Genomic DNA, 72,089 nt, shown 5'->3' with positions numbered 1-72,089 from the left:
ATCCAAGCGCCAGCAGAGGCTTTTTGGGAGCGAGGGCAAGGTTTTGAGGGAAAGAATGACAAAATCTGAACGGGAAATGAATGAGTCATGCTATTAAATTGGAAGACGATGCTCCTGAATAAAGATAAGAAAAAAGCCCCATAAAGATGCGTCCGTGCAAGTTTCAAATTAGGAGAAAATGTGCGAGTATCTCACTTCAAAAAGTCTCTTGAAGAACTTCCTCGTCCGAGAGTACTAACTCACCTGAAATGCTAATATGTTTTCACTCTCTCTCTCTTCCAATCCTTCTCCATCTACCATTGATCTACCGTAGATTACATTGCACACTTTGAACTAAAGCGTCCTCCAAATGTATAAACGTAAATGTTTTTTGATAAACACAGACTTCGAAAAAAGGTTTAAATGTCAAATTCATATGAATGACGCGAGGCTAAAAAAGATTAGCTTCACTTTTTGTTTGAGGAGTCAAAACTTCCTTATTATGATTCTTTCATGACACAGAATCACATTTGTTTTCTACTCGGCTCACATATGTAAAAGTGCTTAAAACTAAATTTGAGAAAAAGCTAAATACTATAGACAGTTTAGCAGCAGCACAGTACCAACTTCAGAAAATACAGTTGAGTTTGTAAATTCATTCATTCATTCAAATCTGTATTTAAGCCTCATTTGTAATGATACATAGAAATTAGAGTTAAACAAATCAAGAAAGCACAACTCTCAGTGAACACAGTCACACTGAGGTGAAGTATATCATCGTCAGCGGGAGGTGATCTGATACCTGCTCAGGAGTTTTTCATTGTTTTGTTTGGAGCATTCTTGGTTTTCATTGGCCGATGAGTGAGTGAAACTCTCCCCCTGCCCTCCAACCAGAGGTGTTTATGTCCGGGTGTTTTTTATTGATCGGGCAAACCGATGCCCCCGGAACCGGCCCACAGAGAGCTGTCGATAACGCCGGAGGAGGGGAGGGAGGGTGGGGGGGTTGAAAATGACATTGAGGAAAGGTCAGCAGGCAGCAGTGTCCCCGCTGCTCCGGCTCCTCCCACACAGGACAACATCGATTTTTATATCAGTGCTGACCTCCACCCGAACTGCTGGTGCCCGCTCACTTCAGCTGATATTTAACATGATTCAATGTTATCATTTATTTATCGCAGGCAAAAACATTGAGATTTTGTGCTATTTTGCTTCCATAACTTGTCTTCTTTAAGACTAGTGGAAAGAAAACATCCAAAATACACATTTAGCAGTTTACTTTACTACTTTGTCTTTTTGCGTCTGTAGATTTATCCTAAATTCATCAGTGGTTACCATTAGATAATGCTTCATTTGCATCTTAAAACATAACATTACAGAAAACTTGTAATACAAAAAAGAATTGTCTTAATGTCAGTAATCAACATGGGAAGTTTCATGGTGATATGTATTAGTAAAAAAATGTCCCCATTCACCTGTAGTGTCTTTAAAATGTATGTCATTTTACAAAACATATCTTTGAAGGCCGTTTTCTCTAAATTACTTTTTCTAGACTCTGATCCATAAAACCGCACTTCAGTAACACTTACATACATCAAACTTTACAGTTTCATTCCTATCTATATTCTGAAGGTTTTTACAGAGGGGTTTGTTCATATATCGTTCATAACCTGATTTATACAAGATTTTATCCCTAAAAACATGTTGAAAATTGATTTTTTTTTATGGCTGTTGACAGTGTTTTCTGATTTATGGAGTGATAGAAAAATTGATCCAAAAGTCCCTCTCTAAAAACGTTTGACTCTTGAAATGTATGCAAATAAGCACATATTTGATAAGAGAATGCTTCATTTGCATATTTAAACATATTTTTTCAGAAAAAATAGAATTGTCTATATGTAAGAAATCAACTGGAGAAGTTTCATGGTAATATCTATTTGTTTTATGGAAAACAGTTTATTGTTGCTTTAACACAAGTTTAATTATTTAGTGATATTTATTGACTTATATTATCCTACAATCCATTACAAATTGGGTTATGATTCCAACCTCAACCCTCCGCCATGATATCTAATGGGTTTATTTCTAATATGTGAATTATGTTGCGATAATTATCCATAAATTGATAAGTATGTCTTATCGTTGGTCAACATATAATCAAACATCTGCACGCTCACAGACCATGTCAAACGATAGAATTGATTGTTCTCAAAAGAACTTTAAAGTAAACACAGTTTATCAAAGAAAACAGACAAAATACAGGACTTGACCTTATATTACACATTAATAACAGCCGCATGCACACTCATCATATCATGGAGATAATGAGAAACTGTTGGTGAGTCACATCTGAAGTATCTGACTGATCATCGGACGCTCTTTGAATCTGCACTGTACCTTCTCGAGCTAACGTTAGCTTCACAAACTGAGCCACTGAACAGCCTTGAACTCCTGGAAGCAGGTATGAGATCGAGGCCCAGCACCTCAACTATGTGTTGAATCTGTCATGAGAGGAAAATACCCAGTTTGTCTCCAAAGACTTGAGTCTGCAGCTGCAGTAAAACAGTCCTGGTTCATAGTGCTTGTAAATATCAGGTCACGGCGTGATGCATTCAGGGTGTTTTCTGAGAAACCAGTTTGTGTTTACTAATCAAGCAGATACCAGAGCTCGTAAAAAATGCAGAGCGAAAGATCTAAAGACAGGAACGCGAAGGAACAGCAGATTGTTTATTATGTGTAATGGAAAGAAAAACAGGGCTGGATGTTTGAAACAGACACGAGTCACATAATCAAGATGTTTAATGAAATAACGGGACATTGACGTGTTGCTTTTAAATTCCAAATTCACCAAAATAAAAGTCACGGACGGTTTAATATGAGAAACATGATCATTAAATCATAATCAATAAACTGCCCTGTTGTTTAAGGGAGTTTTGTAACTTTCTCCCTGTAAGCTGTTGTTTATGAGACGTTAACATTCACAGAAATATACTTTACTAACTGTTCATCTTCTTATAAACATGCAGAGTAAATCATATGAAAAACAAATGTATCACATATTATTCCATTTAACAAGTAGAACCTATGGGTTAAAAAAAAACACTTAAAATGTTGGACACACTTGCAAATGATTAGGTAGTACTAAATGTAAACTATACTTTTGTGTTTAATTTCATTTCTCTTTACTTAAGAATTTAATTTAAACTTGTATTTCTTTCTCTTTACAAAATGTACCAAAACACTGGCAACGAGGAAGATCTTGGGCAGATAATAATGAGAATAAATATGAAACAAAATCTAAATTAAACCCAAGAAATGGAGTATTTCTATCCGTGTTAAAGGGTTAAAGGAGCATTGTATAGTAATTATTGGATATTGTATTGATTGTATTATGTCAAACTGGGCTAAATAAATATATTTATACCTCGGTTTCTTTTTACATAAAAACACAATTTAAATGACTATATTTCAATGTAAAGTTGTAATATAGCCATTGAAATTCTGTTTGAGTTTTTAACCAGATTTCAACTGTTTTTACCAACAGACCACCAAATCATAACTTCCTGGAGAACATTTTAGCATCCCAAACACTCTGATAAGTTAAGATAAGATAAGATAATTATTGTCATTGCATGTTAGACACAGGAAAATTGGGTTTAGCAGCGAACACATGCAATCATCATATAGCTGGCTGCTGAACTTCACCTGGAGCGACGGGTGTTGAAGCTCCGAGCTCTGTTTCGATGCAGCGTGACGCCGTTAATGGAAGATGGATTTCCTTTTCGGGTCGACTCGATTTGGGGTCGCACGGTTTTGACTTCACCGCCGCTTCACGTTTCACACATCCGGTGACGAAACAAAACAAAAAAAACCACAAACACAACCTCTAAAAGATGAACAACATCTCGCACACTTTCTGTGTTTCTGATGGGCGAGCGAGGAAGGGAAGTCATTGAGAAGTTTGTCAGAGAGCGAGTTGAACACCATCTGCTCCGAGAAACAAGGTTCATCCACGCTGATGATGATGAAGTCATGAGCTATGATCGAACCATGTGTGTGTGTGTGTGTGTGTGTGTGTGTGTGTGTGTATGTGTGTGTGTGATTGACAACACGTGTGTTCCTGTGGGAGCATTCTGTGTAGTTATGTACTATGTGTGTGTGTGTTTTTTTGTCTTTCATGATGAACAGACCACCAGAGGCTATTATCTGCATCTCTGGTCAGCTGTGTGTGTGTGTGTGTGTGTGTGTGTGTGTGTGTGTGTGTGTGTGTGTGTGTGTGTGTGTGTGTGTGTGTGTGTGTGTGTGTGTGTGTGTGTGTGTGTGTGTGTGTGTGTGTGTTACGCTGTTTGTTTAAGTGCATCCACACACTGTTGTCAAAGTGCTCTAAGCAGCCGTTTCATTAGCGTGTCCTCTGAGGACAGGGCTGTTTGAGGAGAAGGGATGTCCAACGGGCGGTCTGTGGGCCGCTCTGGGCCTCCGTAAATAACTACGTGGAGCCGGTTTCCACCACAGGAACCAAGGACATGGTTCTTTTTTTAGGAACTCAGGACTCACTTTGACTGGAGGAACCCAGAACGTCCCTGCTGTGGGAGGTAGAACGTTCTGGAGTCGTTCACTGACCAAACACAACTTCCTGCTGCAGCTTCTTTCACAAAGTCTGGTTTCCAACCACTATGACCAATATTAGATTCTACTGGTGTTGAATAATCTTCGAGTGTTCCCAGTTTAGTTCCTGGTTTATTTAAAAGAGGTGGAATCAGAGTTAGTTTCAGTTTTTTGCTTTGATAAAAAAATCAACTTGCACAGACTTGATTCTGCACTGAATAGTGTTTCTGTTGTCATAGCGATACGTGATCGGTTGAGTCGCCTTGTAGTGCAGATTTGAGCGGCTTTAACCTGCTGAATTCAGGTATTTTGTTGGAAATTGAACACAAAGAACAAAGGAAGCAAAAGTGTTCTTAAATTGATTGATATGAATTTGAATTTGCAGGTATCAGTGGGTCAACATGAGTGTGAGCAGGATGGGTGTTCCTGTTTTTTCTTTTCCTGTATGACTCAGTTGTGATTAAGGCGGTCTTATCGCTGCTTGTTTGAACCAGCACTGATCTCAGAGCTGTTTTTATCTAAATGATCCTGATTCGGTTCACCTCAGAAGAAACAAACACTCTGAATTGAAGGTGTGGGTGAATCTTTAGGTGTTTTGTGAGGGTTCTTTAACACTTTAACTTTGAGACTGTTTTCTTTCATTTTACAGACTTGGCAGCACATGTTACATCCATACCACCAATAATCTGCACGTACACATGTTCTTGGACAGTTTTAATTAAACAAAAATTTAAATTGACCCAATAACAAGCTTGTTAATGTTTACAATTCTTGGCTGATTCTCAGCATGAGAAGACGTACTGTGTTACTTTCTATTATGTCTTGTTCACACTTTGACCATAGATGTGCAGACCGCATTCACTGGACTTGATGTTGATGTTATTTTTGCATGCGATATCTTCTTTTCTATGTTTTATAAGCTGATTTATTGATGTTTATCAGCACCGTGGAGCATTAGTATACTGGTGTCACTGGAAAGAGTTGAACAGTTGTGCTAACTGATTCCAGGGAAATGTGTCACATGTGAGTTATCTTTGAGAAGATCAGGTTTAAAAGGTTAGATTTGACTCTCAATCAAAACAACATTCATGGCCAAATTCACAAAGAATGGATTGCTACTGCTGATAGCAACACGAAAAGGGTCAATTTTTCACCAAATATCTACATGTTACCTCATTTTAAATGTGCAAATAGCATTGGGGCACTGAGTGCTATTTGATTGGCAGCACAGTTAGGGGTGTATTTCACTTTTTGAGGGTGCTTTGGACGAATATATACGGTTTCCTTTTTGTCTCATTTTAGCCTCAAAAGCTTTGCAATTTTGTGAATTAGACCCTCACAGCTATTTAGTTTGGATGCCGGTCATGATCACCAACTGATGTTGACGTGAATTATATTAGTTGATGTTATCTAAACTCATAAAAACACAAACTTTGGTATCATATCCTGAGAAATGAACAGACAAACTTATTTTGATATATATATATTAGTGCATATAGATTCTGTTGGATCAGCCTCTACTTATTAGGACAAATACATTAGCTGCATCATAAAAAGTGTCTTGTAACTCCCAGTGCAGCTCTGTAGTGCATTTCTGATCTGAGACCGTTAGTCAGCTTCTCTCTCTGCTCTGACGGTCAGAGAGAGGAATCATCGGTGATGCAGCGCTGACGGAAAGACAAGCTTGTGTCTAACAGAGAGAAGAAGAGTTACTGTAAACCAGAATGACAGGAGGCCGACCGAACCATATCTGTGTCCTTAAGATCTCAACTTTAAAAAGAAGTGCTCCGATGTTCTTAGAGGACAGAAATGTCTGCATCAAAAACACAATAATACTAAATACTATTATCATTTTCAACTTTCACTGAGTTAATCTTTTAACCAACTTCAGTCCTGATCATAACTAACAAATATTCAATAATTTTCAGACTTATAAATGCCAATTTTGTTTTTACATAATGCCTGTTGCTTTTTATAGAATAAAAAATTTGAATGATATTCTATATTCTAAATGCTAGGAAGATTTTTTTCAAAGTCTGGGATATTTAAATGATTAACAAGAACCTTGACTTTGATGCATTTTTATTTATTTCTGCAGGAACAGCAGCATGTATTTGCCCCCAAATTTTGGAGGCTCTAGATCGAAAGCCTAATATGATAGAATGCATGACTTTATGCTGTCATGGCCTCGAGATCAAAACTGGGTTTTAATGGGTGTCAATGGGAAAATTTTTTATCCTTGAGGAGCTGATTCTGGCTACACAGTTTATAATAAACTTATTATAGGAGTTGAGGTGGATCTTCCAACTCACACCCTTGCCAAACTGTATTTCATTTGCAAAATAACAAAAAAAATGAAAAGCCAAAAATGTCCCCAGTGAGATTCAACGGTAAAATGATACATTTATGTCTGAATAATAAAGGAAAATGTGGCTTTTCTATTCATTTTGGAGCTGAAGTTTGCGTGCCTGATTTGTCCCACACTATCAGTACATATTTGACAAAAGCTCAAAAGAGCTGTGATTGTTTTGATGGTTTAACCTACATGCAGATATTTGCAGCTGTCATCCACAGCAAACCGTCTTCTAGAAGATTCTCACACGTAAACAAACACTGACGGTCGTTGGACTTTGAGTCTGAGTCAGATCTCCACCGTGTCGCAGAGACGGATGGATGACATCACCACACCTGTCAGGGTGGAGGTGGGCATTGTGCAGTATAAACCTAAGACCTTCTCTTTATGAGCCTGACAGCACTGAGACACCTGGAACGAATACACACACACACACACACACACACACACACACACACACACACACACACACACACACACACACACACACACACACACACACACACACACACACACACACACAGACACACATACACACACACGCACACACACCTCATAAGAGCAGTCCTCCCACTAACGTTCAACCTACATTTTTTGACCTGGAGAGACTTTCAGGGGGACGTGGTGTGTGTGTGTGTGTGTGTGTGTGTGTGTGTGTGTGTGTGTGTGTGTGTGTGTGTGTGTGTGTGTGTGTGTGTGTGTGTGTGTGTGTGTGTCTGTTATATAATAGCTTCATCACACTGGAGCCATTCAGACAAATGTACGGATGCTAACTAGCACACTGTATATCCCATGATGCACATATTACAGTCGGTTGTCTTGTGTGTCGTGCTGAAAGTAGTAGGTGGTGGTCACGAGGAAAACCGGGGTTAGAGCCGTAGAATGTATATAAGAAGTGGTCGTAGGCGTCGTGACGTCAATCTTTGGTTGCTGGACTGCAATTTTGAAGCCTTAAGTTCGGCATTTTGTTCGTGGCCATCTTGGATGTTGTCCGTCCTACTCTTGGCTATTTGCAACTAGTGAAAGAAAGTGACCATATTTGGAGTGATGAGCAGTGACGTATACGTCTCTGGTAGCATCGACCTGTCAATCACAGTAATCCTCGCCCTAAAGCATACTCTGCTTTATGGTCTGTTGGACTATAAATGGAGCATAATTCACTAAATGAACATCATGCTGTATTGAAGAAGACTTGAAACTAGAGATTGAGACCATAAACTCATGTTTACAATGTTTACTGAGGGAATAAATCAAGAGAGAAGTAGAGTCATTTTCTCATAGACTTCTATACAACCAGACTTCTTTTTACAACCCGAGGAGTCGCAGTTTTAAGGCACTTCAGCATTGGCTTCACTTTTCAGAACTGGAGGTTGATGCCTAGTTGGAGCAGAACGAAGTCAGATCCATTTAAAAGATTAGTATAACCATGACGGCACTAAATCGATCAGTCGTGCAAGACAATTTGTTTCTGACTCTTGTTCAGTCTAATAATTTTAAGGCTTTAAAATGGATAACATTGAGACATTCATGGGTATCCTCTGACCATTCCTTCAGGTTGAAACATCTCGACAACTATTGAATGTATGATCATGGAAAGCTGGTTCACATGTTAGCTAGCCTCGTGCCGTAGTGAAGATTATAGGACAGAAATAAAAGACAGAACTTCAAAAACGAAGACTCAAGTTGGTATAAACCTTAAATCATTTTATGGATAGTAGTTGCAGAGATGATTTCTTTCTGGTTAGATGTGTTGGAGGAACTAAACCACCAACTGACCAGCATCCAGAAAATAAACTGACTGACTGCAGCCTGAAAAAATACATTTTACATCATCAGTCATTTTGTAAGTGAAGGTGTCACTGTTTGCAAATGGAGGATCTCTCATTTTGGAACCAAACTCCAGTATATAGTCCCTCCTGTGTGTGTGTGTGTGTGTGTGTGTGTGTGTGTGTGTGTGTGTGTCACTGCACGCTGCCGGCAAATGCAGTGATGACTCATGCTACACACACACACACACACACACACACACACACACACACAAGCACCATCTGTTTGACAGGCAGGCTGAATCACACAGCGGAGGGAAGCAGTGTGTGTGTTAATGTGTGTGTGTGTGTGTGTGTGTGTGTGTGTGAGTGAGGCCCGTTAGGATGTGGCGTCGGCGGCGCTCAGCAGCACAGCTCGCCAGCCTGTCGTCAACGGAGACCGGCGTGACACTGTGACCGTGGAAACAGGATGTACGAGAGATGTCTGAGTATAAAAGGCAAGAAGGAGAGAGAGTGTGTTTTTATTTTTGTATCTTTACCTCGACGTCCATTTTTTTTAAAATTTTTTGGGTGTGTGAAGATTCAGTTTCTGCCGGCAGCTCAGACAAGGGTTTGTTTTGGTTTTCTGTGTGTGTGTGTGTGTGTGTGTGTGTGTGTGTGTGTGTGTGTGTGTGTGTGTGTGTGTGTGTGTGTGTGTGTGTGTGTGTGTGTGTGTGTGTGTGTTGGTGTGGATGTGATCACAGGTGAGTAATACCGTGTTCAGTAAAGAACATGAAGGACGGGGTGTCTTTATTAGTGCTGCACGTTCTGATTGGACATCACAGTTGACATGAACTCGCTCACCATTGGTCGGTCTGATCCCAGGTTTGTCAATCATTTTCTAATCGTTGATCAATCGGGATCAATAAATCTTGTCTTGTCATCGTCATGACAATGATCTGTTTAATGTTTTAAAAAGCGAGTCTCGTTTGCTGAATTCACAGTATTGTTGGTTCTTCCTTCTCCAGCGGTTTAGATTCTTCTTGTCTCTTACTGTTTGTCGTTAACATTTGTTTTATGGGATTGGAACTTTATGAGTCAGGATCAAAGTTCACTCTGTGAATTATTATTTTGCTATGTTGATGTTTCCAGCCTATTACTGATGGTGAAACCAAAAGGTGTGGCCCCTTTCCCACTTGACAAATAACCACTAACACCCACTCACATCTGGCTTTTGTCTTCAGTGGGAAAGTTTACAATCAGTATTACTTCTCATGACAAATGACTGCAGTAATTTACCGGATCCGGTGATGGAAACATGACACCCAAGAGGATGCGCAAATTTTCCCAGCGTGATGCTGATGACAACTATTATCATTTATTAACATAAAAAACATATAATTAATATGTAATACTGCAATCCACTAGACTCCAGCCAGAGAACAGAACAGTCATTTTACCTCGCTGATCATTGAAACACTGTGTTAGTCTTTCCACCGTTCAGAACAATCACTCTCTGGTTTGAAAACTTGAAAAACAGACTGAATAAGTAAAAAAAAAAGTAACCACAGCAACATTTTCATTGTTTTTCAACCCTTTATGCATCAACGTTGTCGAACATGACACACTGGGAAAAAAACCGAAAGGATTCCGCCCCCATTGTTTTTTTTGCATAATATGCAAATATGCATCAATTCTGGTGGGAAAAGGGAATTGGACTTGAGTCAGACTCGACTTCACTTGAACTTGAGCCTTTTGATTTGGAAATACTTGATACGTTCCCACCTAACCCCAGAGATTAAAAAGTGTTTCATTGAAAAAGTGTGCCACGGATCATTTCATTACCTGAATCAAATAACTTGTAAAGCTATTTATTCCCAGCGAGTTGAAACTTAATTCCACAAATCCACTTTGTTTGGACCGAAGCGACAGAATCCAATCAAATTGCGGGAGAGAACCATGAAGAACCAACTTTACATTACAGAGCACCAGTTGGAAAAAAAAGATAGCAAAGATACATTTGTTAGCATTAAAACAACAAAACAACACAGTGGTCAACAAAAAAACGTGCGAGTAGTATATTACAGACGGAGACGCAAATGGCGCTACATTTGGTGAAGAGCACATTATCACCTGTGAAGGACTCAAAACTAAAGTTTAGGACTTGGGACTTGACTACAAAGACTTAAGACTTACTTGTAACTTACAAAAAAGGATTTGGTCCCACATGTTTGGTATCCAAATTGTAAAAAGTGTTTTGTTCCCCATCCTTCCGCTTGCAGTCACCTTGCTATCTGGTGTAACTAACCTTGTGTCTCTCCGGTCCGTTGCAGTGACAGCTACATTGTGCGCGTCAAAGCGGTGGTGATGACCAGAGACGACTCGAGTGGCGGCTGGTTGGCTCAGGACGGCTGTCTGAGCAGAGTGGGCGTGTGCAGGCTGCTGCCGAACGAACTGCTGGGACGCAACAGCTTCCTCATCCACGGAGAGCGTCTCAAAGACAAGCAGGTCGGCGCAGCGGCTTCTCGTGGCAATAAAGAGATGGTTTTTTTTATTTAGACACGTCTTTTGCAGCCAAATGTTTCTGCAGAAATAACATGTCATACAGATTTATTTCATGTTTCTGTAAAAGGCTCCTTTCTTCTGTCTATTTCACCCCAAAATGTATACATATAAAGCAATACTTTGTCCTGTTATTGTGTTATTTTACAAAGGCTTACATGATGTTACTCGCTTGTTTTTAGTTTATTAAATACAGTACAGGATTATTACAATTTTCCTGAAACCAGTTATAGTATTTTGTATGACAGTTAAATATACCTTGCAGTTAATTATCACTACCTTCTATTATTCTGAATAACACATACAAACACCAAAAGTCTTTTAGCGACGTTATTTTAAAAAATTGGTTTTGTTTTATAGTTTATTAAGACATAACAGAGGCATCGTTCAAGTCTCAAGCTTTTTGGTTTTATTTAGAGCTTGTGAGATAAGAAGACATATCAAGACCAAATATACTTCAACACACAACATTCAAAGCTGTCAACATCAAACATTTAATATTTCGACATACAATACATTTATGGATTTACTGTTTTCTTGATGCAGCAAAAAAACTCAATTTCTACAGTATTGAACTATATGTTCATTATTCAGGTCGTCTCATCTTGTTTGTCTTTTGTGATTTTGTTTCCAGGTGATCCTGGAGTGTTTCTTAAAGAAGGATCTGGTCTACACGAAGGCCACGCCCACGTTCCACCACTGGAAGGTGGACAACAGGAAGTGTGGTCTGACCTTCCAGAGCCCGGCGGACGCCAGAGCCTTCGACCGCGGGGTGAGGAGGGCCCTGGAGGACCTGACGGAAGGTACGCACTGGACGCACATTTCACAGAAGAAGAAGAAGAAGAAGAAGAAGGTTTAAAAGAAACAACTCAGGAGTATTTAATACAGCAAAGTACTGGGATACCTTTAAGAGCAACTATGTTGTGTTAATTCAAAACACTATTGAAAACTAGAGAATAACTTAAAATGATCAGGATTTAGCCAATCGATTGTTTATGACATACAAATTCATAACATTTATGGGGAAGTTGCTGGCTTTGCACATTTTTATAAAAAAAAAAAATAACAAAAAAAACTGAGGTGACTTAAGGTGGATGTATTATCTTGTGTTAGCTCTTTAGCTTACAAGGTACAACATGTCAATAAAGTCGTTGGAAGGAGGATGGATTATTTTCCTTTAATAGAGCTCTGCTAAAAGTTCCCCCCTGCTTTTAGTTTTTGTGCTATGCTAAAATAAACTTGTGCTTTAGATTATATTGATACAATTATGGAAATAATTAAACAAGCTGTTTTCAATAACATCAAAACTACTTCATTAAGTTGAGGCAACAAAACTACTTTGTTAAGTTGAGACAACAAAACAACTTTGTTAAGTTTATGCAACATAAGTGCTTTGTTAAGTTTATGGAACAAAAATATTTTGTTAAGTTTAGGCAGCAAAACCACTTCGTCAAGGTGAGAAAAGAAAAACTACTTTGTTTGGTTTAGCAAAGAAAAGATCAGTATGAATTTAAAGAACTATGTTTGAAATGTAACTTCTTACGTAGCCTTTGTAATTCGAAAAAAAAAAAGCAAAATCTTACTTCCACGACGACAAAAGATCGTAATTGACTTTCCATTGGCATTGTTCCCATAAAAGCGGTACATACTCTTATCAGATAACGTGCCACCATCACGTAACGGGCTGTAAACAGGTGGTTTCTGTGAGATCAGGCTGATTAGAGATCAGCACAAACCTAAACTGAGATCAGAACCTGATCCACACCTGCAACTTTTAGGACGCCTGAACAGTGCTGGTACTGACGCAGCCCAAAAGCATATTTCTGTTTCATTTCATTCACTACTGACTGTTACACTGTATAGAGTACATCTGAAAAGGTTTGGTTCATGATACAAAAGACTGTTTTTGCAAATGAATTAAAAGAAGTTGTGTCCCGTGTGTCCTCCAGGCTCGACCACGTCCTCATCGACGCTGCAGAATGAGGCGGAGCTCGGCGACGACGACGTCTTCACGGTGAGAAACTCTTCAACCTCCAGCTGATAAAACACTGATGAACACTGAGGAAGACTTTAATAAACTGAGATCATTAGATGTTCAGGATCTTGTCATTTGAAAGATATCTTGAGTTGAGCGTGTAAATAAAAAGCAATGTTATTCCAACTTCATCTCCATCTTTTGTTCATATGATCCATTATTTCTTAATTTATTTAATGCTGTGCATCAGAATTCACATTCCTCGATAGAAACTGTGTCTCCTATATTCCATCAGGAGGATATTATAGGGAGGGGCTGTTTTTTGTTATTTTTGGTTGATATTTGGACAGGAGACGCTGCTTTTGTTTTGGAGGTGTCAGACAGGAAGCATGAAGGACGGGAGGGGTTTGGTATCCTGTGGTGTTTTTGACCAGACACACGTCGCCATCAGCCAGCGCACACACACACACACACACACATACATGCACACACACACACACACACACATACATGCACAGCACACACACACACACACACACACACACATCTTACTGTCTTTCTTGGAGGTTTTTTTTCCATAGAAATTCATTTTCCAAATTTCTTTTTCATGTTTGTAAAAGAAACCACATGAACGTCTCCCTGTGTATGTGTTTTAATGTGCAGAGATGAATGTCAAGTGGCATGATTTTGTTTTATGTAAAGGTTGAGCTTAGCTTAGCTTAGCATAGAGACTGGGAGCAGGGGTAAACAGCTAGCCTGTCTCTGGAAACATACCAACACAATACAGCTGTGGTCATCTTTGTCTGTTGTCATCTCATTTTGCTGCTCTTTATAACTTTTCTCTCTTTAAACAGCCCTAACACAAACATATATTGCATAATAGTACATTCTCCTCCAGATGAAGAGGAGGGGGCCGAGGACCTCCATCCCCCGACGTGGGACCAGGTCCTGCTTCCTTCTTCACTCCAGTTTTTCCATCTTCCTATTGGATTCAAAGAAAGAAAGGGCGTATGGTTTCCACAGGATGTCCAGCTATGGAGAGGAGACTCCGACCCGTCAGTAATCCGTCACTGAGCCGCCTGTTTACATAGCTGGCCTCGTTTAGAGGAGAGCCGGGCTGACGGAGGGGAACGTGGCCGAAACCCGCCCCGGCTGCAGATCATCCCCACCCGTCCTGTCTGCAAGTCTGAAGTCTGGCTCCCCTGAGGAGGAGGAGGAGGAGGAGGAGGAGGAGGAGGAGGAGGAGGAGGAGGAGGAGGAGGAGGAACGAGAAGAGTTTGACTCAGAGGCGCTGAAGAGGTTCAGAGGACAATGAGGACGTAGATCAAGCTCCATCAGGAGTAAATAAAAACCCTCTCCGTCATGAAGCAATGAATGGTGCTTCCTCTGGAGGCCCCTGAGTAACGGAGGAGATCCTGACAAACTGCTGGAATGTGTTCGTTGGAGAACATCAGGAGGATAAATGATTTATGAGGCTACGGAGGCTTTAAGCACTGAAGTACAGCTGTGTCACAAAATCTGAACACAATGAAAGTTTTAAAGAGTTCGACATCCTACAAAATAGTTCAAAAATTTGTTTCTGTACAATGCATTAGAGGCAAGAGCTCAGGTTTCTCGACTCTCAAGGGGTCGGAAATTTGGCGCCAAAACACTGAATTGGGACGAGTTACTTTTAACTCAGGACGACAGTGTTCGGGCGGTGTTTGTCGATCAGCTTGGTGCTTTGGTCGAAGCAAACTGCGTCCTTTAAACACAACGCCAATGTGTTGCCAAGAAATCTGGCCTTTATCTCAAAGACTGACCATGTCTATGAAATCTAACTGTGTGACATAGTTGGGGGCATTAACACACTAATTAAAGAGGAGAAGAAGAAAACCCCAGGCTGCTGTGAACAATGCAAGTTCTTCAAACATTTTTGTTGTTTTAATAAGGCAGGAAGATGTTTGTCAGAACTTAAAGAGGCTCAGGTTGCATTTCGGTGAGAAAGATTGAATGTAAACTAAACTTACACTGACCATGTAAAGCACAGATGCAGTTTTAAGAGGATCGGTTCACTGTAAAATAAAAGCAAAATGACAGTTTGTTCTTGTGTGTTCGCACACTTCAAAGCGAAAACTAACCCAGAAATGTGAGAAAGCGGTTTATTCACTTTGCTCTGAAGTTCAGCAGGTTCTTCAGTTCCTCAGTTTTTCTATAATTTAAAGCGAGTCTTCTTGTGTGATCTGAGCGAGCCACATGAAAGCTGCAGCTTGTGTCGGCCGTGAGGATGACGCAACCCAACACACGCCGCCGAGCGCCTCGGAGGGCCGCAGGCCGCGAAACAAGACGGGGCTGGAATTCATTTAACATGGGACCAATAAAAACACGAAGGCTTCAGAGTCCTTTCTGACACACCGCTCTGGAGGTCTTTTCTTTTTCCTCTTCGGTCTAATTGCACACAGAAGTCTGGTGGAGAGAAGCTCAGGTGGTTTCGGAGAAGAGCAGAGTTTTTTACATGTCACGTTGTTTTACATTAATAGGAAAAAATAAAATGTATTATATTTTTACAATTGCACACAGTGGGTTAACTTCTCAGTCATAAATCAAGATTAAACGGTCAGTGACTGTGTTTACATTCACAAAACGGGTTTTGCCCTTATTCCTGAAAAGACAATATACATACTTAGCTGTTGACAAGGCTAATGAGAATGAATACTTCATTAATATTCCCTTTTACATGCAGCCATGTATACAACAACATGAAGCGCCCCCATGACGTACGTCCTACAGCTATGTCCAATAAATAATATTAATATCCCTCCTTTTTCCAGCTGCAGTCTTGTTGCTCTTCAATGTTCTGCTGGTTTCGCAATTTTACCTTCAAGCTATTCTTTTTACATCTTTGCACAAGAACAGACTCGTTTGTGTTGAGTATGTGTAAACAGAAAAATATCATCAAGAAGTCCTTTAAGGAGATGTTTCGTGACTTTCAATCAGATCACATGATCTTCCTCAGGTGTTGGACTTTTCCCAGATGATGTGAAGTTGTACATGATCAACGTTTAAGCCCACGTCGCATTCTTTGCAACCTTCAAATCCATTGTTGTCAACGTTGAGACGAGGAAGGAGCGCTCAAAAGGAAAAAAATTGTTCAACTTGCGGAACGTTGCAGAGCATGTCAGGTGACGAGAATAAACCACAGCCGGCAGATACCTTTTCTTTCTATCGCAAATATCAGTCTACAATAAATACATGGATTACAAGTTAATCATTTTAGTGCAGAACTAGCTGGAGCTTCACCAATCTCTCCCACAAACTATTTGAATTGCTTCACCCTTTACCTAAAAAAACGATTTAAAAAAACGTCACAACGCCCAGTAAAATGTCAGCCAAACATACACGGAAATACCGAGCAGTAAAGCTACTTTGAGGGATTTACAGTGGTGGAAATCCGATAATCTTTGTTTTGACTTTGTGTAGTTTTCTCAGCGAGGATTACTACCTGTTTACTGTAACTTCATCATCATAATGATCGCAGCGCGCAGGTTGTGTTTGCTTAGCAGAGAGCAGAACAACCTCCCAAGCTCTTTGGGAAAAAAATAAAAGGATCGAAGCAGCACAGTTGGTGTTTTTTATGCATTTTGAGACGTGAACAGACCTGTGAAGTGCTCAAAACAAAGGGTTTTAACATCTACCACTACTTCCCTACTACTACTGCGGTAACATCACTGATTGGGGGTGTGGCCAGAGGTTCAGTCTTCTAATCACCACAGAACGACCCTTTAAACCTTCCTGTAGCTTGTGTTCACTCCGTCTCCTCTCTGTCCTCCAGACGGCCACCGACAGCTCGTCCAACTCGTCCCAGAAGAGAGAGCCGACGATGCACACGCTGGCACCGCACAGCTTCTGTGAGGCCCGCCGGCACCATTGCATCCTGGGACATTTTTACGAGCACCACCGGCCCTCTGATCACTACTTCCTGGACCAGGTGAGTAGAGAGTCCGAGCTCAGTGACCCACGGTTTGTGAACAGCTACATTGTAGATAAGAGAAGACTGATAGAAATGCAGACATCACGTATATAAGAAAGGAGGAAATCAGCACTAAAATGTCCTCACAAAAAAGATTATTAGATGTTGCATATCTGCAAAGCTACATCTGGTTTGTTGATATTTATTCGTAAAGCACATTTGACTCAACTAACCATAAAGAGTTCATGACCCACAATGCCTTGCAAGAAGAACTGCTGTTAGCAACTGTGTTCCCGCTGACCTCACGTCCCCCTGGAGGTCAAAGTCTTTCAACAGTTTCATCTCCTCTGTGTCTCTGCAGGCGGTGCACATGTTCCCTCGTCACGTCAGCTTCCAGGTGGAGGACGAAGAGATCGTGCGCATCAACCCCCGCGAGCGGACCTGGCTAACGGGCTACGAGGACTACCGGCACGCCAACTCCACGCGGGACAAACTGGCCCAGCCGGACAACCTCGACGCCTACGTACACTTCGCCAAGAGCGAGCCGCCCAAACACGACTACGCCTACCCGTACCCGCTGAGCTGCGACGTTCAGCGGGGCTGCAACGGCAAACCAGGCTGCCTGGAGCTGGGCGGAGGCCACAGAGCCGTGGTGACGGTGCAGCCGCGGGCCGTGCAGCCTAAAGGAAAGCGACGGAAGGAGGACGGCGAGCGCTCGCGCTGCGTTTACTGCCAGGACATGTTTAACCACGAGGACAACGGGCGGGGCCGCTGCCAGGAGGCCCCTGACCCCATTCAGACCTGCATCAGGCGGGTCAGCTTCATGTGGTGCGCCGACAGCCTGCTGTACCACTGCATGTCGGACCCGGAGGGGGACTACTCGGACCCGTGCTCCTGCGACACCAGCGACGAGCGCTTCTGCCTGCGCTGGTCGGCGCTGGTGGGCCTGTCGCTGCTGGCGCCGTGCATGTGCTGCTACGCCCCCCTCAGGGCGTGCTACCGCTGCGGCGTGGCCTGTCGCTGCTGTGGCGGGAAACACAAAGCGGTGGGCTGAGGCTCCACAGGCCCCGCCCCCAAAAACCCCCGCCACAGAGACAGCAAGGACTCCTGGGAAACGAAGGTGGCTGTGATTTTGCTGTTGTCATTTGTCTCCGATTACCAGAAGGAGGAGAAGAAGAACTTTGTCTCAATAGATGGAAAAAATGTTTGTTTCTATATTTTGTGACATTGGACACCAAACGGCTTCCAATTCTCACGAAGACTGAACAAAGAATTTTAATTTCAATATAAAACTCTATAAATATATATCTATATATATATCTATATATATATATATAGATAGGTATATAGGTACTTTATATTTTTACACTCATTTGGCTTGAATATGTCATTTCTTCAGCGTTGTATGAGGTCAGTATGAATGTTGTTTTGTTTGTTGAGGGAACTGCAGCTCTTTGACCTTAAAGGTCCAGTGTGTAGGATTTAGGGGGGGTAATAACTATGTTTTCATTAGTGTGTGATCACCTGAAACTAAGAATTGTTGAATTTTCGATAGCTTAGACTGAACCCTTCATATCTACATAGGGAGCGGGTTCTCTTCAGTCCGCCATGTTTCTACAGTAGCCCAGAACGGACAAACAGAACACTGGCTCAAAAGGGAGCCTTTTACGCTACCTGTAAAGGGGGGGGAGCAGGTTTGGGTATTTTGTTGGTTGCAATCTTCAACTTTAAAGGCTTCATGCCACTAAATACATCACACTGCTCCTTCAGAACATTTTGGACGCACACAATCATTTCTGAAAATAAAATGTGGTGAAATAATTTCACCTTAAAGGGTTAGCTCGACAATTTAAAAGACAGTTTAGTTAGTTATGAAGAAGGATATCTGTCAGTGAGTTATGTCACAGCCCGGCTATTAGACTGGACAAACAACAGGAGACACATATATATACAAATATTTATTAATCAAAAAAGAATCAAAACAAGGTCAACAAATAGAAGAGAGGGATCTGTGTTAGCAGTGTAGGGAATGGATAAGTGTAAATGTGCTACATTGGTGAGAAAATACAAGAGAAAAGACCCAAAAGAGCGGCTGCTGCACTGCTTATATACCTGGTCCAGGTGTGTCTCATGGCACTGACTACTCTCCAATCAAGGTCTGCACACCTGGAGAGAGAAAGCACAGCAACAGCAAGCAGAGAGGCCGTCACGATTCAGGACATTGTTAGCCTAGCTTAGCATAAAGACTGGAACCACGCGGGAAACAGCTAACCTGGCGAATGCATCTACCATCGCTGTAAAGCTAAAAGTTCAAATGTTTCACCTAGTTTAATCTGAACACAAACAGAAATACAAAAGCAACAATAGCCGGGCTAGCTGTTTCCCCTAGCGTCCAGTCTTTATGCTAAGCTAGGCTAACCAGTCATACAACAACATGAGCGTGGCATCAATCCTTTTCAGCAAATTCTCAGCAACAGATCAGCGTGTCTCTCTCTGATATTGTTTTAATTGTTTCAGTTATTGTAAGCTAACTTAAATTTCAGAAGGTGAATGTTTTGCGGCTCTGGTTCCCTGAAGTTCAGCAGAGGCACTTAACTGGTCTGAAAGCTGCTCTGATTACCTCCCAGCAAACAGAACAGATAAACCAGTTTGGCTTGACCAGTAAGATGGCGGCTCCCAGTCCTGAATAATCCAAGAAACACAATGATAATTTGCCAGAAGGTAACCGTTTGCAAAATTGTAGCTGTTGATGATAAGAAGAACAAATTACCCAGTGAGAACAAAGCTATGACAGAACACTGCTTGAGATACGGAAGCTTAATGTGTGTGTGTGTGTGTGTGTGTGTGTGTGTGTGTGTGTGTGTGTGTGTGTGTGTGTGTGTGTGTGTGTGTGTTTGACCCTTTTATTGATTTAAATATCGACACAAATGCCAGAAAAATCATCGAACATTTTCAGAATATTTGAGTCTCGCAGTTTAATTCAAAGAAGCAAATTTAAAACCTTTCAGAGAGAAAGGTAAAAGAAAACAGAACTTCCTGTCGATGCCGACTGAGCCTGAAGGGAACAAGTTGATCACAATATATTTACGAAATGAGCACAAAGTCTCAAAATGCAGATAAAGTCTGAAAAAGTAGTCTGTTTTTCAAAAAAAGAAAGGAAACATAAGAAATATGACAGCAAACAGGTTTTTGTCGTTCAAAAATCTTTGTAGAGAAACTATAATTTTCATGTAAACAACTGAGTGAAACAATGTGAATGTCTATTATCTCCATATTTTACAATCACTACTAGTTTCCGTCCAAATTTATGGCAAATTATAATTTAATTTTCGAGAAAATCAGCGAGAGAAAATACAAACTGGTATTAAGAGTTGGTTTCCGACATTTCCTCTTAATATTGAATTGATAATTTAATTTTCATGACCAAATTGAAAATCTGCATAAAAAAAGTGAATGAAACTCACCATATGGTATCATTTTCTATCAACAACTTGTCAGATCGGTCAGAATGAAGTCATCCATCAAAACTCCGCTTGTAACGACCTTGTTGGTGTTGCTACGGAAACAGCTTGGATCCAACTTGCTATTAGCTGTTTCGAAGCTTTATAACCACATTTATCTTAGTAATGACAGAATCTTTATATCATATTTACAAGTTTCGTATCTCGCAATTATTCGATAGTTTTCAGAATTGTGAATAAAACCAATTTTCTTTTCTTTTTTGGTGAATGCAAAGCTCTTCCAATGATCTTAACGGAACTGTTAGCTTATTTGCATTCACTTCCTTCTTACATGTTTGTTTGTTTACATAGATCACCATTAGCAACAATGGTGGCTTTCCTTCTTGCCCAAATAATGTTTTTACATTCAATAAATTTCAATCAATAGAGCAACAAACATCCTCTAATTCCAAATAAATCAATGGAAAGCTTGCCGTCTTTGGCTTCTCCATTTCTTGTGCGAATAAATAAAATCTTAACATTTTATTAAAGCTTGTTCTACAAGACCCCGTCACTCGATAACTTATTGAGTTTTTTTCATGGTAAAGAAATGGATTCAACCTCAAACCTCCGTTTTTAGACTTTGTGCTCGTTTCACAGAATCATGTGTGAGTGTTTATGAACAGTGTGAGCGAGAGGCCTGGACACTGAGACGAAGCTATAACAGGTGAATAAGCTGCAGCAGTTCTGTAAACAAAAACCTCCGTCTTCATCACAGAAGAGCAAACTTCCGGTCGTGTGATGCTAAACCATTTATCGTCGTTAAGAAGGTGCTTTACAGTTTTTCTTTGTTTCATTTTCTTGCGTGTGTCTTGACTTAAACATGGTTTCCTTAAATAACTTTTTGACAAATCCTGTGAATGTGGAGACCAAATGAACAAACAATCGGACCGTTTGCTGTGATCAAGCAGTTTGTCTCATGTAACTTCAGTTTATCTCTTAAAGCTGCTGAACATTTTCCAAACGACGCCGTCAGTTTTTGCTCGGATTTCCTTCCTCCGAGGCAGCAGCTGGTCTCAGGTCAGATTTAATGAAAATCAACAAGCAGAGACTTGAAACTTGCTTTGGATCAATTATCTTTATTTCAGATTTATTTATTGAATTTCAATTGTTTTTTTTGTTTTTTACCTTTTCTTCAATGATTCAATGATGAAGGAAAACATGACTGAGGGGGAATTCTGTGTTTTGTTATATATATAAAAAAAACTTTTTATCCAACTTGCAAACCTCATTTGTCAGAGTTTAAGCCGAGTTTAAGCTTTTTTTGGATGTATATATTTTTACTTTTCCACACTTGGTTTTCAATCATCTCCGTACAATATGAAAATAGATTGGAGAACTCTTGAGTTTAATAATCATTCACAGTGATCATAAAGTCTACGTTACTGTTTTTCAGCTCTACGTTATCCTGATCATAATGTTAAAGTTTAAGTGCAGATTGATCGGTAAATTCACGCTACAATATTTACTATTATATTGTTAACACCACTGTCAAAATAAACGTAGACTTGATGTTGACTTTGATGGATCACACAATTTAGCTGCATTTTAACTGTGAACTTTTAAGCAAAGTCTGCAACATTTGTGCTTTCTTTCCAAAATGTCACAACTTTTGAATGAATGAAACTTGCTCAACACATCCAACCGCCCTTCAGGATGGTTCTCTGACTTTTTATTTAGCCCCATCATCAGGTCAACATTTCAATGTGTCCAAAAGACAAAAAAACTGCAGAACTAGTGACATCATTAGCATCAACTGGACTTTGTATTTACTGCTAATTAGCACATGTTAGCATGTTAACATCAAGATGTTAGCAATGTCACTGTGAGCAACGTTTTCCCAAACTTTGGGATTAGGGAGAAAAATATTTGACAATTATATGACAATTATTTTTTTTAAACGCCTCCAACCCTGTATCCATTTTTCTTTATACGTAAATGCTCCATACAAACACCTCCTTTGTCTAGAAGTTGCAGATTGATTGATGGAAAATATTATTGGTTGAAACTGGTTTGTAGTAGCTTACGTAAGCATACGTCATATTTTGTTTTACAGGAGAAAATATGAATGGATTTTGATTTAAAAATACAAAGAAAACAGATTTTTTGTAAATTATTTTGCATATATTGTTGAATAGGTGCACAGTTTGAAAGGGGATGTGATCTAAAAGGGTTTAAAAGGCATTTGTGACAAGTGTTGACTGGGTTTATCTGTTTTTAGCAAGTTTCAAGTCTCTTAGAAATTTTGGCTTCTAACCAGTTGCTGCCTGAGTGGAACAAAATTAATTAAAATAACTAATGGTTGTGATTTGGCAGATGGTTGGCTGTGATGTGAAACAAAACATGCAGACAATTTATAATAAGCGTCTACAGCATACAAAAGCTAGTTAAATGCACCTTTAATTTAAAAAAGAGCAGCAATCAGGAGTGAAGGCCTCTGATATTAAGTCTGTCTGTCTGTCTGTCTGTCTGTCCGTCCGTCTTACCTCTCTCTGCTGTGTTTCCTGTCAATCAAGCTTCATGATACTGCTGCCATCCGTTGTAGAGAAGATTTCCCCACATTTACTTTTTCTATCTTTGGCGAGGAAAGTGAACCAAAAGCAGTCGGTGTGTGTCGGCGCATCGTCTCCGGCCGGCGCTCACTTCAGCTATTAAAAGGAAAGTGCCTGAAGCCTCCTCTTCATTTATCTCCTGATGTATATTTCAGAAAATAACAACTGTGTAAAAAAAACAAAAAACAAGAGCAAAGGTTGTATTCATTGGTTTGTCTTTTTTATATAATTCACATTTTTAACTATGTAAAAAACAGAATATATATATATATGTATATGTATCAAGTGTATGATGTACATTTTCAGTTCTATTTTTTTATTGTTTCTAATATGATGGATGTAAATCTCTTCTGAGAGAAAAAAAGGCAATGAGACGTGTATGAATACAAATACATCATCTGCAAACTAAAGAAGCAGCCTGGATAGTTAACACTGTGTATGTGTATATGTGTGTTTGCGTGTGTGTGTGTGTGTGTGTGTGTGTGTGTGTGTGTGTGTGTGTGTGTGTGTGTGTGTGTGTGTGTGTGTGTGTGTGTGTGTGTGTGTGTGTGTGTGTGTGTTTTCTGAGACAATCATACAATAATCTTTAACACAAAAGTCCTCAAACATGTTCTTTGTATTTATAAACTGGTTTTGACGAGTACTTTACCAAACTTTGGGATTAGACATTTTTTTTATGTTACTTCAGCTTCAATGACAAAAGTTAAAAACAAATTTGGGGGGGGGGGGGGGGGGGGTGCTATCACACGTTTAGTGATTTATAGGCAGTCATAAAAAATGATATATTTTGGGGCTGTTTTTGCCACATTTTAGGATATAGGGATACCATTGGGATTATAGAAAAATAAAACATTTACGTATATATCAAGTTTGGGGGCACTATAACACAGTTTTGTGGGCTGCACAAAAATGTGCAATTTTGGGGCAATTAAACTTTGTGTCAACAACACATTTGGAGATTGTTAAAGTTAAAAATGTTGAGTTTGTTCTAAAACACTTTTACACTTAAACAAACTTTTTAATTTATAACACCCCCCAAAAAGAGATGTACCAAAGGCTGTGATAAAGGCTTACTGTAACAAGCTTTTGGACTATAAAAAATGTGAAAAATTAAGGGAATGTTATGTCAAATTTTGGGATTTGGGTGCACTTTGATAAACAATGGGTTGTAGAAAAAAAATAAAAATTTGGGAATCTATAACGAACTTTGGGATTAAAAGAAAAAGAGAATGGCTTGATGATGATGATGACGATGATGATGATGGCGAAGGCTCTCTGGCTGCAGCCTGGATGCTGTGTGTACCGTTTACTGATGGTCGGGACACGAATCAGGATGTTATTGTGCTGTATAACAACAGAAAGAGACAGAGAGACGGCATCCTGTGACAGCCGCAGGGAGAGGCCGTTTCCCACAATGCCTGTGGACAAATGGAGCTCCTCTATGTTTGCGTGTTTGTGTAGGTGTGTGTGTGTGTGTGTGTGTGTGTGTGTGTGTGTGTGTGTGTGTGTGTGTGTGTGTCTTGGGTGGGGACAACAGCTCTGTTTGTGATCTAAATATCTGTTTACCACGAGTCACAAACACAGTGACCTGGCGCCGAAATAACAACCAGTTCTCTTTTCTAACTCGTCACATTCAGACGTTTAGTCAGGAAGCCCGACACGTCAAACTGTGTCGCCCCACTACTTAGGGTTAACGTTGTAAATTTGGAAAAAAAAACACTTGGTTAGGTTTAAGAAAAACATTGTGGTTTGGGCTGAAATAAGTGTGCTTGTTATGTAAGTCCTGGTTTCACACGGGACACGAACAGCGTTATCCTGGGTGAAAGTTATGTGTTTGTCCGACCCGTCCATCCACTCTTTATTCATGAGTCCAGGGAAATTAAGTAAACAAGTCGCAGTTTTTGCGGTGCCGCGTTTAGATGCGAGCTTTCCTTAGAAATGTAAAGTTTCTTCTTTTAAAGATTAGTTTATACTCGCCGTAGTGAAGGCGCGCGTGCCAGGAAATGACCTAATTCCGGTCGGCGCTTGGTCGTGCACCTTATGAATTCTTGTAACTATGTGATCAAGTGACTGTCACAATTAGTTCACTGATAAAAACACTATTTAAATGTCTGGGGATTATACAAAGAAGGCCAATTCTTTTTGAGATGCTTAAAAAAAAAAAAGGTGGTCTTAAAAATCTACATTTAAGTGAATATTTTGCAGCCAAATCAAATTGTTTACAGGGTATTGAACCTTTGTTTCATTATAATGCTTATAATATTTTTTGGTTTCTTTACAGGGCTTGAATATGAGTTATGAGTTTACAGATAATTTCAATCCCTTCTTGTTATTGTGGAGGTAAGTTTATGGCGTTTTGCCGGTTAAACCTACAGTCTATAGGCATATCTATTGGTTACGCTGGTATTTTTGATTCGTCATTGTTCATTTTGTTACAATGAGTACAAACGTCTTCGTTCGTGCTCGGAGCTCGCGGAGGCTTAAGCTACGTTGCCAAGCGCGAGTATTAACAAAGCTTCTCTTTACTTTCTATTTAAGGATACTTTTGACAACAATGTTCAGGAGTTTGGGAAGAATCTGTGCATTTCTCCGCCTAACGTTAGCCTAAAATGGCAGCTCAGTTTTTAACCACCAGGGGGATAAAAACCCCAAACAAACACCTGATTAATGATTAATTGATCAAGTTGCTATGACTTATTAACGGTCAGCTTACCAAATATGGTGCATCGCAAGAAGTTAAACTAACCAATATGATACATATGATAGTGCACTCTTAAAGGTGCTACTCTGCCTCTATGCGTACTTAGTAATTTTACATTTTTAAATGCAGAACTTTTACTTGTAACAGAGTATTTCTGCAGAGTTCTATTGCTAATATTACTTGAGTTAAAGATCTAATAACTTCTTCCACCGCTGCCGACTGAACTGTCAGCAGTCAAGTTGCATCGTGGGTAATGTGGGCGACAGGAAGAAGAATGCATGGATTACATTTTTTCATAGAAAAAGAGTCATAAAAGTGCAATGCGACTTTGGAAATAACAGTCGACAAAACAATTTCATCACTTATGTTTGCTGATGAAGATCTTGAAATGTGATTGAAAACTCCATAACAGCTACTGAATGGAATGAGATTAATATCAGCTTACTCATATCATTCTTGGAAAAAAAGACAAATTAAATTGTGTTGGATGATTTTATATTTGAGGTCAAACAAAAACTCTGTTGGTTATTTATTAGAAACAGCTTCAACCAGTTCTTGAATGAGCCAACGTGAGATTAGATCAAGTTTAAGTGACAATCTGTCCAGAAGATGTTGAGATATCTTAAAGTGTCAGAGAAGACGGACAGTCGGGTCCAATCAGATCAGATCGTGTTCATTCAAAGCTGCAGAAAACAACACACACACACACACACACACACACAGTGTTTGAGAGCAGGATGGTGGGGTGGGGGGTGTTCTGGCGGGGTTGGTGGTCCATCACAGTCACATTTGTTTCAGATTTCATCCGCGTAAACAAAGCGAGGCAGGCAGACTCACTGGGGCCTCAGTAAATCAGGCCCAGACGAGAGACCCGACCCGCTGGATTCCTCACACTCTGCTGGGGGGGGGGGGGCACACACACACAGAGAGAGAGAGAGAGAGAGAGAGAGAGAGAGAGAGAGAGAGAGAGAGACAGAGAGAGAGAGAGAGAGAGATTTTCCAGCCTTCTTTCCAGTGATTAGGTGTCTTTTTATCGTTTTTCCTTGAGTGCATCTTCAACTCTAACCCAACTTCTTTTTTCTTCCAGTGAGTTAAATCAGAAACATGTAGTGTAGTTTGGACACTGGATGTGTGTGTGTGTGTGTGTGTGTGTGTGTGTGTGTGTGTGTGTGTGTGTGTGTGTGTGTGTGTGTGTGTTTCTACAGTAGCCCAAAACGGACAAACCAAGAGAGAACCTTTCGCGTTTTTACATTACTTGAGGGCCACCGTAGTTCTCTGACACATTTGGAAATGGAGTGGTGAGCAGAGGGGCATTCAGTTGGTTGCAATCTGAAACCTCACCACTAGATGGCACTGAATCTTTCACACTGGGCATTATAGTAAAAGTAGCAATATTACTCTGCAAAAAAGTAAATAAGTAAGTCCTGCATTTAAATTTTGAGCTGGTCACTGTAGTTTTTAAATCAAACAAACAGGAGGAATTAAAGCATTTTTTGGGGACTATTTTCAGCGGCGTATTAATCCACATTCGGTGCTCAAGTGAGTATTTGTGTCAGCAGGATGGTGAATGTTTACCTTTCACAGACAACAACGGACAATGACGCAGCAAAAGAAGATTTCTATTGACAAAAGGTCAAATATAGAACATCATCAGGCCTCATCTTTTCAAAAGAATCAACTCAGACACTGAAGGCGTGTCCCTACTGAACACAGGGAGGAGATGCGATGGCACCCAGATGGAGCCGGAGTCACTCTGGTGCATGAATTCCCGTTACCGTGGAGACCACAGCGAGCGGGAATTCCTCAGCCAGCGCCCGGGAAACCGTCCCACATCAAAAAAACAGCCGGCGTCTGAAGTTCGGTTGTGCAACAGTGACGCTCTGAAGCAGCAGAGTCCATCCTCCAGCAGACATCCCATAATGAGACACGTACTCTGTCCGTCCTCCAGAGACCATTACGACCACATGAGAGAGAGAGATGAACGATGTCATCGCTATTAAAGACAACACACATGAAGACACAGGAACACCAGGCGTCTATAAATCATTTGCTTTATTTTTTAAATCAGCGGTTGGCAGTAATGCTTTTAACAAAACATAAAAAGGACGAGCGGAAAAAAAAAAAAAAAAAAAAAAAAAAAAGTAATTGTACTTGGCACTTGATGACCGTGTTCGTCAAAAGGAAAATTATACATTTATATTTATATATGTGAGTCAAGTGCCTCCGATATACACATAAGAACTGAGAGGGAAAACCACAAATACCAGCTTTTTTACGTGGATTTTCCGTTTCCTGACACCAGATTCTTATTAATATTACAAATAATATTTCAGTAACCCACACAAATCACCTTCTCCTGTAACCCCCAAAAAACCCACAAATTAATCTTCAGTACAGCCGAGAACAGAGAAGGAGAGGCAGGTGTGGTCATGAGGAATGAGAAGGAAAAAGAAAAATTCAAATGGAAAAGTCTTACGTTTTCTAAATGTCCTACCAGAGCGCAGATTAAATGTTTTACACAAACATCCCAGAATGATCTCATTGGCTGAACAGAGTAAGTGTTTATGGCTCAACTTCACACAATTGTGTCTAGATTGCAACTGACGCCGAGGCTCATGGGAACTGTAGTATTTACAGCCACTCAACATTCAAAAAGAGATGATTTTGAATATGCTAAAACCTTAAACAAATGGCCTTTTTTTAATCTCGTAAATTATTCATGTTTAGTAAAAATATATACTTTAAAAAGGACTTCATAATTATTATTTTATATCATTGTTGGGTATTTAATTTTAATATTATTCAAAATGTCTGGTTTCATTTGCCTCACTTGAAATGTTTTAATACTGGTTCAACCATGTAAAACACTTTGTAACTTTGTTCTGAAATGTGCTCTATAAATAATGATTATTTGTATTATTTATTATACTGATTTTGGGAAATACTGTGTGTTGGCTGATACAAAGTATAAAAGCACCATAATGAATTCAAACTTCTACCATATTTTTCTATAATATCAATATCGGTGAGACTGATATTTCTTTTCAACCAATGAGATTGTTCCAGAACTGTTTGACTCTGTTTCCACACCTCCTTTCCTCCTTCAACACCAACACATGGAACTATTTCCTATTGGACATTTCCTTCTTAAAAAAAAAAAAAAGAGGATATGTTTCTTTTTAGCCCCTCGACATCTGACCCAGGACCAGCCAGCCAAATTTGTTCACCACGCTTTTAAACTTGTAGTTTGATAGCAGTGACTGATTCCAGATGAGTTGTCGAGGTCACCACAGTGAGCGACGGGGAGTGATACAGGTCAACAAACAGCTGTACAATCAGATATATAACAGTCCGTCAGAGAAAAAAGAAACCCTGGTCTCCTGTGAAACGACAAGCACATCAATGATCAGGAACATAAAGACAAAACAAACACACCTTTAAAAAAAAAAAGAAAGAGAAAGAAGCTAGTGGAGCGTCGGTGGAATTTAAAGCATGGTGCATTATTGGCACGAGAGAAACGAGCCGGGATTCAGAACCGTCATATTCAACGTATCAGGGTTCTGAATCACCCAGTGGCATTTCACAAAACCGGTTAAGAAAAGAATGAATACAAACTTTCTTATAAGTGACCTTAAAAGGTGGGGAAAAATAAACGTGTTTGACTTTTCATTTTAGTCGATTTAAAAATCAGGTAAAGCAGCTCCTACATATCTTTCACATACTCGTGCATGGGTCACAAACGTGTCAAATCGAACACAAGAGGAAGTGACGTCACGTTCAAATCACAGCTCGTTTGTCGCAAATTTGGTAAAATGGAGTTCTGCTCAGCGACAGTGTGCTCAGTGCTGCCCCTAGTGGCTCGAAGCTTAATTACAGCCGTGTCGGTATACATCATGATTGGAAGAGGCCTTTCTCTGTCAGGGTAGTCGTGTTTTTTCTTCCACCTTACGGGTCACTAAAAAAGATTGTCCACCATCCAGTGAGTTCATACTTTTAATTTAACTTAATTCTAAACAGCTCGGTGACTGAAATGTCTGAACGTTTGGATGTAGAGCTGCAGGTCGTTGATATGTAGCGTGACAGTCCTGCATCACTACTAAGGAATGACTCGATGCTTCGTGATCGTTAATGGAATGGAAATCCTCTGTGATGTGCGAAGAAACAAGAAACAGACACAAATCAAACCCATTAAAAAGCTTCAGCTGGTCCGTTTCTCTGCTCACGGCCACAAATCAAAACTTCCAACGCTGTGATTCCAGAAGAAAGCGGGGAAACTAAAAAAAAAAACTAAAAAAAAACACTGAGAAACCTCATGGGTTCCCTTGAGATGTTTCCCACGTAATCACCTCACATCTTCACTCTGAAATCTTGTAAAAGATATGAACTTCAGCCCTCAAACAAGCAAGCAAATGCCCCAACAAAGACGAACGAGGTGCTGGGTGGAAAAGCGGCGGCCTGCCCTCCTGCACCTTCAGTACAGTGACTCATTCCCAAACATTAAACAGGAAATGGGGGGGGGGGGGGGTGTTATTTGATGATCGGTATGTTAAAGAGACACAGTATGTGATGATCCATTTGTTCTGATATCTAATCTCTGTAATGCTCCGCGCTGTGAGCATTATCTCTAATGCCGCCGTGTGTTTTGACAGATTAGGTGGCACATTTATTTTTTTCCCCCATTGCGATGGGAACGGGGGGGGGGGCTCGGTTTGGAAAGGAACTCAAATCCCAGCGCTAATAGTAATTATTGTCCTAGTCTGTTAACTTGAAAACAGCCAGGAACTCAATCTGGCCTCGTATGAGAGGCACACAACCCCAAAACACTCGCAGATGTGCCGGTCAAAAAAAAAAAAAAAAAAAAAGGATAGTTTGACGTTGAACAGCCTGTATTTTTTTTAAAAAAGTCACGGATAATGATATCATTTTGGGAAATACACTTATTTTCTTTCTTGGAAAGAGTCAGAAATAACATTGATATTACTCTCAAGTCTGTAACGGTAAAGTAAAGCTACAGCTAGCAGCCAGTTAGCTTAGCATAAAGACTTGAAACGTAGGGAAACAGCTTTGTGTGTCTGAAGGGTAACCTCTAATGCTCACTGATTATGCATTTGTACAACAATTAAAACAAACAAGATATCATTAATTAGCTAAATCATGTTAGCTTACTGCTATTAGCGCACTGTAATAACTGGAGGTGACTCAGATGAGCTTATCAATATTTTATCACCTCCTCTCTTGTCTGCTTTACGGTTGCTGGCTCTCTACCTCTTTCCGGTCTAAATTCGGCTTTACCAAATAAAAAAAAAAGGCAAAAAAAGCCCCAAAATAATCTTGATATACCAAAAAATAGCAAAGCAAATAATCTCCCTAAAACGTATCGCTGGTGCTAGCAGCCGAATTGTGTTACTGTGGACAGAACCAGGCTAGCCGTTTCCCCCTGCTTACAGTCTTTATGCTAAGCTAAGCTAACGTCCTCCTGGCTCCAGCTTCATATTGAACGGACAGATATGAGACTGGTGTCATTCATGTCGTCTAACTCTCGCCAAGAAAGCACATATTTCCAAAAATGTTACCCTACTTCTTACCCCTCATCCCTCCATCCCTCCCTACCCCTTAGCTTTTCAAATTGAGCGTGAATTGACGACACGGCGTGACCATCCGGACACATCAAGGTAAGCGATGCGTGGAGGGGGAGGAGATGGAGGGGGTGTGAGTGGGGAGTGTGTTTTTGTTTGTTTGTTTGTTTGTTTGTTTGCGTTTTATCTGACGGTGACTCCGAGCTTCTCCAGCACCCGCGTCCCTTTCTCCTGGTACTCCTCCCGCGTCATCCAGAAGTTGTCCTTGTCCTTCATGATGTCGGCCAGCACGGCGCCGCCCAGGAACACCATGTGTTTACGCCGAGGGGGGTCCTCTATCCTGATCTTGAATTTCTGCGGGCGAGAAGAGGCGGAGAGAAAAGGCAGAGAGTGTCAACAGAGAGGAGGCGGAGATAATAACGTGTTGAAATCCCCCACCCGCCGCCCTGTGAGGTCCGTAAAATACACTGATTGTCTTTTAATTACAGGTTGGAGGGTTTTTTTTTTTTTTCTGTGTGTGCGCTTCCTCTCGAGGAACAATGACATGTTACGTTTTCATCTTCATGAGACCATGACACAGAGACCTTTTCTGAGGTGTTGAAGGCATTAATTAGACTGTGGCTTCAGTTCCCCCTAGTGGCAAATATAAGTATTGCACAAGAAAGCTCTGGGGAAGAAGCAGTAGTATAAAGTGTATTTATATATTTACTGCATTTCTGTTACTGATCAAGCTGATAAAGTGAGTTTTAACATCGAAAATCTAAATAAAAATACGATACAACACTCCCTACCACTGTATCTACAACTAACTACTGTACATGAGCTACTTTCATGAGTTATTATTAGCAGTAAATGCTAAAAACAACAACAACAACAGAACTTGATGCCATCTTCCTCACCAGACACTAAATCTTAAGAACACGCCATCACAATGTGATGTACAAAAATACTCTTTCACATAACTGGACCTAATTTGATTCAGAGCAAACCTATTTTATTGGGCAGCCACTGATCTGTCATTTTTAAGTTGATCAGTGAGACCTCGTGTTTTGGTACTCACCGATAGTTTGTCCACGTCTCCCTTCAGCACTCGCTCCAGGTACAGCTGCTTCAGTTCGCGCTCCAGGCGGGACGGCAGGCCGGGATACATGGTGGAGCCTCCGGACAGGACGATGTGCTTGTAGAACTCAGACCTGATCAGAAAAAAACCACCCCAAATGATGTTTGTTATAAGGTCACTCCACCCTGGCTGTCTGTGAGAAGTCTTCCTCTTGACAAAGTATGTGTAAATGTGTTCTTCATCATTATTCAGTGTCATATGAACTTTTTCTAAGAATGAAAATCAATGCAAACAATGGACTGCTGGAAAATTAAAATACGTCAGCCCTAAATATATCATAACTCAAAAGTTTTGAATTTGTAATTGTCTTATTTTGTATTTAAACTTTTATACAGTATAGTTTTGCTCTCTGCTTGAGAAATTTAAAACAGAAAACATGTGACTCAAAGAGTAAACTATCCCGAGTGTCTCTGCTATATTATTTATAAACAGCTTATATATATATATAGCTCTTATATATTACTTTCAATACCTCACGTGAGATATAACTTTTAATTACTTTTCAATATCATTGCCAATATTACTCTTAATATCATGCACAACATTATTTTTCCATTTTAGTTTTTATTAGGCACTGTTTTTATTATTAGTTCTTATACACTTAAATTTTGACTTGTTTTAATTCATATGTTGTTGTAAATTATATTTTCCCTTTTTAGTTTAACTACTTTACTATATTTATCTTACTCTATGCTACTCTATCTTGCTTTGGTGTCAGTATTATTTTATACACTTATTATTTATCACTCAATTGTGAATATATGTTTATATATTAATTCTATTGTTTTTCTTATTCTTCTGTTATCATCTTTGATCAATCTCTGGCACAGGAATTTCCTTCTGGTTTAATGAAGCTCTCTCTTATCTTATCTTATCTTATCTTATCGAATAAGAGGATCCGCCCCTGCCAGCTCACCTGGTGTCGATATCTGCGGCCTGGATGGTGTTGAAGAGCAGCTCGGCCACGCCCACCCCCTCCACGTTGATGAGGTGAGGTTGAAACAGAGCCTCTGGGGCTTCAAACCTCTCACCTCCCACTTTGATCAACCTGCCGTCCGGGAGCTGAGGAAACACCACAAAAAAAACCCGCCTTCAGAAACGTAACGACGTCTTGATACCGTTAAATACTCTCCTACTGCGACCTCCTTATCAGTGAAGCAACAGATAAGGTTTATTAACCAGCCGTGACTGACCGTGTACGACTCCACCAGCACCGTTGTCTCCAGCGCCAGCTTCTGCTCCTGCTCGATGTTGTAACCGACGTAGCACAGGTTCTCCTTCATCATCCTCACCGTCTCAAAGTCCGCCGAATGGTTGAAGGCGTAACCTCGCAGCAGCAGCAGCTGGTGGACAGAGGGGACGGGAATCATGGGTATTGTTATCATTGAATACAACTACATCAAGGTAACACCTGTGTAAAAACTACTGGGTTCACATTTCTCAAGAACTCGACAACATATTGACAAAAGTGCCATTTGTAATTTGTGATGAGACATGTAGGGTAACTGATTTAAATATGATTATGATGCAAAAAAAGATGGTAAAGATTATGACTAGTATTAAAATATGAATTATACTGACATTAAATTGGGGTTTCTTTTGAAAGAACAGGGTTTTCTTAAATACTGAATGCTGATGGGACAACAGCAATCCTCAGTTTCAGGATTTTTTTGTTGATTTTTTATTTAAATCAAATGGCACCACCTTTTGCAAAGAATATGTTGCTGTTCATTTAGTAAAACAGTACATGTCACTTTAAAATCAAAAATGAAACAATGACAGCAACTGCATCAGAGGACGGTCTGCATTTTTCACATTTTCAAGACTTGAAAATGAAAGTCAATCTTAAACAAAGTTTTTAACAAAAAATTGAAAACGTATAATTCAAGTTTTACAGTCAATATCAAAGGCTTTGATATTAAGTTAGGTAACTTAAGACATTTTCACTGACACACTGTTCTGCCAACAGTCTGTTCAGGAAAAGACCTTTGTAAAAAGATTATTTCATTTTAAATGATTCACGTCTCTAGTGTTTTTTTCATATTAAAGTTACATTAACTTTCAGAAAATATTTTGCATTGATGACTTGTTTATGGTACAGAATCTCCCAAACACACTATATGACACCCGAGTATCAAATCCGTGTGACTGTTAACCATGTAAATAAATAAATAAATACCATGGGCATTAATCTGCTGCTATTGAAACTACCACTATTATTGGGAAACACAGCAGTAACACATACTTTGTATCATAAGGTGCTTGCATTTCCCGCATATTCACCAAATGTCAGAATAGAATGTAGCATTAGGGGCAACATTAAAGCAGTCCATCACTGTGTTGGGCTGCCGGTCGGTACCTTGATGAGGTAGCGCGTTATGTCCCTCCCTGCGATGTCAAGACGTCGCGTCAGATGGGGCAGCGAGAAGCCCTCGTACACCGGACAGATGTGAGTGACGCCGTCACCGGAGTCCACCACCACCCCCGTAAGCAGCCCTAGAACAAAAACATACAGAAGACGTGCATCGTCAATGTGCTTGTGCTTACTAGTAGGACACCTGTTACAAATGTACTGTATAGTATGTGTATTTATTGTCTGTGTAGTTGTATAGTATGTATTTACTGTATAGTATGTGTATTTATTGTCTGTGTAGTTGTATAGTATGTGTATTTATTGTCTGTGTAGTTGTATAGTGTGTAGTTGTCTGTGTAGTTGTATGTATGTATTTATTGTCTGTGTAGTTGTATAGTATGTGTATTTATTGTCTGTGTAGTTGTATAGTATGTGTATTTATTGTCTGTTGTAGTATGTGTATTTATTGTATAGTATGTGTATTTATTGTCTGTGTAGTTGTATAGTATGTGTATTTATTGTCTGTGTAGTTGTATAGTATGTGTATTTATTGTCTGTGTCTGTGTAGTTGTATAGTATGTGTATTTATTGTCTGTGTCTGTGTAGTTGAGCTGCTGCAACACTTGAATTTCCCCCATGGGGATCAATAAAGGAATATATATAAATAACCACTGCTCATTAGCATTGCTCTCCAGCACCACCAGTGGTCAAACTATGTAGACCTAGACACCCTAGTATTAGCATTCAGCTAATTGCTTTTGCTAAGTAACACATGCATGGATTGTCCTCAAAAAATGTAGGCTTTTCTAGTGTTACGGAGACCAACAAACCTTGGGCGTAGAGAGTGAGGACGGCCTGGATGGCGACATAAACTCCTGAGAACTGGTACGTTTCAAACATCACCTGGCAGGAGAGAAAAAACAGAAAGTATCAGCTAACTACTGAGGTGCAATATAGATTTATGTTTTTGTGTTTCTGACACGTTATGCAAACTTCCAAAACCCATTTTCAGTAACAATTAGGAAGACTTTCGTTACAATTAGGGACGTGTCACACTGCTCCCATCTCTAAGGGCCAAAATTAAAACATCTATAATGCTGCCAAGTGCTGCATCCTTCCAGTCGATTATTCGACTAATCAGACATTAGTCTACTAAGATTTCTTATGTCGATTAGGCTTTTTGGGGGCCTTTTTTCATGCTGAATGACTTATAACCAAGAAATGTAGAACAAATCTCTGGTAAACACAAGATCTAAAGTGGTGCTTTTGTGTAGAGAACCTCAGTTTTACAGATCTGTCAATTTAATCAACTAATGATTAGTTGTCAGTGTTGTGAGTGTTATTCAAATAAGAGTTTCTTTGGTTGAGGGAAGTTCCTTATTACACACAGCCCACCTCTATAATCTTTTCTCTGTTCTTGGTGGGGTTCATGGGCGGCTCCGTCAGAAGGATCTTGCAGTCTTGCGAGTTGATGTTGAGCTTCTCGGGGCCGAAGGTGTAGTCCCACAGGTGCTTCATGTCGTCCCAGTTCCTGACGATACCGTTCTCCATGGGGTAGTTCACCTCCAGCATGGAACGCAGCTCGCTGGCCTCATCCCCCACCATCAGGTCCTGCGGGAGGTCAAAGGTCAACAATTCAGCAGACTGAGAGGCAAACTTTGGACCAGCGGCTCTTAACCTGCCGCTTTGCTTCACTATTGTTGCGGTGGATCACAGCCACAAGGTTTTCATTTGAGCAGCTGATTCATCGTGCAGGATGACCAGAACTCCACACGGCTTAATATTTGCTAAACTGCTGGAAGTATGAAAGCCCAAACTGGTAAAAGGAATATCAACACACTTAAATCTTTGCAGTTTTACACCTTATTTGAACTTTAGGTCTAACAGACCTTCATCAGAGCATAAAGGATTCAACCATGGGCAGGCAGGTAAAAGTAACAAACCCCTTTCCAGTCATTGAATGCAACACACCTGTGCCCACCCTGGTGGTGAAGCCTTTAAGTACTGAATGGAGTTACGTTAGACATACAAATGGAATGTGCCGATATCTCTTTTTATCAAGTAATTTCCCTCTTGTCTGACTAAAGAGAAGTGAAACATTGAAATTAGCTGCTACAGTTTATGGTTAAGGTCTAAACTAGCACAATTGTAGAACTCCAATATAACACGGCAAAAGAATCCCTGCGCTATCATACATGATCACTTTATCCCATTTTGCCCCAGCCGTCCTGATGGATCCAAAGACGTACGTGTGGTTCCAAGGATTTTCAATGTTACCTTGATTTCAATGTTGCCAACTTTAGCCGTGGAGCGGATGATTGGCCGGCCAACCAGCGCTGGGAAAATGTGTTCGGGGAAGTTGGAGCCTGCATAGCCGCACTTGACAAACTAGGATGGGATAGAAAGAAGAAAAGATGTATAAGCATGTGTTAAAACTTTCAAAATAAAACGGTAAATACAATACAACGGAGCTAAATCCTGTATGTTTCAAGACGGGAAAAATAAGAGTCAGAATTGGTAACTGTGAACCACAATGTGTATATAAGACACAAAAAACTGCTGAGGCTGAAACTACACATCAATTCTTAACTACAAATTGTTATTCTCATAAACAAACATTCCTTTAAGGCTTGTGAGCAATCTAATTATATACTTTGCATGACTCCATCTTCACCTCATAAACCAAACATGACCTGTCAAACAACATCGCTCCCTGCAGTGTTTTTATTCTCTGGTTATTAAAAGTCCATTATCACTAAGATATCATATCAGATCAGAACTGGTAGTTTTCTGAACTCTCTCCTTTAACATGCTTTGATAAAACATGCAATAAAAACTATTTCTTCATTGCAATGTTTCAAAATGACTATTGCTTCATACTAAAACGATTGTGTTTTGAAGCGTATACAGGAAGTGAGGTGAAGTCAGCAGTAGCTTTATGAATCAATGTCAGCCCACCACAGTAGATGAGCTGAGCAAAACATCAAACTGTATTCAGTGTGGATCAGTAATGCATGGACAATGTCTGATTGGCTTAATAAAGTCAGTAGGAACTATGCAGTTCCAAGTACAATTACTCAAGTACTAAACTTAAATAAAATTCAAGGCACTATTACTTAACTTTAGTTTAGTACTCCACTACATATGAGAAGTTTTCATAAGCTTCCTGTTCAGAGAAAATCATACAGTACCAGTCAAAAGTTTGGACACACCTTCTCATTCAATGGTTTTTCTTTATTTTTATTTTTTTTCTACATTGTAGATTAATATTGAAGACATCCAAACTATGAAGGAACACATATGGAATTATGTGGTAAACAAACAAATGCTCAACAAACCAGAATATGTTTTATATTTTAGATTCTTCAAAGTAGTTGAATGAGAAGGTGTGTCCAAACGTTTGACTGGTACTGTATATATACATACATACATACAGTAGTTATATTTTTACATACATACATATGTACTTTTGCTCTGGTTTATGCTTTAAGATGCTTGTTTAAGAAAGGAGATGCACTTATGACTTCTGGTGACTAGTAGTTCTCTTGAATACCTATGTTGAATACACTTCCTGTAAGTCGCTTTGGATAAAAGCATCTGCTAAATGACTGTAATGTAATGTAATGTATATATATATATATATATATATCTCCAGATGTATTCATTTTGAATATTTGTAATAAACTGAAGGATGAAGTGTTTTTTTCACAACCTTAAAACATCCACAGCAGTAAAATGCAGCAGTCATTTCAATCCAATGAGAATAATACACAGCTAAAAGTAAAACACCGAGAGGGAATATTCCACAATGTGCAATGAGTATTCTTTTACTATTAATACTACACTTGCATACTTCTATTTAAGAACATTTCTTTTAATAGCATTAGGACTTTGCATGAGTGCTGTTACTGCAGTAGAGCAGCTGAACACTTCCTCCATTCAGCCTGGTGAGGCCTGCAGCAGATGACAGGCTTCCTTACATGGAAGAACTGCCTCCACTTCCGCATCCCAGCGACTCTGTGAGGGCGGGGCCGAGCGGCTCATTAGCATAGCTAGCCTAACCCAGCTAACAGGGACCAAACAAAAGCATTTTAATTCACCTTTTAACCCCAATTAGTCTCCCCATCTGCTGCTATGCACCTCTGCTTCAAACTCTGATTATAAAACCCATAAAAAAAATACCAGGAAGCTAGCTAATGTGGCTAACGCTACCAAAGCTAGCGGCTAGCTGACAGCACATCACGTGACCAAAGTTACCAAGCTAAGCTAACTAAACAAAGCTAGCTAAACTAACGCATAGCTTTTAGTTTAGTTTTAGCTTTTAATGAACTATATGATGATGGTGTACTGATACTAATAAACAACACAGGGGGGGTAAATGATAAATGTCACGTTTCTGCGGATGAATGAGCTGAATCCAGCTGACAGACACATTCCTCACACCGCCCAGACATGCTAACGCGCTAGCCTCGTTAGCTCCCCGTTACTTCCGGGAGTCCAGGTCTCTACGTTTTTCGTATCAATCCGCCGCATGGAGGAGACCGGAGCGCGGCCGCGGAGGGAGAGCTGACTGCGCACACTAATGTAGGACTTACCCCGGTGCCGTTGTCACAAACCACGACTTTTCTCCCTTGACTGTCCATGTCTGTGTTTCCCTTAATTCAGCCGAAAGCAGCGAAACCCCCCCCTCTGCCTGCACTCTGATGACGTCACTTTAAGCATCCGCCAGAAGCGACACACACACACATACAGACGTACGCACACACACACTGGGGGTGGGACTCCTTCACAATAAAAGCCTCCTATAAATGGAATTGTACTGGAAGAAGCATTCAGATACTTTTTTTATTTTTATTTTTTTATCTGAAAAACTTTTACAAACCCCAGAGGAAATGACAGTTTTACAGTATAATACATTAAATATATAATGTTTTAAGGTTGTGAAAAACACTTCATCCTTCAGTTTATTACAAATATTCAAAATGAATACATCTGGATATATATAATATATATAATATATATATATATATATATATATATATATATATATATATATATATATATATATACAGTACCAGTCTAAAGTTTGGACACACCTTCTCATTCAACTACTTTGAAGAATCTAAAATATAAAACATATTCTGGTTTGTTGAGCATTTGTTTGTTTACCACATAATTCCATATGTGTTCCTTCATAGTTTGGATGTGTTCAATATTAATCTACAATGTAGAAAAAAATAAATAAAGAAAAACCATTGAATGAGAAGGTGTGTCCAAACTTTTGACTGGTAGTGTACATTTTTTCTGGTTTTATTTATTTCCTCTCAATTTATTTTATTTTTCATTTTATACTTTATTTATTTATCTGTAACAATTTGTGTCCTTGTTCTGCTGAAACACCTGAATATCTGGTCCAATAACTCGTCCAGTAACTTAATCTACTATAAAGTACAGTACCAGTCAAAAGTTTGGACACACCTTCTCATTCAACTACTTTGAAGAATCTAAAATATAAAACATATTCTGGTTTGTTGAGCATTTGTTTGTTTACCACATAATTCCACATGTGTTTCTTCAATAAAATACTTTTTTTTATTTTTTTAACTACTGTAGTATCACACTTTGAAAATACTCCACTACAATTAAAAGTCCTGCATTCATTATTACGGGAATGATTTAAAATCTGAAAAATTTTACCCCAGAGAAAATGACAGTTACAGTATAATACATTAAATATATAACAGTAAAGTATTTTTTTAGTTAAAAAAGTTAGTGTTGCAGTTTGAAGATTTGAAATTTTTTTTAGGGAAGAAAGGGGTTTCCCACAAACAATTTAACCATTAAAAATAGAACTGCATGTGCTGGCTCATTATCTGTCAGTCTAATTAAGTACCCTACAAATTGAACTTTTGAAAATTACTCTTGAGTATTTCAATTTCATGCAACTTTATTCTTTTCAACCCAACTACATTTATATGACAGCTTTAGTAACTTTTCAGATTAGAAATGTTCAGACCCTTTCTGTCCACTGAAAACCATGTTTCTCCACATTTGATGATTTTTAATTAGATTTTTTTTTACTTTGTTCAAAAAAGATGTACCATTGCAATACTTCGCTAACATTTAAGTACCATAAAATATATATATTTTTTGCTACGGTGTGACTCTGGTTTTAAAAAAGTACTTTACTGTTAAACAGTACCAGTCAAAAGTTTGGACACACCTTGTCATTCAACTACTTTGAAGAATGTAAAATATAAAACATATTCTGGTTTGTTGAGCATTTGTTTGTTTACCACATAATTCCATATGTGTTCCTTCATAGTTTGGATGTCTTCAATATTAATCTACAATGTAGAAAAATAAAGAAAGAAAAATAAAGACAAACCATTGAATGAGAAGGTGTGTCCAAACTTTTGACTGGTACTGTACTTTTTTTTTTCAACCAGAGTCACACCGCAGCAAAAAAATATATATTTTATTGTACTTAAATGTTAGCGAAGTATTGCAGTGGTATATATTTTTTGGGACAAAGTAAAAAGAAATGAAATTGAAATACTCAAGAAAAGTGCGAGTATAAGTCCAATTTGTAGGGTACTTAATTAGGCTGACAGATAATAAGCCAGCACATGCAGTTTTGATAAATATTTTTAATTCTGGGAACCCCCTTTCTTCCCTAAACATTTTCTTTCAAATCTTCAAACTGCAACACTAACTCTTTTGGCCACTTGGTGGTAGCACAACAAGCTGTAATCACATCCAGTTGTTGTGGTGAATGTGTTAGCAAACAAGTTGCTCATTCACACGTCCAGCAAAAAAAGAGCAACATTATTTGAAGTTGTGTTTTTGCCCACTTGTTGAATATAAATTGTGTATTCTATATAAAAGAACCTGTTACACTAGTCATTTGATAAATATATTCCAGCATATTTGCATTCTGCAGCATTGAACTACTGTATTATTGTTTACAATTAACAGAAAGAGTCTGACATCTAGAGATTGTATGCTGTTGGTCCTTATTGTATTGTTAAGATATATATATATTTGTATATATTTTATGTACTTGTATGTATTCTATAGTAAAGTGTTTATGTTTTTAGCTGTATTTCTATTTCTGTGTAAGTACAATGGGCATCGGTAATCAATTTAACAGATTGATTTTGAGTTTTACATTTTTAGTTGAAAGGAGCCTTAACACTATGCAAACAAATATAATGTGGAGGTTGTTTGGGATTTCTTTTTAATCATTTTTTATTTTAGTTGTTTTTTTCCCTCTGCTACAGGTAAATATTGCTTCTTTTGGTTTTGGTTTATGATGCTGTTATACATACTGACAGCCGGCATTGTTCTAAACAAAAATAAAGAAATGTTGAGTTTGTGGTCATTTTTATTTGACCTGTAGCTATTAATATCTATAACAATAAAATCAACCTTATCTATCAGTAAAAGCTGCTCAGTCACACCATTGAGAATTATTTTTTTCCTGACAAACTGTAGGTTTTGGCCACAGTAACACAAGATATCACATTAACCATGTGTCTACCAAGTACTGTAGTGTGAGTCTCCTGATCAAAATGTTTTTTAATACAAAGTTACATGCTACTCTACAAACCAAGAGGATTTTATTTTCCATCTTCAAACTTAATTCAGAATGCCTCAGGGTGAAAAACAATGGTAATACATGATATATTCAAAATGCATTAAGTATAGAATGAAATATAAACTCACTAATGAAATAATTCCAATTATATTGGTAGCATTGAACTTCATTGGTGCTGTAACTATTGCCAACAAAATATTTTTTGCTTAATTTTGGTTAAACCAAATTTCCAAGTTTCTCATGTGCTACTGTTGTCCAATAGATACCCATTTAAACCATAATAACCAGTGATGTTTCATCTTTCCAAAAATGGCAAGACGTTTGAGGCTATTGTTCAGAGGTTATTGGATAACAGGCAGCCTTTCCTCTCCAGATGTGTCCAACCTACCCATTAGGTAGTGTACAGTTCATCAGCTGATGAAAACACATTAAGACACATATATAACCCTCAGGAGTTGGTGGAGACCTAAAAAAAGATTTAAAAGAGAGTGAATATTGGCTTCACATTAATCAGGAGGACACAAACAGAACTCTTAGTTAATGATTACATTGCTTTGGCTTTGCTGGATGTGGAAATAAGTGACTAACAAAGCAGGAAACCTTTCCAACAGAAAAGGCGGAGCAACACTAAGGAAAAGCTTCAACGTCACATTCCATAAATGAAACTGAAACTTTTTCAAAGCAACTGCAGAGCTCCAACTAAGGCGAGTGTTTCTGTCTAAAGATAATACAAAGATAATCAAGATCAAGTCTCTGTTCCACACTGGTGAGTACAGCTGTTATTTATTACTTCAGCTTTTCTTTGTTTCTCTACTCAGAAAGTTCAACCTTTTCATCTTGTCAAAAAAAATTGCGATAAAAATTCTTACTCATGAAAACATAAATAAGGTGATGTACTTTGAGTATAGTCCCAGGTACAATAATGATATTGTGAATGAATAAAACAAGCAGACTGGGACTAAAATGGAAAACAGATAAGGAGTGATGAGTATTTTGTATATAAATCATAGTGTTACCTTTTTTTTTTTGTTAACATGACATTTTTAATTATGAGATTCAGATGAGAAATAATATGTGATCTTGTGGTATAGTAACGTATGGGGAGACAAACAAATATGACATGGTGAGAATTATGTAACTGGGACAGTTAATCCACAGGTGTAGTGACACACAAGCTTTGAATTGGCCACAATGTAGTGCACACATACAGTAATAAAGGTATTCAAAGGGTTTATGGGTTATTTTCCAATGCATTTTATAAGCCAGATTTATTCAACATTTTTATGTAAATAATTGTATGGTCTGAAGTTCTTCCTTAACCATAACTTTTGAGAAAAACAACCAAACAAGTAATCATTTCAGTCTACTGTCTGCATAACTTTTACTTCAAATGTAATAAAAAGGGGATTAGTATTTGTTTTCCGGCCTATTAAATCGCTTGATAAAGAAATTACTGTCCTATGGTCGTTTTATGCCCCACATTTCCCAAAACATTTTGCAGATTTTGTGAGCTGTAGTGAAAAAGAATACTACAAAAAAAAAGAATTCTGCAACTAAAATTGCTGTTTTTTTCACTTTTGTCACTTTTGTTCTCAATGTGCAGATATGGCTTCCGTCAGCAGTCTGCTCGCTGAAGATCAGTTTCTGTGCTCCATCTGTCTGGATGTGTTCACTGATCCGGTCACTACATCATGTGGACACAACTTCTGCAAAAACTGCATCAATGAACACTGGAATACTAGTGACCAGTACCAGTGTCCAATGTGTAAAAAGGTTTTCATCTCAAGACCCGAACTGCACGTCAACACTTTCATCTCTGAGATGGTTGTTCAGTTCAGACAGTCAGCTCAACAGAAAGCCAGCAGCAGCAGCTCAGAGCAACAAGAGTCCAAACCAGGAGAAGTTCCCTGTGACGTCTGCACTGGAACCAAACTGAAGGCCCTGAAGTCCTGCCTGGTGTGTCTGGTCTCCTACTGTGAGACTCACCTGGAGCCTCATCTGACAACGACAGGCCTGAAGAGACATCAGCTGATCGACCCTGTGGAGAACCTGGAAGGCATGTTGTGTACGAAGCACGATAAACCTCTGGAGCTGTTCTGTAAGACCGACCAGACATGTGTCTGCATGCTCTGCACTGTTTTAGACCACAAGATGCACGAGTTTGTTCCTCTGAAAGAAGAATATGAAGAAAGGAAGGTCAAACTGGAGAAGACAGAGGCTGAAATTCAGCAGATTATCCAGGAGAGACAATTAATGATTCAGAAGATCAAACGGTCAGTCATCGTAAGCAACAAAAACACAGACAGAGAGATCGCAGAAAGTGTTCGGGTCTTTACAATCCTGATGAAGTCTGTTGAGAGAGGCATGAACGAGCTCATTGAGACAATTGAAGAGAAGCAGAAAAATACAGACAAACAGGCGGAAGAATTCATCCAGGAGCTGGAACAGGAAATCTCTTTGCTGTCCGAGAGAAGTGCTGAGGTGGAACAGCTCTCACTGTCTGAAGACCACCTCCACCTCCTCCAAAGCATCCCGTCCCTGTATGATGTTCCACCCACCAAGGACTGGAAAGAGGTCAGCATCCATCCATCAACACATGAGGGTACTGTGGTGAGAGCTGTAGCTCACCTGGAGGAGACACTCAGTGAAGAGATAAAGACGCTGGTTGAAGCTGAGCTGAAGAGGGTCCAGAAGTATGCAGTGGATGTGACTCTTGATCCTGATACAGCTCATCCTGAACTCATCCTGTCTGATGATTGGAAACAAGTGCATCATGGTGATGTGAAGAAGAATCTCCCAGACAACCCAGAGAGATTTTGCACTAGTCTTTGTGTCTTGGGAGAGCAGAGTTTCTCGTCAGGAAAATTTTACTATGAGATTCAGGTGAAAGAAAAAACAGAGTGGGATTTAGGAGTGGCCAGAGAGTCGATCAACAGGAAGGGACTCATCACACTGAGCCCTGAAGATGGCTACTGGATTATATGGTTGAGGAATGGAAATGAGTACAAAGCTCTTGATGACCTTGATGTCAGTCTCTCTCTGAAGTCTCAGCCTCAGAAGGTGGGGGTGTTTGTGGATTATGAGGAGGGTCTGGTCTCCTTTTATGACGTAGATGCTGCCGCTCTTATCTACTCCTTTACTGGCTGCTCCTTCTCTGGGAAACTCTTCCCTTACTTCAATCCTGGTCTTAATGATGATGATAAAAACCCCACCCCTCTTATCATCTCTCCTGTCAATCAAAAGTAAACCGATCACTTCATTGTCTTTAAAACAGATTCTGTATCATACAAGGTTACAAACAAAGCTGTGGACTATTGTCTCATAGCTTTGACCCAAGAGCAAGTCATGAATTTGATGATTTCATACTCATATGTCCCGTGACTTCACTTGGAAATGAGTCACCTATGTTGATGGACTTCCCCTTCCCAAAAAAGAGGAAGATTCTTAACCGGACCAACAGCTTAAGAGAGAAGACTTTTACAGCATTCACATCATTATTCGTTATTATCATTTATGCCTCCAAAGACATTTTAAAGCTTTTGAATATCTCACCTAAATGGAACCTAAATGGAATACAGCTATTAATGATATTTATCACTCCTGTCAAAAGCAAAAATGTCAACAATGAGAAAGCTTGACAACCCTTCACTGTGGTTATGAACAGAAGGATAGTACTGTTCATAAATGTATATTCTGTATGGCTAATCAGCTAATTGGTGTGAACTAGCTTCCGTTCTTTACAGCTTCATGCTCCAATAGCCATGTTGAGTGTTTTCCTAATAGAGTTTCTATTATCAACCTGTTTGAACCATGACACTGGGTTTTTCTTTCTGTGCTTTATTGGTATCTACTGCTGTACTGTATATAACAAAACCAGGACCACACACTGTCATTGATAGTTTTACAATATATGTTTTACATTATGTTAATATACATTTAAGCATTAATCAGTTGCTGTTGGGACTTGAAACACAACATTTAGGACTGCCAACTGGATTGTCAAGATTTGATACCAGCACCAAACTGACTTGATCCTACCTCTGAAGAGGTCAAAACTCCCACGAGATTCTGTTGCATATAGAACATTATTGTTTAGACCAACACGTTTCTGCTTCATCAGGGTTATCCGTTCCTGACTCTGGGCAAAATCTACAGATACATTATATTGTTATGTTCATTTTTAGCAGACTCTGAGTGATGTGCTTCATTCTTGATACATGTAGTGAAGACATTATTGGATGGTTTCATGATATTAGTACACACATTTATGGTCCCCAGTTTATTTTCTACATCAAATAATGTATACTTTATACTTATATAAAGGAACAATAAAGGAAATGTAAATGTGTGTTTTTTGCTTGACCTGAGAGTTTTATATATCTAATAAAAAAAGATCTCCATAAAACATCCGACTTATTCAGTTTTGTGTGTATACAAATTGATTTGACAAAGGAAGAAAAAGCTTGCAAGGGAGGGAACTTAACTGTCCTGTGCTCCTCCAAGCCTGGGGACAGGGTGAAAGGGGAAGTTCAAAAGTGTTGCATGAATAAAAGTCAGGAAAGTCCGGGGCCCTATAGGGAGTCAGATAACTCAAGATAGTACACCTGAAGGTGCCTTAAAATGTGCCTTATTCCCATTCCATGATGCCAATTTGACTGAAACACAATTGCACATAAATCAAAAACTTCTCAGCAACTGTTCAATGAAGTTGCATCACCAGAGTCGTGTGTGAAACAACACGTTGTGCCGTTAACAACAATTTCATTCAACAGGGAAACTGTGGTAGCGTTTAATAGCAGAAACATGCTCACTGACAATCAAAGACATTTGCATTTGTTTTAATTCACCGTCTATTGTGGCTGTAGGTATTTTTCTGACTGGCAGAAAGAGGTTTCCCATTCTCTCTCAATTCCATCATCAGAGATCTGATTGGCCTCAGATGGGTAATTACAGTTTAATGTTTCGACCAGGTGACTAGACTGGCATGTGGTTACACCTGTTACAACAGATCATATAATTCATAAAGAAACTGACAGTTGCAGTTCAGATAAGACTAAGGAAACTGAGATCATCTAGTCTAGTTCAAAAGAACAGTAACGATTCTGCCAAACACGGGTGAGTACAAATTATATTTACATTTCAATAAGCAGCATTAACACAAATCTTCCGCTACACTCAGACAGTATGTTCCTCTCTTTTTATGCTAACACTTGTCAAGCAGTTATGTCAAATAGTTGAGCTACCAAAGGTGCTTAATAACAACGATAATCTTGTTTAAAGCTTGTGTTCAAATTGTTTGAGAAAAAAATGATCCTCCTCAAAATGTTTTATCAAACAAAAAATATCTTCATATTGGTTTAAGTTTACATTTATATTAATCTGTATATATTTTTTCACACTTTCATTTGTGCTTCCAGTGTAGAGATACAGAATGGCTGCAGTCAATTATCTGCTATCTGAAGATCAGTTTCTGTGCTCCATCTGTCTGGATGTGTTCACTGATCCGGTCACCACATCATGTGGACACAACTTCTGCAAAAACTGCATCACTGAGCACTGGAAAACTACTGACCAATGCCAGTGTCCCATATGTGCAAAGCTTTTCTACCAAAGACCTGAGTTAAGGGTCAACACTTTCATCTCTGAGATGGTTGTTCAGTTCAGACAGTCAGCTCAACAGAAAGCCAGCAGCTCAGAGCAACAGGTTGCAAAACCAGGAGAAGTTCCCTGTGACGTCTGCACTGGAACCAAACTGAAGGCCCTGAAGTCCTGCCTGGTGTGTCTGGTCTCCTACTGTGAGACTCACCTGGAGCCTCATCTGACAACGTCAGGCCTGAAGAGACATCAGCTGATCGACCCCGTGGAGAACCTTGAAGGCATGTTGTGTACGAAGCACGATAAACCTCTGGAGCTGTTCTGTAAGACCGACCAGACATGTGTCTGCATGCTCTGCAGTGTTTTAGACCACAAGATGCACGAGTTTGTTCCTCTGAAAGAAGAATATGAAGAAAGGAAGATCAAGCTGGAGAAGACAGAGGCTGAGATTCAGCAGATTATCCAGGAAAGACAATTAAAGATTAAGAAGATCAAACGGTCAGTCAACATCAGCAACAAAAACGCAGACAGAGAGATCACAGAAGGTATTCAGGTTTTCGTGACTCTGATGGAGTCTGCTCAGAGAGGCCTTGATGAGCTCACTGAGACAATTGAAGAGAAGCAGAGAACGACACAGAACCGGGCTGACAACTTTATCAAAGAGAGCGAACAGGAGATCTCTGAGCTGAAGAAGAAAAGCATGGAGGTCGAGCAGCTCTCATCCTCAGAAGACCACCTTCTCCTTCTCCAAAGCTACCCATCTATGAAAGCACTTCATTCCAGCGTGGATTCGACAGAACTCGAATTCTTTCTGCGATCATATGATGGGACTGTAGTGAGAGCTGTGGCTCAGCTGGAGGAGAGCTTGACTGAAGTGATGGAGAGTCTCCCTGAAGCAGAGCTTAAACGGGTCCAACAGTTTGCAGTGGATGTAACTCTCGATCCTGAAACAGCTCATCCCAGTCTCATCCTGTCTGGTGATGAAAAACAAGTAAATATTGGTGAACTAAAGAAAAATCTCCCAGACAACCCAGAGAGATTTTCTCTCAATCCCTGTGTTTTGGGAAAGCAGAGTTTCTCTTCTGGCAGATTCTACTTTGAGGTTCAGGTTAAAGGAAAGACTGGGTGGGATTTAGGAGTGGCCAGAGAGTCGATCAACAGGAAGGAAGACATCCCACTGAGTCCTGAGGATGGCTACTGGGCTATATGGTTGAGGAAAAGAAACAAGTACAAAGCCTTAAATGACCCCCCAGTTCGCCTCTTTCTTAATTTGAAACCCAAGACAGTGGGGGTGTTTGTGGATTATGAGGAGGGTCTGGTCTCCTTTTATGATGTAGAAGCCCCAGCTCTCATCTGCTCCTTCATTGACTGCTCCTTCAATGAAAAACTCTTCCCTTACTTCAATCCGGGTCTGAATGATGGTGGCAAAAACTCTGCCCCTCTGATCATCTCTCCTGTCAAGACTCAAGTCTGACAATAGTTACCGAATATTCCACTTGGATTCCAGTGTGACGACTTGCAAGACGTTGATGGTCCCAGAGGAGGAATACTCCTAATGAGTTTTTATTTTCATAACAGGATGGTACTAAAGGCTTCAAACAAGCATATTGGACCAGCGAACAGTGTGAACAAGCTTCTATCTTGTGACTACACTAGAGTTTGGTGTTTATGATGTATACTGATGTGTCTCAACTATCATATCTATTATATAATCTATTGTTTCGTATTACTTGGCTGCAAACTAGTGCAACATACCAATTTCCAACATAATTAATTGACTTTCGAACATAATTAATTCACTCTCCAACCCTGCTGGACCCACTATTGTTAAAAATATTAAGCATGTTTTTGTGGCAAATCTAAAAAACAAACAAAATACTGTATATGTGTGATTATTTTGTCAGGGTAGAAATTGCTTTTTTCTTTCTAGTGTAAAAAATATTTAGGGGGAATTCATAAAAAAAATGTCAGATTGCATCTTCTCTTTTTAATTAATCAACCAGCTTACCTAAACTTTACAAATGGAGCAAGTGTTTGGTTAAGTTTAATGTCGCTTATTCAATTTCACCATAAAACTTTTGTCTTTTATCGGTATTTGAAGCTTTGGATTATCATTAGTTTAGAAAGGAGCCACAATACTGTGCAGATAAACTACCGATGATATCAGGAAGGGGTTGGGTGGTTTAGAATTTCTTGCTGGTTATATGTAACTATAATTTCATTCATATTGATAAAGGTTGCTACTTTGGGTTAGGTTGTTTTTTATATATTATTTATATATAATATGTAAGGAATAAGAAAAGACACAAAGCTGAGTTTGTATTCATGTTATTTAAACTTGTAACCATTTATATCTATAATAAAAAAATGACTATATTATTGACTTTTCATGACTTTGGTTGGAATCTACTCTTCTACATGCAGGATTAATAATATTAAGGATAAAGTGAGGTAAAAACACACCAATGAGTACAAAGTTTAAATAATGATTTCAGTATAGAAGCTTTGAACCTGATTGGTGCTGTGATTATTCCATTTCCAACTAATTAATTTCCGCTTCATTTTGGTTACACTTAACAGGTGGTTCATATTCTACTGTTTAATAGATACATATTTGACCAAAAATAACCAGTGTGATGTTTCAACTTTCCAAAAATGGCCAAATGTAAGACACTTTAATCTGTTTGAGGCTAGTGGACAGAGGTAGGATGACATAACTACACAGTTACACATATTTGGTGTTTAGTCTCCAGAAAGTGAAACTAATAGTTAGAAGTGGAGAAAAATTAACTTCTGTTAAGATAAAGGTAAGGGCCACTGGTGATTAAGATCCGCCTCACCTGCCAAAAGAGGCGGGATCACTATGCTGCCTGACAGGAAAGTCTGCCAGCAAGGTTTTACTTTCTGTAAAACAGCTAAAGAAAGGCAGGGTTCAACCAAACTTCCTCAAATGAAACAGAAAGTTTTCAAAGCAGATAGAGCTGAAGTCGGGATTAGTCTCTTTGTTTCTGTCTAAAGACAAATTCAAGAGTACATCAGGCCTTTCTCCGCAACATTGCAGTGTCTCTGACAAACACTGGTGAGTACAACTGATAATGTTTACTGTTCAATTAAAAACTGAATTTTCTGCCAAACTTGTGCGCTCCAAATATATTTAGTATGTGTCCTTTCATTTTGTAAAGTATGGGGAACACCAAATAATTAGCTAGAATTAGTTTTAAAATATTGATTGGGAGCACATCAATGTTGGGAAGTTTCTTCACTTTGTAATGTTGGTATAGTCTTCTGTCAAGCAGCTGAGAGAAACTTTGGGTGTGCACCTCCTTCCACTTTTTCATTGACAAGCATTAAGACTAAAGACCTAGATTCAGTTATGTAAAAAAAAAACAATGGTGACAATTCATATGGCGGTAGGTTTTTCTTCTTGCTGGAGTTCTTGTCCTTTGTCACTGGAGTTGTAAACTGAATGTACATTATCCAGTCAAACCTTTTATTCACAGGTGCCACCTGCTGTTGTGAATGAATAATAACATTTAAATGTCTAGTAATCAAATTCAAGAAGAGCACCTCTTTTTCAAAATGTTTTCAGGACAATATGGTATGCATTCAGTGTATTAATATACTAGTATTTTTTACACTGTTAGTGTTTACATTTTGCAATAGCCTTAACTGTAGTGAACAAACATTAAAGCCTTTATAAAGACTTGAAAACCAAACTTTAATCTTTTAGATTTCAATTTGGACTTGCCTGTCTTCTGCTAAATTTCAAAACAAGGACTTGATTCCACCTGATTTGGTATTTAGCCTGGTTCAGTCTTTTTTTCTGTTTTTTATATTTATTGCATTTGTGCTGGTTGTTTCCTCCTAGTGGCTGTTCATCTTTTCTTGCAAATTCAGCTTATTTTTTATTTTTTTTCACTTTCACTTGCATTCCCAGTGTGAAAATATGGCTGAAGCCAGTTGTCTACTATCTGAAGATCAGTTTCTGTGCTCCATCTGTCTGGATGTGTTCACTGATCCAGTCACCACATCATGTGGACACAACTTCTGCAAACACTGCATCACTGAACACTGGAATGTCGGTTTCCCATGGAAGTGTCCCATGTGTAAAGAGATGTTTACCACCAAACCTGAACTTCTCGTCAACACTTTCATCTCTGAGATGGTTGCTCAGTTCAAAGAGGAAGCTCAACAGAAAGCCAGCAGCTCGGAGCAGGAAGTTGCAAAACCAGGAGAAGTTCCCTGTGACGTCTGCACTGGAACCAAACTGAAGGCCCTGAAGTCCTGCCTGGTGTGTCTGGTCTCCTACTGTGAGACTCACCTGGAGCCTCATCTGAGAACGTCAGGCCTGAAGAAACATCAGCTGATCGACCCTGTGGAGAACCTTGAAGCCAGGATGTGTACGAAGCACGATAAACCTCTGGAGCTGTTCTGTAAGACCGACCAGACATGTGTCTGCATGCTCTGCAGTGTTTTAGACCACAAGACGCATGAAATTGTTCCTCTGAGAGATGAATATGACGTAAAGAAGGCAGAGGTGGAGAAGACAGCTGCAAAACTTCAGCAGATGATCCAGAAGAGACAACTAAGCATACAGAAGATCAAACGGTTACTCAACATCAGCAAGGAAAACGCAGACAGAGAGATCGCAGAAGGTGTTCAAGTCTTCACAACCCTGATGGAGTTTGTCGAGAGAGGCATGAACGAGCTTATTGAGACAATTGAAGAGAAGCAGAAAACGACAGAGGAACAGGCCGAAGACTTCATCAGAGAGCTGGAACAGGACATCTCTGAGCTGAAGAAGAAAAGCACTGAGGTGGTGCAGCTCTCACTCTCTGAAGACCACCTCTACCTCCTCCAAAGCTTCCCATCCCTGAAAGAAGCTCCACCCACCAAAGACTGGACAGAGGTCAGCTTCCATCCACCGTCATACAGAGGGATGGTGATGAGAGCTGTGTCTCAGCTGGAGGAGACACTCACTGCAAGGATTACTGAGTGTGTTATGGCTGAGCTGACGAGGGTCCAACAATACGCCATAAATGTGACTCTTGATCCTGATACAGCTCATCCTGAACTTAATATTCCTGACGATGGGAAACAAGTGAATCATTGTGACGTAAAGAAGAATCTCCCAGACAACCCAGAGAGATTTTCTAAATGTATTTGTGTTTTTGGAAAGCAGGGTTTCTCCTCAGGGAGATTTTACTTTGAAGTTCAAGTTAAAGGGAAGACTAAATGGACTTTAGGAGTGGCCAGAGAGTCGATCAGCAGGAAAGAGAACATCCCACTGAGTCCTCAGGAGGGTTATTGGACAATATGTTTGAGAAATGGAAACGAGTACAAGGCTTTTGCTGGCCCTGGTGTCTATCTCCATCTGAAATATAGGCCTCAGAAGGTGGGGGTGTTTGTGGATTATGAGGAAGGTCTAGTTTCCTTTTATCAAGTAGATGCTGCCGCTCTAATGTATTGCTTTACTGGCTGCTCCTTCACTGAGAAGCTCTACCCGTACTTTGGTCCTTGTCCTAATGACGGTGGTGAAAACTCCACCCCACTGATCATCACTCCTGTCAAAGGCACTAAGTAGACAAATGATTTGATTATGCATGAAAACGATTAATGTTAAGTAAGAGAACATTTTCTTCTGTAATGCTCAGTGTACGATGGCTTTTTTCTAATTGATTTGCTCATTGCTTTTTGTTATCATATATTTTCTCTAATGTATCCAACACACTGTTACTCACTGCTGCAAGACACAAGTTTCTCCATGCGGATTATTTCATATCTTCTAACCCTGAGGGACCCCTTAATGTGTCTGGAAGTGACTTTAAAAAGTGTATAAGACGATATTTTGAATATTCCCATTGTATATGAAGGTGTATCCTAAAATTATGTCACCCTGGGTTTGCATATTTCAGACAGCATAAGTTTAGTATAGTTTGATTAATGTGTTCAATGTGTACATTTAATACCGCAAAAGCTGTAAGCAGGAGTGCCAAAAAATCATGAAATTAATTTCCACAGAAACAAGAATCCATTAACGTTGTTGAGGTTGAAAATCTATGCAAACGGTACTTTTGATTGTCTGATCAGTGTACATTTATAATCCAATTATTATTTTTTTCATAATACTTGTTATATCTTTTTAGAAATAAATAAAAGCAAATGGAAAATCTTGGACGTCATGAATTATTTGTCAAACTTATTACAAAGCCCAAAATGTGTCTATGTAAAATCTCTCAATTACAATTACGTTTATAGGCTTCGCTCATAATAATTAACGAACAGAGACTCATCTGGAAATTTCCTTCTGTTTCAGTCTCAATGTTTTCTTCAAATGTTATCTCATGGGGCCGCAAGAGAAAGTATCACTTGACAGCCCTATACTTCTACTCCACATTTCAGATAGATTTATTGTACTTTTTACTCCACTACTTTTATCTACCAGCTTGAGTTACTTATTAAGTTACTTTGTAAATTAATTGGATTGATAATCATTGTAGATATTTTTCATGCAAAAAACTTTTCATGGTTCCAGATTTTGTGAACCCATATGGAAAAGATATACATACATTTTACTAAATGTTTATATATTTTATCTGAAACTTATAAGTAATATACAGTACCAGTCAAACGTTTGGACACACCTTCTCATTCAATGGTTTTTCTTTATTTTTATTTTTTTCTACATTGTAGATTAATATTGAAGACATCCAAACTATGAAGGAACACATATGGAATTATGTGGTAAACAAACAAACGCTCAACAAACCAGAATATGTTTTATATTTTAGATTCTTCAAAGTAGTTGAATGAGAAGGTGTGTCCAAACTTTTGACTGGTACTGTATATGACATGGGGCCTTTTATACGATTTTGTATGATCTTTTCCATATGGGAAGATTTGTGTGGTGGAAGGTGTCTGTAATTTTGAGGTTATTTCTCACTATTTTCATAAAGAAACTAACTTGATTATTAGGGTAAATAAATAGCAAAAAATGCCATAATTACAATGATCATTAATTGTAATTATACATGTATAATTACAATTGTACGATTTTGTACGATATTTTCCATATGGGAAGATTAGTTCCCTTTTTCTATTAATAATAATAATAATAATTATTATTATTATAATAATATTTTCCTATTATATGGGAAGATTAATTATTATTTTATTATTATTAATAATAATAATAATAATATTATAATTATTATAATTATTGTTATAATAATAATAAGTATTTATTATTATTAAATAATATGTATAATTAATTATTTTGTTAATATTAGTTCCCTTTTTCTATTAATAATAATAATTAATTATTATTATATTAATTATAATTATTATTATAATTATAATATTATAATTATTATTATTATTATTGTAATTAATCAGTAATAAAGTAGAGGTTTGGACTGTTGGTTGGACAAAACAAACTGTGAAGGTAATTCTAAGGTTATTTCTCCCTATTTTCACAAACAAACTAACTTGATTATCAGGTTAAATAAATAGCAAAAAATGCCATAATTAAAATAATCATTAACTGTAATTATATATAAAAACAAATCCCTGCTTTTACCTTAAATCACATTTTCTTAATTGTACTTTTAATGCAGGACTTTTACTTCTATGGTAAACGCCCATTGCCGCCAGACTACACTACCCATAATGCCTAGCCGCTGGTATTTCCGGGTTGGTGTTGCTGTCGGCCATATTTGATTCGATTATGCTGTTCTGGCTGCGACAACCAGTTTAGCCAGTTTCTTAACGAGGAAAAAAAAAAAACCAAAACCGGTCTCTTTCCCTTCATCTCTGAGGTGAATCCGCGACGAAGACCTGCTGCTTTTACAGTAACAACAGTTCACAACCCGGACACGACCATGAATCCCGAATAGTAAGTGTGGATTTACTCTTTTAATCCCGTTTTATGACGAGGTCCGGGTGAGCTGTCAGGAAGCTAAGCTAAGCTAGCCGTTAGCCGAGCGTACAAAATGAACGTCAGCTGCTTTGTCTCCGGTGCTAAGCTAGCTGTACGCACTCTCTAATGACAGCGTGGATGTGGAGCACAACACACACGTTTATCAGCGGTTTCTGATCGATATAAACCCGATTAAAACACCCCTTTATCCGTGTTTCGTCGACGGGGTCCGCACGCTTTAGATGGGTGTAGCATTGGTGGCTAGCAGGGGAGCTAACAGCTAGCTGCGCAGCGTCACCGGACCCTGTGGAGGGTTCCTGTTATTGACTCTCACACACACTGACAGACTGACACACACTGATACACACTCACACAGACAGACACACACACACACTGACACACACTCACACACACTGATACACACTGACACACACTGACACACACACTGACAGACTGACACACACACACTCACACACACTCACAGACTCACACACACACACACACACACACACACACACACACTGACACACACTGAGCACAGAGCTGTCAGATCAATACACTCATCTGATGTATTGATCATTTCAGTCTGATTGATCCTAAACAGGAAGTCACTGGATGAATGTGTGATGTCAGTGTGTTACTGCAGATAACATATATATATATATATATATATATATATATATATATATATGTGTGTGTGTGTGTGTATTTATTTATTTATATATATATATATATATATATATATATATATATATGGATTGTATGTGTGTATTTATGCATATATTATATATATATAAATATAAAAAAAACACATTAAATATATGTAATAATGTGTATTTATATACATAAGGGTTGTTTGGATTAATGCATCAGTCAGTTGTTGTTATAAGCAAAAAAATGTAATAATTAGCATTAAAATAAACTTAAAAGTACTAATTATGCAGAGGGAGCCATGAATGTGTGTGTGTGTATATATTTATATATATATATATTTATATAAATATATATATTTATATTTATATACATAAGGGTTGTTTGGATAAATGCATCAGTCAGTTGTTGTTATAAGCAAAAAAAAGCATTAGAAATTGTAATAATTAGCATTAAAATAAACTTAAAAGTACTAATTATGCAGAGGGGCCCATGAATGTGTGTATCACCTTAACATGCAGCTAAAAGTGCATATTATTATTATTATTATTATTATTATTATACTTATTATTATACTCACTTTATATACTGCTGCACAGTTTAACCTGTAATAACAATACATCAGAATTCATTGTTTCCACTTTGGGTGGAGTTCCTGCTGCTTGCTTTAAGAGTGAACACTGGGATTAATGGATCCGTCAGTTATTGTTACAAGCAAAAAAAAGCATTAAAAACTGTAATAATTAGCATCAAAATATACTTAAAAGTACCGAAAGTAAAAGTACTAATTATGCAGAGGGGCCCATGAATGTTAGTATCACTTTAACATGCAGCTAAAAGTATTATATTATTATTATTATTATTATTATTATTATTATTATTATTATTATTATTATACTCACTTATTTAACCTGTAATAATACATCAGAATTCATAATGTCTGCTGCTTGCTTTAGAGTGAACACTGGGATTTACTAGTTGATGTTTACTTTGTTAAATATCTAAATCTGAAAAAGCAACTTAAGTGACCAAGTAAATGTGTTGTGCAAAGTACATTTACTTCTCAGATGTAGTGGATTAGAATTATAAAGTAGCAGGAAATGGGATTATTCAAATAAGGTAAAGGTACAACTAAATCGTACTTGAGTGAATATAGTTAGTTCATTTCACCACTGCTAAAGGGCTGCAGCTAACCAAATTCATAATATGAATACATCCATTGATAGTTTTGAATAATGGTTTAGTTGTTTACTCTGTAACATTTCAGGGGAATATGGAAAAATGATCATTACATTTCCCAGAACTCAAGGTGATGTCCTCAAAATGCTTGTTTGGACCAACAAACAGTCCAAACCCCAAATATATGCAGTTCACACTCACAATTATACTGAATCTGAGAATGTTTGGTGTTTTGCTTCTTTAAAAACCTAAATGATAATTGTTAACATTGTTGTTGATGATTTATCTTCTTTAAATGTTTTGATTGATTAATCAGAATTAGCTTTATAGGCCAAGTATGTTGACACACACAGGTGTTTGATTGCTCTCAATGTACTTACACAGGAATAGTAAAATAGACCTAAAAACAAGAAGAAAAAAGCAACAAACATCTAAAAACTATAGATGTATGTGTATATATATGCAATGTCATTTTTATACTGTAAGATTATAGTTCAATGGTGCTGAGGGCAAAGGGTGCTAGAATAAATATGAAAATATTAATATAACATGTAAATGTTGCAACATTACTCCACTATTAGCTTGTAATATCATATATGTTAAACTGTACAGTTGTTAATAACAGGGTTATAACTAACAGGTCATTTCTTCGTTACTTTGACAGTTATTCTTTTGATGATGTTATTTCCATCAATCTTGATAAGAGGTCAATAATTAAAGACATTTATCCAAATTCCACACATTCCCTGCTTATAGTTTTCTCATATGTGAGTGTTTACTGCCTTTTTTCTCTACTTTATTCCATTTTAAATTGAGTATGTTGAGTCACCTTGAGTGCTGAGCAAATTTTTCTCCATTTTTCTTAATTGACAGATAATTTGCTTATCAATTCTTTATTAGCAGTCTCAACTTTATTAACTGGGACTGAATATTAGAGTTGTTTAATGTCCCAATGCAACTATGACACATCAGTCATAGTTAAACAGTCACAGCACCAAAAGACACAGTAATGTTGTATATTTAGATATAATTACATTGCTGAGCATTAACACATTTTCTACGCACATATTTCTTTACAATTAACAAAATAATAAGACTGAAAACCAGCCATCCAATAATTTACTGTTAAAAATATCAAATAAGAATAAAACTATTATTTAAATACGACTTCATCTGATCAAAGGAAACATTCAATACCAAAGTTAATTAACTAATAAAGCACTTGTTAAAAACATTTAGTCTAACAAGCCTCAATGTGATTTAGTGCCTGTTAAGTGTTTTCATTGTTATATTATATGTCATTATTCTAATTCTCTTTTTCCCTCCACAGTGATTATTTATTCAAACTGCTCCTGATCGGTGATTCTGGTGTCGGAAAGTCTTGTCTCCTTCTACGGTTTGCAGTAAGTGTCAGCCACCGTTACACAACCTTTCCTTCTCAGCGCTGTGATGTCTGATAAACCCTGAAGGTATCATATCTGCTGCCCAGCTCACCTGTGTGTTTTATCCTAGGATGACACGTACACAGAGAGCTACATTAGCACCATCGGCGTGGACTTCAAGATCAGGACCATCGAGCTGGACGGAAAGACCATAAAACTTCAGATTGTAAGCAGAACGCCGTGTAATGGAGCCGTAAATAGATAAGAAGTGATGAACTCTGGATTATTGTCTGTGTCGGTTTGGACTGATGAGCTCTGCTTTGCTTCCTCAGTGGGACACGGCCGGTCAGGAACGGTTCCGAACCATCACGTCCAGTTACTACAGAGGAGCTCACGGCATTATAGTAGTTTATGATGTCACGGATCAGGTCAGTGCTCCTCGACGACGAATAGTGTTTGCTTTAATGTCGGGATCTTCATTCCTCCAGGTCCTTTTAAAAAAACTACAACACCCAGTCACAGAGGAATTCTAATATATTATAGTATTTAACAAGATAACACTTTATTTATGGACAATTAAGTGCCACATCAGCATAATAAATAAACCAGATAAAGATACAAAAATTATAAAAACAGAGAGAAGGAAATAAAAACATAAGAAGAGCCACACCATAGATAAAAAATGTAAAGCTATACACAGATATATTTTTCTACATTAAGTAAAAAAAGGACATAAAAAGGATTGAAATAAAGCTACATGCAGTATGTGTGTACATAAGTGTGCTTTATGGACAACAATCAACCACAAATTAACTGAATTAAAACAGAATATAGTCAATAGCTCAGTGTGTTTATGCTCCTTAAACGTTTTGTGAACTTTAATTGTGACTTTTTTTTAAAAAGAGTTAAAACACATGCATAAACAAATATATATTTTTTTATATAAGTATTGTCCTTAAATTAGATTTTTTTTATTTTATTATTGTGTCCAGGCTTTGTATTGAAAGCGACATTTTACAGTGTAAAAATAAACTTCTCTCTGGTGGACAAACATTGGGACGAAGACATTGAGTCTAAATTACCTTAAAACTTGTCTTTGGCTTTTCTGTACTGACAGTATCCGCTGATATATACATATCTGTGATAACATTTGTTGATTATGTCAACCGGTCAGGCTCAAATAAATATGGCAAATAACAGTGATATTCAATATTATCTATTATATATTCAAGAGTTTTTTGTCAAGTTTTTTTTGTTTTTTTCCTACCTTAAAGCCATGTGCTGATTTCAGGTCATTTCAGTAAAGTATGCAAATCTATCATAAATTCATATTTTTCAGATGCGTCACTGCCCTGTCAGCATGTTCTCCATCAGACCTCTTGTGTTTTGTTGCAAACTGGAAGAATTTTCAGACTGAAACAGTTTCTTTAAGCAGACGTCCGTGTCTCTATTAACGCCCGTCGTCTCTCTGCTCCCCGTCCTTTAGGAGTCCTTCAATAACGTCAAACAGTGGCTACAGGAGATCGACCGCTACGCCAGCGAGAACGTCAACAAGCTGCTAGTAGGCAACAAGTGTGACCTCACAACGAAGAAAGTTGTCGACTACACCACGGCTAAGGTGAGCGGACGGCGCGCCGTGACACACAGCTGTGAGGCCCCTTTGTTTAAAAAAAGGGTTGTCCAAATATCTGTAGCTCAAACGATAAGGAGATAGTACTCTGCTGACTGTTAGCCGTCTATTCTTTCCCGTCACTGTGGTCTCACGCTCACAGCCTTGGAATTCTGATGAGTGTAGTCGTTTTTGCTGATATCAGAGTAAAAAAACATCAACTTGTGATCGACTGAGCGTCCAGCTGCTGGTCAGACAGCTGATGACTGAGCCACATCTTATCAAAGGCGGCATAGTTGGGTTTTATATATTTATGTTAATACATGTATTGACTTGCTCGTTTATTCAGATGCAAAGTCATTTCGGTCCATGTGTACTGATCACACCTACATTGTTTTTTCGGGGCACAAAATGAAGTTAAAGTTGGCACCTTTTTAAATGACGTACTGAACCATTAAAACTAATATTTCTTATAAATAACAAGAAATTAAAATGTTCGTCAGGTCCTAAGCAGAAGTGCGAGGCTCCGAATTCCTCCTCTGCTTCTAGAAAGCACTGGCAACAACCTAACTTTATATTTATTACTCTATAATTAAACAAAATAACTATAGAAATATAAAGTGATACTCAACCCAAATGCTCAAACTTTCAACCGCAGTTTAAAAAGCAGGCTGTGAAAAGTCTGTAGTGTTCTTCACAGAAAACTTAAACACTGTCCGATAGTTAATGATGGTTTATGTCTGGGCAATAATTTAATATGATCATTTATTGTCTTTCAATGGAATTATATCCCGATTACATCATATATCTTTAGTCACAATTATGTTGTCTAAATTGATAATAGCAAGCACATACTAAACCAAATTGGAAAATCTGATTATTTTTGCAGTTAAATTATTTATTAAATTAAAAAATAGTTTTTAATTTTACACAAGATTAAACAAAACCTTGGGGTTATTGTTTACTATTTATTGAATAACCAGAAAACATTCTATATTGTGATATATATCGTTATCAAGATATGAAAATTACCTATATTGCGAAAGAATATTTTGGCCATATCGTCAAGCTCTCTGTTGGTTACAATAGAGTTCAGCTGTGCAGATTTGTTGGAGGGGGAAAAAGTTACTCAATATTCACATAAGCTGCTTAAAAATCCTTACATACTGTGTTTAAAACTGCACCAAAACATGGCTGTATGCACCACTTTTTAGACTGTGGTGGAGTAAAATTGCAACAGGTCTATTTTTATTAACCACAGTAAGCAGTCGCCCACCAGTAGTTCAGTCAATACCAACGCTGTGAAGAAAAACATGCTTTAAACCCACAGAACTTTAACGTTAAACTAGTGGAGGTCCCAAAGTTTGAAGGTTAACATTGTGTTTTTAAAATGATGCACAAGACATCCTGAATATTTCAATAAGATCGTAATGGTGCATCCATAAAAACATGGTGTCTTTGGTTGAAATATTTAATTTACTGCTAACTGCTATGTAGCTTCAGTGAAGAAGACACAGAATGTGAATGATAGCGACAGACTGTGTGGAATAAGATCTTGAAGCTACATCAAAAGGGGAAACTTCATGTTTAAGAGTTAAAATTGTGACTTATTCTTGACCTCATAAACAGTATTTTGACAAAAGGAAGATTGACACCTCTCAGTCAACATGATCCTACAGCCTCTTAGCTTAGCTTAGCTTAGCTTAGCTTAGCAGACTGGAAACTAGTGATGAGCGTGTTGACACACAACCCACGTGTCTGGCGTTCAGGTTTGATAGAACTAGCGTGATAGGAAATATCACAGGTTCAGGCGGGAGGGTCAAAAAGTGACACATAGTGTCCACCTCCTCCTCCCTTATTCTATCTCCCCCCTTTTCAAACAACACACACACACACACACACACACACACACACACACACACACACACACACACACACACACCGCTCAGTTCTGACAATTGTGCAACTTTGGTGCATACAGTTGGCTGGTTTGTGGGTGGGGTTCTGGTGGTTGATGAAGGCGTATTTTTGAGGGTGGGGCGACACGGATTGACTCATAATGGGTTAAGTGTTTGCAGGTATGAATAAATCCTGACACACTACTTGAAAACTATTCCTTTAACTCAAGGTCAACTTGAGCTGGAGCTTTCCACTTGATCTCACACAGCTGTGTTTGCTCTTTATGAAAGCTGAAGAAGACTCTGAGATGAGGGAGCAGATTCAGCATGTCTTGGGTCAGAATATCACCTGCTATTAAGAAATTCAACTTTCTTGCTGCAACGTATTCCCCAAGTAAAACAGAATATTTGTGCGGTGTACAGTTAGCATTTTATTGGACGGCTACAAAGTGGGCCTTTGTTATTCTATTGGTTGAAAGGGGTTGATACTAACTTGCGTAAGCACACGTCATATTTAGTTTTACAGGAAGCAAAGATAATTGGATTTTGTGATTTGTAATTGTGATAGTTTGTACAAAATTGTTGTGAAATAGGTGACTGGAAATGTGATCTGAAAAGGCATTTTTCATTTTATCCCGATTTAAACTCTTGACTTGGACTCAAAGTGACCTTGGAAACAATAGTTGATAAAACAGTCTCACCAGAAGGTCTATTTAGCATCAGTTCTGGAGCTTTAAGTCTTGTCACACGATCCTCTTCAACAGATAGTTTGTTGTCATGGAATTTAAACAGGCCCTATCATGCTATTTTCCGGGTGTATATTTTTATCTCAAATCACAGTTACAACATGTTTACATGCGTTAATGCCCATAATCCTCCTTGTTTTTCTCATCCTGGCTGTCCTGCAGCACCTCTTCTCACCCTCTCTCTGAAATGCTCCGTTGTAGCGCTGGCTCCTCCCTCCAGAAAGCAAAGTCTGCTCTGATTGGTCAGCTAGCCCGCTGTGTTGTGATTGGTCAACGCTTCAAATTTTAAAAAACTCTTCCTCCAGAGCTGCAGCTCCGTCTCTCTCTTTAGTTGTTTGAGGCCCAAACTGGCCAGAAGGAGTTTTACGTCACTTCTGTAACATTATGACCTCATAAAGTTACAGAAGTGAAGGAGAGAATTCAATGGAGCCATTTCAGGAGCTTCTGAGGCGGAGGGTAACTCCCTTTATAGTGGACTTCAGGTTTTACACTCTAAGGACTATTTAAATGTACAAATATATATATAACACACTAAAGAAGAGGGAAAAAGTGGAAAAGCATAATAGGGCCACTTTAACGTTTATTTAACTCCTTTCCTTTCGCTCACCAGGAATTTGCCGACAACTTGGGCATCCCCTTCCTGGAGACGAGCGCCAAGAGCGCCACCAACGTGGAGCAAGCCTTCATGACCATGGCGGCCGAGATCAAGAAGAGGATGGGCCCCGGGGCCACGGCCGGCTCCTCGGAGAAGTCCAACGTGAAGATCCAGAGCAAGCCAGTCAACACCTCGTCCGGAGGCTGCTGCTGAGACCGATGGAAGAAAAAAACAGCCACGCCCCCCCGAATCCAGACCCCGAGCCCACGACCAGTCTCAATGTAACCACGCTCCACAGGGAAAGAAAACCAGAGAGAGAGAGAGGGGGAGGGGGAGAGAGGGAGAGGGAGAGGGAGAGAGGGAGGAAGACTTTGAGTGGACCGGTTTGTAAGTGTGTGTGCAGCTACAACACCAGATTCCCATCCCACCCCCTTTTCAAAGTCAGCAATAGGACGGTAAGCCCATCATCCACACACACACACGCAGAACCCACTGGGCGGTTTCATTTTCTTTTTCCTTACTTTACCAAAACACACTCATACTGGAAAAATAAAAAATAAACTAAATGTATACGATTTTTAACAGTGTGTGAAATTAACCAATGAAAGAAAAAAAACACGTATTCAGCTGTTTCTTCTTCTTCTTCTTTTGTTTTGTTTTTGTTCGGCCCCCTGCTCTTTCCTTTTGAGTTTGAGTCACTTTTCTTAAAAAAAAACAACTAAAACTGAAGAAAAAACACACACACACCCCTCCCCCTACACACACACACACACGGTTGTCTTTTATTTCGCTGTGGATAAACAGAGCGACTTTGGCCCTAAAAATCTCCCTCAGATCTACGACTCGGTTAGCACTTCAAATGAAGCACATGCTTAAAAAAAACAAACCAGCATCATGCACGTTCACAACAGATCACATGCCTCTCGGTTGCATGTGAGCGGCCGCAGTTCGTGATGCCGTCACGGAAAAAAAAAAAAAAAAGCGAGCGGCGTCCTGCGCTCCGATAACGTCACCTGCTCCCAACTTCACAGTGTCGCCCCTTAAATAAACGACGTGCCAGTGCCTTTGTGGCAGGAGATTCTACGTGACATTTATGCCTTCGGTGCTGTTGTGTTGTCGGCGTTTCCCCCTTCCCCTCTCGTGTGCCCGCAGTCGTGACTTCTTCCTCAAAGAGTCCACATTGTATGATAGCAGTCAACATTCCTGTATATATCTATATTCGGCTCTGTGTGTGTGTGTGTGTGTGTGTGTGTGTGCTCTGCTGGGTCTTCATGATACAATAAGCATGTGCTACATGGGGAGACGTGACGTCAGCCGTGTGTTTTTTTTGTTTTTTTCTCTGCTAATGCTCCTCGACCGACAGCACAACCACAACAGGAGAAACGACAAAAGAAAAGAAAAAACAAACATCATCCCAGCTCGAGAATAATCTATAAACTGTATATATTTATACATAAATGTAAGAAGTGATTTGCAAATTGTGTAGAGAAGCAAGAGAATGACATGATTAAAAATAGCTGGAGTTAGTTAATCTCGGCACGTGATTTGTGGCTGCGGACTTGACATTTTTGTGGCACGATGTCTACTATTAAAAACAATGAAGGAGATCTTTGATAACTGCTCGTCCTCGTGGTGTTTTTATTTTGTTTCCATACTTTCTTTACACTTAACACCGGTCTCAGTTAAACTTCTATTTCAAACGTGGTGGTTTTTTTTTTTTTTTTCAGTGAAACCATAAGCTGAGAGGAATGATGATCTTTGGCCTAGATTTTCTCAGGCTGCAGCTTTTCTCCAAATCCAACAAAAATATGCAAAAATAAATTCAGTCTTTCAAAATTAAACTTCACCCTTTTAAGATAGAAAGTCACATTTTTTTTATATTAAAAACAGTGTTTTTTACAGTTTCTATTTATGAACCAAACTAGGTCTCAGCAGGCTTTTCAGGTCCACTATAGCAAGTCAGAAAACTTTTGTCTATCACAAGGTATTAGATTAGATTAGATTTTTTTTTTCTGCCCGCTAAGACGACGAGAAAGAACCTCAGACAAAATGAAACATGAAGGAAATTTTAATCCATACGTCATAAATAATGACTACAAACAAATGAAAAGGGGACACTCTGCACAATACATGTCAAAATGAAAAATCAGCAAATATATAATTAAAGGTGAAAGGAGCTCCACATCCTCTGAAAGCCAAGTCAGTTATATTTAATCAGAACACAATCATAAATCACATATTGGCCTTTATGATGGTATATTGTGTTTAATCTAATTGTACGTGCACGTTTTTCAAGGCTGCGTTAAAGGCTGGTATATAAACGGATTTAAAAAGATTTACCTCTGCCACAGTTTTCTTATTTGAGTTGAAAAGGTTATATTTTCCTGGAAAAAAACCAAGTATACAAGATTAAAGGCCACACAGGAAACCTGATGTAACATAAGTGAGAGGTCCAAGACACCCCCACTATTTAATAATGTACCCTGTGTGGAATTTAAACAAACACTTCACCCACAAAATGAAGTATTTAAAAATCAAATACTCACCCTGTGTTACCTTGAATTGTTGGAAGAAACTTGTGTTTTTTCTCTAATGCCTCCACGGTGAACGGAGAATTAAAGAAACGTAAAAAAGTGTAAATGAATTGAAGATAATGGGGAGTAGTGAGTATATGACCGGATAAATGACACTTTGATTATACCATACATTGTGCAAGACTTTGTCAAAAGGATGTTTTGCTGTTGTTAATAGCGACCGCCGTTTACTTCAGTTCATCAATCATTTTCTATGTTTCTGATCCTTTGTTCAGCATGAGAGAAAAATAAAGTCCTCCTGAAGAATTCAAGGAAACACGAGTGAGTAATCTATGGATTGTGAAGTATTCCTTAAACTGAACTGTTTTGGCACTTATTCTTGAAGACTTTTCCTGGATTATTGCGGCCTCATTGTATGTCGCTTACTGCCAAATTAAAAATAAATGTAAATATACGTACATACAAACAACAGATAGGAAATGGAAACTGTTCAAAAAGCTATAATAAGTCCATGAAATTTGACCAAAACCCAGGTCTGGTTCACAAAGATGGCGAGGTCGGCTGGTTCTTCATGTGTGAAAGGTGAATTGATTAATCTAATGTCATTTCTTTGATATCAATCAATTCATTCATTGATAAAACAGGGTGAAAAATAATGACTTATGCTCATTAGAAAAATAGAGCTACGACAGATGTCTTCCATAAGTTCTGTTACCAAAAGTCCTGAAGTTAATTTAAAGCTTCAGCAGTTTGACAATTAACAACTTAGTTTCTCAAATAATTATCTTTTTTCAGAATAAAGTATTATTTATGTGTTTCGCTGGATTCTATTTACTAATTGAGGAATTTCATTCTAAAAAATGATAACTTCAGTAGATACACAAATAACAGAAATGAGTACAGATACATAGTTAAAGCCAAAAAAATAAGGACATGAAATAAAAATGTCATTCAAACTTACATGGCAAACAGTACACGCACACACAAACAGAGTACATATACATACAGTACCCACCCAGTGATGCACACTGAACCAAAATATACACTTTCGTATTTGTTGGGTTATTTCTCTTTAACTCCACGTTAGTTAAGGGACTTTTCCTTTGCCAAGATTATCCGTTAACCCGACAGGTGTGGCGTATCAAGATGATGACACGGAAATCAGAACACATCACCCCAGTCCTCCACTCCCTCCACTGGCTTCCCATAAAACAACGCATCACTTTCAAAGTACTTCTGCTAGTATTCAAGGCCATAAGCTGTACCGGTCCAACCTACCTCCTGGACCTCCTCACCCCTCAATCCACATCCAAGACACCAAGGTCAGGAAACTCCAACATCCTTGCGGTTCCCCGGACAAAGCTGGCTACCATGGGAGATCGTGCCTTCTCTTCACTGGGGCCACGCCTGTGGAATAGGCTCCCGGAGAAGATCAGGGCCTTAGACTCCCTCACCGCTTTTTAATCAAATCTTAAAACTCACCTGTTCCTCTCTGCCTTCCCCTAAGGTCTTGGTAATTTAGATTTCTTGTGTTTGGGTGGTTGTTCAGTTTTAATAGATATTCTTAGATTTCATTATGATTAAATTAATTAATTTATTTAAATTCTTATTTTATTCTTTGTTTGTTTTTAGTGTTTTATTATTATATTTGATTATTGTGATTGTTCTACCCTGTGCAGCACCTTGAGATTTCTTTGTATTTTAAAGTGTGCTATATAAATAAAATCCATTATTATTATTATTATGAATACACAGGTGTGTCTTTGGCTTGTCACAATAAAAGGACACTCTGAATATGTGCAGTTTATTCACACACGCAATGCCACAAGTTTGAAGTGTGCGTTTGAAGAATCCTGTGTAACAAAAAATCTGTAGCCGTAGTCATGTGAAATCAATAGTTCAGTTAAATAAATGTATTATATTTAAGATGAAACTGCTCTTTTCAGTGCAACCTTTTATTTATTGTGACCAGCCCAAAGTACACCTGTTGAATAATCATGCTGTTTAATCAGCGTCTTGATGATCCACACCTGTGAGGTGGAAGGATGATCTCAGTAAAGGAGAAGCTCTCGATATACAACGTGTACCCAAACTTTGAAAGAATGTGTCCAATATCTTTTATTTATACTCGTGATAAATGGGAGCAAAAACAAAAGAGTTATTTAATATTTTAATGTATTAGTAGCTTTTAATTACCTGATTTAGAAGTACTGATTCAAGTGTAGTGACACAGACACACACTGATTAGTAGCAGCAAAATATAGTACATGTAAGTGTAGTATGATACCGTCTAGTATAACAGAGGACAACAGAATAATATAGTATTTGTCTTATTATAGAAACATAACAAATATAATATAGAATCTAATGAAACAGTATAATAATATGTAATATATGGGTTTGATATAAAAATATAATAAATAGTAAATAAATACATAAAATAGAATAATATATAACAAAATTAATATATAACAAATTAATCTTGTATAAAAATAGACTTGTAGAAGTGTGAACGTTTCCTTTAGGTCTTTGAATGCACCTTCACATTGCTTTTACTGCTAATTCTTCATTATTTCATGTACTTAAACACACAAAAACACAAAGTGAAGCAGAACAACACAAACTAAACTCTCCTGATGAAGTGAAGTCACAGCTCGACACCAGCAGAGGGCAGCGTCTGCTTCCTGCATACGAAACAGTGATGAATGAATCAGCAGCTGATGGTGTTTCACAGCCGGGTGGAGTTTGTTGAGTTGTTGGTGTTGCTGTTGTCACACGAGTTCAGGAGCGTTTGTTTTTCATCCGTGTGACATGGTTGAAAGCTCTGGGAAAAGGCTGGTAAGCAGAGGTGAAAGAGAAAAAAGTAGTGATAGAAATACTACTGAAGTAAAAGTACCAAAGTATTAGCATCAAAATGTACTTAAAGGTTCTCTTTACAATATTCAGAACATTTATACAGCATCAAATAACTACTAGCTATATACACACACAGAGTGGAGTAAGTAAGTACCTGAACAGGGAATTTTCTGATGGTTCAATAAAGTTTTATTCTATAAAATAACATCATAATCTATTAGTTTATCATAATTTGTATTATAAATCTGAATCTGGAAAGTAGCCGGAAAGATATCAGACAAATGTAGTGGAGTAAAAAGTGCAATATTTCTCTGAAGCGTAGTATAAAGAAGTGATATAAAGTGGCAGAATACAGCAGTAATATTACAAAGACATTATTTATAGTAGTAAACTAAAACAGTGACAGGAAACATTTTACTGCACAGTGAATACTTTTACTTTTTGATCCTTAAATATAAGTTTCTTCATGCAGGACTTCTTAAATTGCAGTGGAGTATTTTCACAGTGTGGTTGTAGTACTTTAACTGGAGTAAAGGATCTGAATACTTTCTCCACCACTGGTCTCGCTTGTGTTCATAAACAGTGTTTTCTGTGTGAAGAACACACTGATTACATTAAGCAATAAAAAAGGGACCCTAACCCCCCCCCACACACACACACACACACACACACACACACACACACACAGTTTGCTTTCAGCTGCAAAACAAAACACAGAGAGAGAGAGAGAGAGAGAGAGAGAGATGTTTTGGTGTGGAGGAATGGGAGGCAGCAGTGGTGGAATTGGGGGAGGGTGGGGGTTTGATGGTTTGAGTGGCTGGTTCTGTTTGCCGGCTGAGTTTGGAGCTGGTTGCTGGGTGATGATGATGATGATGATGATGATGATGGGGGAGGGGAGGAGGCGTTCGCGACAGCTGCAGAGGCCGAAGTCCTTTCACCCCACTGCTGCTGCTGCAGGGGAGGGGGGGGGGGGGGGGGGGGGGGGTATTATGAGTCCATGTGTGAAGTTCAGTCTGGCAGTGGGTCGGCTGCTCACCAGCTGATCCGTCTGAAGGCTCGCTGTAAAGAAAACAGACCTGCAGAGTCACACAGCTGTCAGTACACACACACACACACACACACACACACACACACACACACACACACACACACACACACACACACACACACACACACACACACACACACACACACACACACCTCATTAACAGCAGCAGCACACTAGGAACTAACTAGTTGAAGTACAAAGTCCAGGTGCTTGTACTAAACTTGAGTCTTTTTGTGCCACTTTATACTTTGACTTAACATTTATCTGACAGCTTTAGATTCTTTACAAATGAAGAATTTTTTTGAAGGCAAAACATACGAGGAGTTTATAGATTCTGATGTTTTGGAATAAATGAATGTACGCAACAGTTTATACAAGTACATCAATCAATTATTTAGATTGTAGAGCTGTCCTCGGCCAAAGACACTCCTAGGCGACTAACACTGGTATGATTCTGCCGACTAATTGATTAGTAGATTTAATCAACAAATCTGAATTTTTCCACGAAGAATCACTCCAAAGCACTTCTTTCAATCTTGTTTTTACCAGAGATGTGCTCCTAAATTTCTTGGAAACAGTAATTCAGCATGAAAAAACCACAAAAAAACAACTTATTGACTAGATTACTATCTTATGTAACCGCGACCAAAATGACCAATTAGTCGACTGAAAGCGGAAAAGCCAAAGTGGATTGTTAGGAAATTAATTTGGCAACTATTTTTATAATAGTTTAAGTCATTACTTTGTGCTTAGTAAAATACTTTAGATAGTTTACTGAACACGTCCGTGTGTATAAATACTTTCACAGTGTGTATAAATACTTTCACAGTATTTTTATTGCACTTATACCTGCTTTGTAATTTAATAAAAAGACATGAAAAACTCTCTACTTACAATATTGGATGACAAAGCGTTGGAGGGTTGGTTATAAGCTGATGTTCCCATCATGTGGTTTAACCATTAGGTTGGGTAAACATCCAGAACAAAATGTCCTGAGCCACTTAAATTAGTATAAATGTGCCTTATTTCAAAGAGGAACCTGGAGCGCTCTGATTAAACTCTGACTGCTGCTCTCTGGTGTCGCTCAGGTCCAACGCAGAACACAACATGACCTCACGTGAACTCTGGTGTGCTGTTGGCTCTGCTTTACGGGATCCTCATATGTCCTCCGAGGCATTTACTCAGCACCCACAAACACGTGACGGGCTCTTCCTCTGTAGCCGGCTATATGTGTGTGTGTGTGTGTTTCTGTACGCTGTATTGAGAGATCGGTGTGTCTTTGTGTTTTGCTTGTCAGGTGAGTCTGACCTGATTTGAACGGTAATCAATACCTCTGAAGTTAGGAGGAGATTTGTGGGAGTTTTACTTGTTTGGTCTGATCTTCATCAGACACATTTCTAAAAGTGTTTCAAGCTGTTTTGACCAAACTTTTTTTTGTTTTTACAGCAGATTGAAAACATGTTTGCAGCTTATTAATTATCAATGCAGTAACAGATACTTAAAGTTACTGT

General features: G+C 38.6%; 6 protein-coding genes across 7 annotated transcripts in view; 5 read left to right on the top strand and 1 right to left on the bottom strand.

Moving 5' to 3' along the window:
• The window catches only part of spred2a (sprouty related EVH1 domain containing 2a), a 21,424-nt gene extending 3,056 nt beyond the window's left edge, over positions 1–18,368 (top strand). Inside the window, exons 1-6 of one of the 2 annotated variants that reach the window (XM_054605032.1) lie at positions 9,481–9,564; positions 11,013–11,187; positions 11,876–12,044; positions 13,191–13,255; positions 17,028–17,183; positions 17,527–18,368. In XM_054605032.1, the coding sequence (XP_054461007.1) occupies positions 9,530–9,564; positions 11,013–11,187; positions 11,876–12,044; positions 13,191–13,255; positions 17,028–17,183; positions 17,527–18,219 (1,293 nt within the window). In that variant the 5' untranslated portion in view covers positions 9,481–9,529 and the 3' untranslated portion in view covers positions 18,220–18,368. Of the gene's footprint in view, positions 1–9,480; positions 9,565–11,012; positions 11,188–11,875; positions 12,045–13,190; positions 13,256–17,027; positions 17,184–17,526 lie in introns of those variants that run through there. The other variant, XM_054605033.1, reaches the window with a different exon arrangement.
• Positions 18,369–27,952: 9,584 nt separating this feature from the next.
• Positions 27,953–39,721, bottom strand: actr2a (actin related protein 2a). Its single transcript, XM_054605037.1, has 9 exons — positions 39,563–39,721; positions 37,245–37,355; positions 36,363–36,578; positions 35,798–35,870; positions 34,974–35,110; positions 33,808–33,957; positions 33,531–33,676; positions 32,555–32,687; positions 27,953–31,848 (listed from the first exon to the last, which is right to left on the bottom strand). The coding sequence occupies exons 1-9, from the start codon at positions 39,608–39,610 to the stop codon at positions 31,678–31,680; spliced, it is 1,185 nt and encodes a 394-aa protein (XP_054461012.1). The 5' UTR covers positions 39,611–39,721; the 3' UTR covers positions 27,953–31,677.
• A 3,533-nt stretch (positions 39,722–43,254) lies between these two features.
• Positions 43,255–46,952, top strand: LOC129096280 (E3 ubiquitin-protein ligase TRIM21-like). The gene is made up of 2 exons (XM_054605027.1): positions 43,255–43,333; positions 44,171–46,952. The coding sequence occupies exon 2, from the start codon at positions 44,173–44,175 to the stop codon at positions 45,811–45,813; it is 1,641 nt and encodes a 546-aa protein (XP_054461002.1). The 5' UTR covers positions 43,255–43,333; positions 44,171–44,172; the 3' UTR covers positions 45,814–46,952.
• A 1,046-nt stretch (positions 46,953–47,998) lies between these two features.
• Positions 47,999–50,478, top strand: LOC129096281 (E3 ubiquitin-protein ligase TRIM39-like). The gene has a single exon (XM_054605029.1). The coding sequence runs from the start codon at positions 47,999–48,001 to the stop codon at positions 49,634–49,636; it is 1,638 nt and encodes a 545-aa protein (XP_054461004.1). The 3' UTR covers positions 49,637–50,478.
• A 1,630-nt stretch (positions 50,479–52,108) lies between these two features.
• LOC129096282 (E3 ubiquitin-protein ligase TRIM39-like) lies at positions 52,109–54,224 on the top strand. Its single transcript, XM_054605030.1, has one exon. It carries the CDS (start codon positions 52,109–52,111, stop codon positions 53,744–53,746), a length of 1,638 nt encoding a protein of 545 aa, XP_054461005.1. The 3' UTR covers positions 53,747–54,224.
• A 1,651-nt stretch (positions 54,225–55,875) lies between these two features.
• On the top strand, positions 55,876–65,547 carry LOC129096290 (ras-related protein ORAB-1). The gene is made up of 6 exons (XM_054605041.1): positions 55,876–56,056; positions 59,241–59,313; positions 59,423–59,518; positions 59,625–59,720; positions 60,779–60,910; positions 64,156–65,547. The coding sequence occupies exons 1-6, from the start codon at positions 56,043–56,045 to the stop codon at positions 64,351–64,353; spliced, it is 609 nt and encodes a 202-aa protein (XP_054461016.1). The 5' UTR covers positions 55,876–56,042; the 3' UTR covers positions 64,354–65,547.
• The last annotated feature ends 6,542 nt before the right edge of the window (positions 65,548–72,089 follow it).

This window comes from Anoplopoma fimbria, chromosome 9 (genome assembly GCF_027596085.1).
Source record: "Anoplopoma fimbria isolate UVic2021 breed Golden Eagle Sablefish chromosome 9, Afim_UVic_2022, whole genome shotgun sequence".
NCBI classification, from domain to species: Eukaryota; Metazoa; Chordata; class Actinopteri; order Perciformes; family Anoplopomatidae; genus Anoplopoma; species Anoplopoma fimbria.
The sequence above is the reverse complement of the archived record's forward strand: the minus strand, read 5'-3'. Positions and strand labels throughout refer to the sequence as shown.

Bases quoted from the DNA above. Each gene is read 5' to 3' on its own strand.
- actr2a (XM_054605037.1), bottom strand. From the start codon at position 39,610: ATGGACAGTCAAGGGAGAAAAGTCGTGGTTTGTGACAACGGCACCGGG. The intron at 35,111-35,797 runs GTTTGTTGGTCT...TTTTTGTTCTAG, and splicing joins CCTCACTCTCTACGCCCAAG to GGCTGCTTACGGGGGTGGTG. The intron at 32,688-33,530 runs GTGAGCTGGCAG...TTTTCTGATCAG, and splicing joins GCCGCAGATATCGACACCAG to GTCTGAGTTCTACAAGCACA.
- LOC129096280 (XM_054605027.1), top strand. From the start codon at position 44,173: ATGGCTTCCGTCAGCAGTCTGCTCGCTGAAGATCAGTTTCTGTGCTCC.
- LOC129096281 (XM_054605029.1), top strand. From the start codon at position 47,999: ATGGCTGCAGTCAATTATCTGCTATCTGAAGATCAGTTTCTGTGCTCC.
- LOC129096282 (XM_054605030.1), top strand. From the start codon at position 52,109: ATGGCTGAAGCCAGTTGTCTACTATCTGAAGATCAGTTTCTGTGCTCC.
- LOC129096290 (XM_054605041.1), top strand. The intron at 59,314-59,422 runs GTAAGTGTCAGC...GTTTTATCCTAG, and splicing joins GTCTCCTTCTACGGTTTGCA to GATGACACGTACACAGAGAG. The intron at 60,911-64,155 runs GTGAGCGGACGG...TTCGCTCACCAG, and splicing joins TCGACTACACCACGGCTAAG to GAATTTGCCGACAACTTGGG.